Source organism: Patiria miniata, unplaced genomic scaffold (assembly GCF_015706575.1).
Source record: "Patiria miniata isolate m_02_andy unplaced genomic scaffold, ASM1570657v1 HiC_scaffold_13, whole genome shotgun sequence".
NCBI lineage: Eukaryota > Metazoa > Echinodermata > Asteroidea > Valvatida > Asterinidae > Patiria > Patiria miniata.
In genome coordinates, this window is record NW_024037051.1 from 19156864 (window position 1) to 19217811 (window position 60948).

The window sequence follows — 60948 nt, forward strand, 5'->3', positions numbered from 1 at the left end:
GTTTTTTGCGTCTTGCATTCCTCACTATACACTTTCATAATATATATGTCTGTAGTGAAATGCTTCCGCTTTTGAGTAATATTCAGTTTTTATTGCACTTCCGGTAACACCGGAAGTAAAGGTCAAGCGGTTTTGCGTCCAGGAACATGAAATGTTTCTCACGGCATAGTCTACAACCTCACGAAAAAACGAACACGATACTCTATTTAGTTCAAAAGATATAACGCAAACTATTTTGTCAAAGTTTGCCCTTAAATTGCTTGTAATTTGATACCTGATTACGTCATGATGACGTAACAAAATGTACAACATCTTCGTAACACGGTACAAGTTCACACAAGGTTTTGTGATCATACCGTGAACCGTTCGGAAGAAATGCTGCTTTGTTTTGATGTCAGGCTAACGTCTTCATTTTGAATGCACCTAACTTTGACCTTCCAGTAGACCCGGAAGTAAAGGTCAAGCGAGTTCACGTACACTACAAAAATTGTTAAGCGATTAATGGTCTATCTGAGTACAGAAAACAAACATCATTGATTGTTTAGTTCAAGAGTTATAGGTGAAAGTAATTGGTCACTTTTTCAGATAAAATCACTTGTAATTTGACACCCTATGACGTAATCATGACGTCAGAGTAATATGCACCACTTCGGATGAGGGTCGATATATATTGAAAGTTACAAGTTCATACCATATACCGTTTAAGAGAAAACCCGCGGAGAAGTATTGTCCGGAAAAAAAAAAAAAAGAAAGAAAGAAAGAAAGAAAGATTAATCGTAACAGATCCAAAGAGTGGTCGGGTTGTGCCCGACCACTCAAATATTTCAAAAACAAATCGTAATTTAATACTGATGATGTCATCGTGCATCATTGTAATATGCACACCGGTTTATATCATGGTTGAAGTTTCACGTTCAAGCAGCTGTGAAAAGTTTTTAATTAGAAACTTCGCAGGGAATTACTGTCCGGAAAAGGAAAGAAAGAAAGAAAGAAATTAAAATTCGAAAAACTCTAGATCGGTGAGCGGCTGGTAACCAGTCACGCAAAAACACTTGTTTGATAGCAGAGTGTTTACTCTTTTTGATCTTGTTGCTGCGGCGGCGGCCATAGCGCCAGTGTAGGTCAAAACGCGACAGACATGGTTTGACATTTTGAAGCACATTTTTCGGATGAAATTGCACATGGCTTCTTACAAATACAATCAGTATATGCTTAAAAATGGATTTTGACGGAGCCTCTAACGTCCATACAGTCTATGCAACAAATGCCAAGAAAATATCGAAAAATACATGCTTTCAGACTTTTCATAAAATTCTAACACACACACAGCACAATATATTGCAAACATTGTTTGGACGTACGCCATCTTCTTTCGGGGGCGCTATTCAAAGTAGACGATCATGGGCGCCATCGGACAATGGGTGGCGTTTTTCTTGGTGAAACAATTGCCTTCGATAGAGGAAATATGGGCACTCAATGAAAAAAACGCGCTCCTGAAAAAAAAACACGGCACTCGTGAAAAAGGGCACTCTTTACAAAATATTAGGGGGGGGGGATGGGGTACCCCCTTACCCTCCCCCTATCGCTTCCTATGCCACTGTATAGCTCAGACTCAATAACGTTATCATGAGAATCGATGGACATTAGAATAGACGTCAACATATGTTTATCAATCTAAAAATAAATGTTTTATTGCTTTTCTGTCTTTACATGGGCATAATAAAATGCTGCACTGCGCTAAGGAAAGAACGATGGCTACACTGTTGGGAGCTTTACTTTTCTGCATTAAAATATGAGAGGAAAACTACGGTACGATAATCGTCAATTATGGCGAACGTAATCAGAAATGGACTTGGACGTTGCTTGAATAAATGTGAATTAGCTTCAATAAACGTGATATTATTTTACGTCCGTAGAAAATGTGTTCTCATTCTGTCCCAGCATGGCCTGTAATTGTTTGAGCTTCCCATTGCTTTCATAGCCCAAGGGAACACAATATTATATCTAGGATTTGAACCGGTATAATGATTGCAAAGGCTCGCACATCCTCAAAAACAGATGCACTTCTTTACTAGGTGGGGGTCATGATACAATGACAAATAATGCACACAGGCCTCCACACACGGATTGTGTACTAAGAGGGCGTCCCTTTTAGTTACCTTTTCAAAACCAATAATACGTTTTCAATTATGCAAGTAATGAGGCGAGTATTTGACAACACAATCAAATAACAAGGATGACTTTTACAGACAGGCGTTATGAATGAATTCATGAGCACTGATCAATTTTTTTTTCATGCAAGAGTCAGTTTATTTTGCCACGAAGCATACATCATTCTCAGTACGTTTACGAAAGAGGAATCATCAACGGATGAAAAGGGATGAGAAATAGCGCACGTTCAATTAATAAGGAATAATATTAAAGCCCTGTTTAAAGAACTGGATCTTCTTTCATAGTTAACAAACACCTGTTGTAGGAATAAACTCAATCAACCCATCTAACAGCCTATCCGAGTTTTGCAAGAAAGATGTGCAATATGGCCGAGTATTTGACACGACGACATGTCCTGTTTACATTGATATAACAATTATCATTTTCAAAGGAATAGTATTCTCTCAGATTACATCCTCAGCAGCAAGATACATCACATTTTAGCATCTTCCCTGTCTTATAACAATTAAAGCTTTTACGCCCAAACTATAGCAATGGTCCCAACTATTGTTTGGAGTATGTGACGGTTGGGGCGTAAAATATGGCTATGTTATGATGGTATTGCTACGTTGCCGTTACTGTACGTAATGGGATACGAATTTAACGATCGCACCCAAAATGCAGTACATCGCAGCTTTTCTGAACAAGCAGTTTAATCTAACCTAAATGTTAGTGGCTAACTCTCAATGTATGTTTGCTTTGAAATCACGATAAGGAAGTGTGCCAATTGAAAAAGTAACCTTATGTTTTCTCTGGGGATTGTGTTCCACCCTTTCCAAAAAAAAATCCTCGGATGCACACGTTTCCATATCCCAGCGCTGCTTAAACGATACATGATGGATCAGGATTAATATTAATGGTAATTTAAAAGTGGATTTTACCCATCATCACGGATTATGATAACCACGCACCACCGATACCCCAAAAGCCCAAGAACAAAAACATTACAGACAGGAACAAAGTTAGATTTCAAACATAGATTTGTTTAACACAACACAGTGAAGATAATAATGAAGTCCATGTTCGAGCTCATAATTAGTGTCAATTAAATGACGAGAAGAATTTGGACTTTTATGCGTTCTTTTGACTTCAATATCACTTTTTAAATTCACAGTGAGCAGACTTCAGACGTGAACAGCACTGTCACGGAATCAATGGAAAAACTGGCTGGAACACGGACCCAGTATTGTTAACAAAAGTGAGACAATCTTACCAAGAAAGAAGAAAAATGAATTAATGTCAAATCTTTTTATTGAATCAGAATAAAGCCTTGCTGTCGACTAACCACTGGCGATCTGCATGGAGAAAAGAAAAGAAAAAACACCATGATTTCTACAAGGACTAACGATGTAGGACGTTTTAGATGACCGAGCGTTTATATTAGGCAAGTAGTTAAGAAAGAGCTTTCGCAATCCTACACCTATACTTGAGAAAAGATTGCGAAAGTTCACAAAATCGATAATCATGGGCTTACCATGGTTTCATTCGTCCATTCGTGTGGATTGTCAGTTTTACTTGTCGTTTCCATACCTCGGCCCTCACTAACAATGGCCCTTATAACACCGGTTTGGAGTACATTGGTAATCATATGTGCAAACTGAAACAGAAACCAACATGGTTGTGAATGACTAGTCCAGAAATATGTGTGCGGACGACCTGTTGACGGAAGCTTTAAAGAGACTGTCCATGCTGTTTACACTCCTCCAGTTTGAATTACCATACAGTAAAAGCCTGAAACTTTCTCTTTTTATACCACAAAGAAAAGGGGACCTGTTCCAAATTTCAGATGTCGCTATTTCTCAGACAAATGATCTTGCAAAGATATAACAGTGGAATAAATCCGATTCCAGCCAAATTCAAACACCCCCGGAAAAAAGATTGTTCAATTTATTACTAGGCCCTTTCAACCAGTTCTATTTGAAAGCTATTTGTTTCGCAGGAAGAGTCGTTTGCTTCCCTAAGTTAAACAATAGAATCGACATGACAAATAGTTCGGTCAAATTCAAATGGTATTCATTCAAATTCGTCGGAGACAGTATATCACGAGGTTAATCAAGAATTCAACTTTCTGAACGGACACACGTGTTTTCAATCAATTTTGTTACTGTACTATCTACTTTCAGATTTGAACGTGTTCCGAGTGAACAGAAATTGTCCAAAATAATTAAAGAACCCGTTCAAAGAATAACAAGGCAATAAGGAACAAAACGTTTGGATTTCATTTCCATTGAAGATTCATTAGATTCACTTTTCGAGTTTCAGATTTTTGTTTTAACTGCCTTCCGATTTAAAACAACGTGAACGATTTTTTAAAATTAAGACAAACAACAGAATAGAACTGATTTGATATGCAGCAATTACCGCCAAGAACAACGCTCAGTGAAAGGAGAATTGTACACACAGTGTGTGAATAACCAATGTTGATATTTGTAAATAAACCCCGACAGTAATAATTGATTGCCTACAAACGAGGTAGGAAAATACGAAATCTTATGTTCTTAATTCGATGATCGTCAGATATTTCATTGAAAGTAGACGGTCAGAGGTGAATTGTTTCCATAAATGCAATTCGAAGAATGAAGAATACTGTGTGCAAAAAAAACCCACGAAATGTAAGAAAACCATTATGATTCAGCACGAAAACTTTCGTGAATATGAGAGATTCTGTGTGAAAGTGAACAAAACTTCGTTGACATTTCCAACCCAAAGAGCAACATTCTGCCTAAGCTTTGATTCATGTCGTAATGCCAAAATCTGCGTGAAGTTATTATTACCAAATTAGTACTAAAGACCATCACTGAACCTACTTTTCCAGTACTGCCTCTTCACTATCTCGCGAGATTCCAGTTCTCGCATGGAGTCCTCAGCAAGAAAGTCTGCGTGACATTAAAAAAGGGTGTTGGTGCTGAATTCATGAATTGCACTTAAAGTAACACGAATTGCACTGAAAGATAACAACGACACAATCTTCACAGACATTGAATATAAATAACAGTTGAAATGTCATAGTGTTGAACATTTGTAAATACATCAAACCAAGAAATGGATTTTTTTAAATGCCAAATAAGCCTTCGAACATGCAAGTTTGGTACGTTGTTTGGGGGGGGGGGGGAATCCACAACCACCAAAATGTGGTTCACTTACGTCAAAATTTGAAGAGGATGTGTAAAAAGCAACTGATCATTATGTATCCTAGGTTTTATTTGTCTATATTTAATAAGATAGAACAGCATCAGAAATTAAACAGAGCGATATGAGAAATGTTGACAGTGGATGTTCCTTCCTCTACCATGGAAACTTAAACGTTCATTTTAATGTGTCCATATACAAATATCATAATTATCAAAACTCAAATCAAACATATAAATATAAACTCCAAGCATGACATACGATAGGCCCACGGGGCTGTGCGAATGTGGTTATGTGCGGATACTGCTAGATGTCGGAACCGTAAGAATAATGGAACCGTGGACAAAATAACTTACCGTCCGTCTCTGCCAAACCGAAGGCACATCCAACGAACATCAGGAGAAGCAGGCACATGTAAACCTTCATTCTGGCTAATCTAGAAAGTGAGGGAGAAAACGAATGACAGTAAGAAACTGGCAATGATATGGTTCTATTGCAATGTTAGACGACGCGTGCACAAGTGCGACCATGTAACATAAAATTATGTCATTCCATTTTTTCCCCGCAGATTAATTTGGTTGTTGCGCATTTTGTACTTTTCGTGAAGTTCGCACAGAGGCAGCAGTTAGTATACATAACGCGTATATCACTGTCGTTTATACATGTAAGTCGTATCAATGTACATCCGTGACAGATTATTGTTAATCATCAACAAATGTAATATTGCCAGGGGCTTTTCTTTCCAAGCAACTGACATATCAAATCTGGCCACGTTTATCCAAAGCTTACATTTTTAGGTTGAAACAGACTTGAAAACCAAAGCAAAGTCAGGAGGCGGAAATGCACTGGATGCTTTCAACTTGATGTCTACTGAACGAATGCTCTACAACAGCGCCGAGTACACGTCTTTGTAGTAGCTGGGTTCAAATGTCACATACCCGTCATTTATTGGCAGTTTTGTTGAAACACGTATGCATACATCTACAGACGTTTCAATTAAAGACCACGTGACTCTAGGGGGCGGTTGTTCATGTTTGAACCCCATCATGCACATCGTTAACACAAACAAAACAAACACCCCCCCCCCCTCAAAAACAAAAAAGAAGTTCGCCAGTGAACCTATTATTATGCATTACTCATTACGTATGCATTAATCATGAAATATACACGCATGGGGGCAATTATCGGATGTAAGAAGTAAGGATCATTGGTACATGGCAGAACGGTAGGAAATAAGGTGGGCGTGGAGTCCTATGCAAAGGCGAGTCAAAAAACTATCATTTTAATATTGGTCATAGTTGTATTCAGAAGCAACATAGATAAGATATTTTCATATGTACTTTTAAAGTAACTCTTCCTGCTTCTTTTTGGTGACACTGGCTTGGTTCTCACTGGATTAGTTTTCATGCATGACTGCACAGGAGACAATTAAAGGGGACATGTAGGTCCTGCCTCGGCCAATGGAGCTTTATACATGGCAGACGTGGTCTAACTTTTTGAAGTGCATTGCTTGTGCTGCACATGGCTACTCAAAAATAATAGAATCAGTATCAGTAGACTTCAATATAAATTTGACGGAGCCTGTGACGTCCTTAGACTTGGAGTTTATGCAACATTTGCTTAGATCATATCTATTTTTTTTCATCTCTGCATGGGCATAAAACAATGCTGATGTCAGCTAACGAAAGAATGGCTCTGGGGTAGACTGTAGAAAATATGATTTTTGTTTTTGCATTAAGATGTGAGAGGAAAATTGGCGAGGTACGATTTCAATCAATCAAAATGGGAAAAGAAATAAGATGATGGATTAGAATGTTAGTGAATGTTCTGTGTGCTTTCGTACAAAACTATCCTTCCGAGGTGATCCCACGAAGATTGGGTTCAATTTTGGACAATGGAACGCACCCTGAAAGGGAGTTATAACGTACCCCTCACTAGATATTCTGCATATTTTCTAGAGATTCCTGATTAATTAAACAAAATCAAATTCAAATGTCACAGTTTGAGAATATATGTTCATTATGAGCAAAGGCAGTAAAAGTAAAAATATTTCATTCACGGAAATGTTTGTATCTAAAGTAACGGTGCGCCGATGATTATGTCCTTAGCTCAGAATAGAATTTTACCAAGCAGAGACAAAAAAGCAATAAACTACTCATTTTCGATGAACATATGTTGCATAAACTCCAGGAGAGGCCCGATAAAGTAGTCTATTATCAATACAGATTATGTCTTTGTTGTATGTGCAGCTATCTATTTGTGAACAACGTATCAATGTTATTAATATTCGTGAGTATTAAGCTGTCGGGAAAATTCAATGAAATCATGTTCAGCAAAGATTTTGTGGACAATTCCAACTTTCATTTCGAATAGGCCTCCGTGATGTTGCGGTAGTCTTTGTCACGGTGACGAGAATGTCAACTAATTGATGTAGTTACTGGCAGTGCAATGATACAGAATGTAAGTTGAAAACGGAAGTCTTTCACCACCGTCAAAGAAATGTTCAAATGTTCGATGGGGGTAGCTTAAACCTGGTCATGATGTCCCCCACCCCCTCCCCGTCCCCGCTGGCTATGCCACTGTATAGTTCAGATTCAAATACAGAATAACAGCTTCTGCAACATATGTTTGTCTGAAAATACATGTTTTATTGGGTTTTTTGAGTTTCTGCATGAGCATAGTAAAATTCCGCTATGAGCTAAGGAAAAAATGATGGTTACTATGTTGGAAACAGTATTTTTCTGTGTTAAAATATGAGAGGAAAACTGTGCCACGATGGTAATCAATTATGACGAACGTAATCACAACATGGACTAGGACACGTGTGATTTAGTCTAGCCTTCCGGGGTTGCCATGTTTTCTCGAGCGTCCCTGCTGCTAGAAAAGCGCCACCTATTTTCTGATGGTGCTCATCGTCAGTTTTGAACAGCACCGCCCCCACCTTTTTTTTTTCGGAAGCCGGCTGACCGTTGATAAAATCCCTGTTTATCTTTCAGCATGGATCAGGCGAGTGCCAAATGTTAACCTCCCCAAACCCCCCTCCCATCAAGATGACCTTGCTATCGTGATTTGGCCGGCGCGACGTAGGCAATTTCGGGCCTATTTTCAGAAATGCTCCCCTAACAGCTTTGGAGTTTATGCAACATGCTCATCTAAACATGGCTTTTAGTCTCCTCTGAGCTAAAATGGTCAAGATGTGAGCTGATAATGTTCGTGTTATTTTTGAGTTTCCCACAGAAACAAATATAGGCCCATACTTTATTTGCTATTTGTATGGCCACGCTAGGGAAATTGCTGCAATACCCCGTGGCAGTGTCAGTGACGTCACTTTCGCCTCTGGAAGCCTCCTGGGCAGGCGCAGTTCTACGGAGGGGGGGGGGGGCTAGCTCCTCCCATCAAATATTCGTGAGAAAGGGGCATTTGTATACTTTAAGGTAATATATAATTGTGCATGATATGGTAGGATTTTATCAGCACTCCACTTTGAAAATATGGTATGAGCCCCCCCCCCCAACCCCCGCCCCACTCCCCCCCCCCCCCCCTTTAATTGATTTTCGGAGACCTAAGAGTCTGGAGAGGAAAAAACGTCCATATGTTAGCACGCCTCCTTGCAAACATTTCTGGATCCGCCCCTGCTAGCCCCCCCCCCCCCCCTAAAATATAGGCTCTAGAACAGCGCCTGCTCCTATCCTGGGGGCGCGATTCACGGCTGGGAAGGGTCGACATCCCGCTCTTTGTTCGTTGAGATTCTTGGAGTCCGACCCACCGTCCAACTCATCGCTACCTCACCGTCCTCTGACCTCCGACCCCGCCAGCCTGACCCCAAGTTGATCCTTTGCTACCTTCTTACATTGGGCCAGTGTAAAAACCAAAGTGCTTTGTGATTCTGCTAGATTTGAGTTATTTTACAATGTTCGTGTTGCCAATACCCTATGCGACATTGTATTAATATATCTGGAGAAAAACACGAAAAGAATATGATGATAAGCTGTGTATATATTATGCAGGGGCATCAATAAATTGCCTCTCAAAAGTGGGGTGGGTGATATGGCTTGATCAGAACTGATGCGAGCGCGCAGCGCGAAGCTTTCGGCGTGGGGTTAAAAAAACAAATGGATTCTTGATGCTCTGTGGTGTGATCTGAGGCAATTTCTTAACACTTCCCTCCATGCTTTAACTAATATTTTCTTAGCAAAAGATAATTATTTGAACATCGTTTTCGAGGTGGAGGTCATTGAATCAGCAACTGGTATTCTGAGCTATAGGCGTGTGGTTCGGAGCCCGCTTAAGGGCCCCTAAAAATGATTCTAGATGCTCTGTGGTGCGATCTGAGGTCATTAATACCACTTTAACCAATATTTTCTTAGCCAAAGATAATAATTTAAGGCATAATTTTCGAGATTTTCTCAGCTAAAGGCATAAGGTTCGGGGCCCGCTTAAGGGCCCACAAAAAAAATTGCATTCTAAATGTTCTATGGTGCGATCTGAGGCCATTTCTGACCACTTTATCCAATAATGATTCTTAGCAAAAGATATTAATTAAACATAATTTTCGAGATTTACTCAGCTAAGGGCATAGGATTCGGGGCCCGCTTAAGGGCCCCGAAAAAAATTGGATTCCAAATGCTCTGTGGTGCGATCTGAGGCAATTTCTGAACACTTTAACCAATATTTTTTAAGCAAAAGATACATGCAGTACATAATATGGCCCTGTAAATGAGACAGAGTTCAAAAATCGGGGGGTGGGGGCATTTGATATTGTGTCCCCCACCCTTCAAAAAGTGTGGGGGGGGGACATGTCCTCTGGTTTCCCCCCCCCCCCCCCCAGGAATGACGCCTATGTATATGTACCGCAACCGCGCCTTATACATGTTATACTAGTGTGAAAGCATATATAAGCGTCAAGCAGGGAGAAATTATTTCCAATGGACTCTAAAATTGATCTCTCGCAACCAACAATATGATAATCATGACCACTCATTCCAAAGTATTAAAATACGCAGAAACAGAGGCAACTATTCATTATTAAAGTCATTCCTAGGATATTAATTATTTTGTGGCCCAGGATGGTTTGTACGGAGGACGAAAACTCCGGTCACACTGACCAGCTCATGGGTCGTATTAAACTGCTTGCCCTCATACTCAAAACCAGAGCCCGAGTTGGGTTGGGCCTCGCTTTTACCGCAAGGCCTCGGCGGTGGCCAGGGGCGCGATTCCCCTGACGATGATTTCGCTAGATATGTAGCCCATATGGACAGTATAGATCTCTTTAAAGGGAATATACAACATTTGCAAACATCGAAAAATAAAACTACCAAGTTTTTACGAAATACCTTACTAGGATGTTGGTAAATGACAGTCTCAAGCATCTTGTAAAATAATGGCACCTGGTGTGAAGTCATTTTCAAGAAAATAATATTTTTGTAAACATTTCCAACGGTGGTCGGCCGACCAGCGTTGGTAAAACCTAACTATTTTTCAACTACTGCTCCAAATTTACCATTTTTTTTTCAGTCCAAATTTTGTTTGCTATTGGTTACATATTCATGAACGGGTGCAGGCCAGCTAGACTGGTTCCCTTGCCTTACAATTTTCCATCATCTATAAATTGATTCATTTTATCTTTTGTGGAGTCAGGGAACCAGACTACTTGAACATTTTTGTTTTTCTTGGTTTTTCCAACCTTTTCGAACACCAAACTTCAAAAATGTCAGTGTAACAATATTTGATCTATTATACTAACCTCTCAAATAGTTCATTTCTGAAAATTACAGCAAAAGCCAATGATGTACATTCCCTTTAATCAGCCCATGTTCGTTGACATGTCTGTGGTTTAGCATGGTGCTCTAATTGAAAAAAAAAATACGTTTTTATTTTCTTTTTATTTTAAGATTGAAGTAAAATTGTAGCATTGCTTCAATAAAAGTGATATTTTCTTTTGCTTGTAGAAGATGTGTTCTCATTCTCTCAAAGCATGGCCTATTATTGTTTGAGCTTATAGCTTTTCCAACCCAAGGGAACACCATGATATTACATCTAGGATTTGAGGCGAGTATTTGACAACACAATCAAATAACAAGGATGACTTTTACTGACAGGCGTTATGAATGAATTCATGAGCACTGATCAACATATTTTTTTCACGCAGGAGTCAATTTATTTTGCCACGAAGCTACAACATTCTCAGTACGTTTCCGAAAGAGGAATCATCAAAAGACGAAAAAAATGATGAGAAATAGCCCACATTCAATTAGTAAGGAATAATTGTAATGTCCTATTTAAAGAACTGGATCTCCTTTCACAGTTAACAAACACCTGTTGTAGGAATAAATTCCATCAACCCATCTAACAGCCTATCCGAGTTTTGCAAGAAAGATGTGCAATATGGCCGAGTATTTTACACAACGACATTTCCTGTTTACATTGATATAACAATTATCATTTTCAAAGGAATAGTATTCTCTCAGATTACATCCTCTGCGACAAGATCAATCACATTTAAACATATTTGTACGCCCAAACTATATAGTAATGGTCCCAACTATAGTTGGGAGGATGTGATATAGTTGGGGCGTAACATATGGCTATTTTATGATGGTATTGCTACGTTGCCGTTACTGTACGTACTGGAATACAAATTTAACGATCGCAACCAAAATGCAGTACATCGCAGCTTTTCTGAACAAGCATTCTAATCTAACCTCAATGTTAGTGGCTAACTCTCAATGTATGTTTGATTTGAAATCACGATAAAGAAGTGTGCCAATTTAGAAATTAACCTTCTTATGTTTCTCTAGGGGTTGTGTTCCGCCCTTTCCTAAAAAAAATCCTCGGATGCAAACGTTTCCATATCCCAGCGCTGCTTAAACGATACATGAAGGATCAGGATTAATATTAATGGATATTTTAAAAGTGGATTTTACCCATCATTATGGATAATGATAACCACGCACCACCGATACCCCCAAAAACCCAAGAACATAAACATTACAGACAGGAACAAAGTTAGATTTAAAACACAGATTTGTTTAACACAACACAGTGGAGATAATAATGAAGTCCGTGCTCGAGCTCATAATTAGTGTCATTTAAATGACGAGAAGAATTTGGACTTGTATGCGTTCTTTTGATTTCAATATCACTCTTTAAATTCACAGTGAGCAGACTTCAGACGTGAACAGCACTGTCACGGAATCAATGGAAATACTGGCTGGAACACGGACCCACTATTGTTAACAAAAGTGAGACAATCTTACCAAGAAAGAAGAAAAATGAATTAATGTCAAATCTTTTTATTGAATCAAAATAAAGCCTTGCTGTCGGTTAACCTTTGTCGATCTGCATGGAGAAAATAAAAGAAAAAACACCATGATTTCTCCAAGGACTAACGATATAGGACGTTTTAGATGACCGAGCGTTTATGCAAGTAGTTAAGAAAGAGGTTTTGCAATCCTACACCTATACTTGAGAAAAGATTACGAAAGTTCACGAAATCGATAATCATGGGCTTACCATGGTTTCATCCGTCCATTCGTGTGGATTGTCAGTTTTACTTGTCGTTTCCATCCCTCGGCCCCCACCAACAATGGCCCTTATAACACCAGTTATAAGTACATTGGTAATCATATGTGCACACTGAAACAGAAACCAACATGGTTGTGAATGACTAGTCCAGAAATATGTGTGCGGACGACCTGTTGACGGAAGCTTTAAAGAGACTGTCCATTCTGTTTACACTCCTCCAGGATGAATTACCATACAGTAAAAGCCTGAAACTTTCTCTTTTTATACCACAAAGAAAAGGGGACCTGTTCCAAATTTCAGATGTCGCTATTTCTCAGACAAATGATCTTGCAAAGATATAACAGTGGAATAAATCCGATTCCAGCCAAATTCAAACACCCCCGGAAAAAAGATTGTTCAATTTATTACTAGGCCCTTTCAACCAGTTCTATTTGAAAGCTATTTGTTTCGCAGGAAGAGTCGTTTGCTTCCCTAAGTTAAACAATAGAATCGACATGACAAATAGTTCGTTCAAATTCAAATGGTATTCATTCAAATTCGTCGGAGACAGTATATCACGAGGTTAATCAAGAATTCAACTTTCTGAATGGACACACGTGTTTTCAATCAATTTTGTTACTGGAGTATTTACTTTCAGATTTCAACGTGTTCCGAGTGAACATAAATTAACCAAAATAATTAAAGAACCCGTTCAAAGAATAACAAGGCAATAAGGCACAAAACGTCTGGTTTTCATTTCCATTGAAGATTCATTAGATTCACTTCTCGAGTTTCAGATTTTTGTTTTAACTGCCTTCCGATTTAAAACAACGCGAACGATTTTTTTATTTTTTTAATGAAGACAAACAACAGGATAGAACTGATTTGATATGCAGCAATTACCGCCAAGAACAACGCTCATCGGTGAAAGGAGAATTGTACACACAGTGTGTGAATAACCAATGTTGACATGTGTAAATGAACCCCGACAGTAATAATTGATTGCCTACAAACGAGGTAGGAAAATACGAAATCTTATGTTCCTAATTCGATGATCGTCAGATATTTCATTGAAAGTAGACGGTCAGAGGTGAACTGTTTCCATAAATGCAATTCGAAGAATGAAGAATACTGTGTGCAAAAAAAAACCCCACGAAATGTAAGAAAACCATTATGATTCAGCACGAAAACTTTCGTGAATATGAGCGATTCTGTGTGAAAGTGAACAAAACTTCGTTGACATTTCCAACCAAAAGAGCAACATTCTGCCTAAGCTTTGATTCATGTCGTAATGCCAAATACTGCGTGAAGTTATTATTACCAAATTAGTACTAAAGACCATCACTGAACCTACTTTTCCAGTGCTGCCTCTTCACTATCTCGCGAGATTCCAGTTCTCGCATGGACTTCTCAGCAAGAAAGTCTGCGTGACATTAAAAAAGGGTGTTGGTGCTGAATTCATGAATTGCACTTAAAGTAACACGAATTGCACTGAAAGATAACAACGACACAATCTTCACAGACATTGAATATAAATAACAGTTGAAATGTCATAGTGTTGAACATTTGTAAATACATCAAACCAAGAAATGGATTTTTTTAAATGCCAAATAAGCCTTGGAACATGCAAGTTTGGTACGTTGTTTGGGGGGGGGGAATCCACAACCACCAAAATGTGGTTCACTTACGTCAAAATTTGAAGAGGATGTGTAAAAAGCAACTGATCATTATGTATCCTAGGTTTTATTTGTCTATATTTAATAAGATAGAACAGCATCAGAAATTAAACAGAGCGATATGAGAAATGTTGACAGTGGATGTTCCTTCCTCTACCATGGAAACTTAAACGTTCATTTTAATGTGTTCATATACAAATATCATAATTATCAAAACTCAAATCAAATATATAAATATAAACTCCAAGCATGACATACGATAGGCCCACGGGGCTGTGCGAATGTGGTTATGTGCGGATACTGCTAGATGTCGGAACCGTAAGAATAATGGAACAGTTGACATAATAACTTACCGTCCGTTTCTGCCAAACCGAAGGCACATCCAACGACCATCAGGAGAAGCAGGCACATGTAAACCTTCATTCTGGCTAATCTAGAAAGTGAGGGAGAAAACGAATGACAGTAAGAAACTGGCAATGATATGGTTGTATCGCCATGTTAGACGACGCGTAAACAAGTGCGAGCATGTAACATAAAATTATGTCATTCCTTTTTTCCCCGCAGATTAATTTGGTTGTTGCGCATTTTCTACTTTTCATGAAGTTCGCACAGAGGCAGCAGTAAAAGTATACATGCGTATATCACTGTATTTATAAATGTAAGTCGTATCAATGTACATCCGTAACAGATTATCGTTAATCATCAACTAATGTAATATTGCCAGGGGGTTTTCTTTCCAAGCAACTGACATATCAATTCTGTCCACTTTTATCCAAAGCTTACATTTCAGGTTGAAACAGACTTGAAAACCAAAGCAAAGTCAGGAGGCGGAAATGCACTGGATGCTTTCAACTTGATGTCTACTGAACGAATGCGCCACAACAGCGCCGAGTACACGTCTTTGTATAGTAGCTGGGTTCAAATGTCACATACCCGTCATTTATTGGCAGTTTTGTTAAAACACGTATGCATACATCTACAGACGTTTCAATTAAAGACTATGTGACTCTAGGGGGCGGTTGTTCATGTTTGAACCCATCATGCACATCCTAAACACAAACAAAACAAAACAAAACAAAACACCCCTCCCCTCCAAAAAGAAAAGAAGTTCGCCAGTGAACCTATTATTATGCATTACTCATTAGATATGCAGTACTCGTAAAATATAACTAATACAAGCATGGGCGCATAGGCGATTATCGGATGTAGGAAGACACGATCATTGGTACACGGCAGAACGGGGGGATGGGGCGTAGAGTCCTATACAGAGTGCGAGTAGAAAAAAAATACCCTTTTATTGGCCACAGTTCTATTATGTACTTTTAGAGTAACTCTTTCTGCTTCTTTTGGTGACATTTTCACTGGATCGGTTTTCATGCATGACTCAGTGCACATGAGACAATTTAAGGGGTCGGGTGAAATCTGACTTGCGCCAACTGGTCAGGGCTGGGTAAGAATGAGACAATTTAAAAGAACACAACCATTGTCTTGGTTCTGGTCATGGAATGCATAATCAGTTCAGATTTGTGTATCTTGATTGTAAGAGTTTCAGTTTAGGCAGGGTTCAAAATTAGCAGTAGTCCGCTAGCCAAATGCTAGTCAAATTAGTTGCGGGCTAGTCAACTATTTCTTAAGTAGCCTGGCTGGCGAGTCAAAAAATTAGTGGGACACGGCAAAGATGAAAAAGGCAGGAATAAATAAATCATTAAATTCAGAAAGCAAACCTGTGTCAATTGGTGTATAATTCATCAACTGTTCAAAAGGGTTGCATTATTAGATTTCTTTAGTAACAACACTGACAAGATTGCCTCAGAATAGATCAGAAATCACTTGGAAATGGGTAAAAACGAATTTTACTGATACTACCTATTTTCGTTAACCTGTTCCAAGGTCGCCCGTATGGATCACGTCTGTTTTCACATCACATACTCGCGTGAGAACGAAAATGATTACGACTCGAAGGTTTACCTGCATAGGACTGCCACGTCGAATGCCATGGGCGTCGCCGGGATTTTTTTCTAGAGGGAGGCAAAGCACATTTCCCCCCCCCCCAAAAAAAAAAATATATATATATCTGCACTGGCCAGCATATTCTCAATTTATCATTTTTTTGAGGGTGGGCAGAGGGCATTTGCCCACCACTTTTTAGATGATAAAAAGTAGTAATTAAGTAGAAAAGTCTGCCAGGAGCAAATGTGGCCCATTGGGCAGCGCCGGCATTTATCTCCGGTTTCAGAGAATATTTCTGTTCCCCCTCGGATGCTAGTCAATCGCAGGTTACTCCCCAGCTAATGTTGGTACCCATTTACACGCCTGTGTGGAGAGAGGCAAGTGGGGGTGAAGTGGCTTGCCCAATGACACAACATATGGCCAGCAGCTGAATTCGAACTCCTGACCCTCTGATCATGAGTCACAAATGTACCCTAACCACACTACCGCACCAAAAAGGAGTTTGCTCACTGCTCGCTATATTGGAAGTTGGTTGCTGCCTCAACAAATAATATAAAAGACATAGTCTAACTTTTGAAGCGCATTTCTGGCGCTGCACATAATATGGCTACCCGAAAATTAAAACGACCTACTTCAATTTGGAGATTGACGGAGCCTCTAAAGTCCTTGGAGTTAACGAAACACATGCCTGTCATCTAAAAATACACGTTTTATGGCTGTTTTGTCTTTGCGCAGACGAAATGAAATGATTTTCGGAATTATCGAAAGAATGGTTCGTGGCCAGACTGTACGATTTTTTTGCATAAAGCAACAAAATATGCTCATTTTCTTTAAAAAGAAAATGCATTTTGTGGCTTTTTGGTCTTTGCAGGGCATAGTAAAAGTTTGCTCTATGCCAACGAAAGAATAGTTCGTGGCCATATTGTAAGGACTCTCCTGCATTAAAGTATGACACGAACTGGTGAGGTGATTACAATAAGTTTTGGCCAAAACAAAAATTGAAAAAGGACTGGCATATCAATATAAAATCCTGGTAAGTAGAGATCGACGGAGCCTCTAAAGGCCTTGGAGTTAATGTAACATACGCTTATCATCTAAAAATACACTTTTTATTGCTGTTTTGTCTTTGCACAGACGTCATAAAATTACGTTTTGAATTATTGAAAGAATGGTTCGTGGTTAGACTGTACGAATCATTAATTTTCTGCATAAGCGATATAATATGCTAATTTTCTAAAAAAAAAAAAAAAAAAAATTGCAGGGCATAATAAAAGTTTGCTCTTTTATTTTTCGTCCCATTTCAATATTCTATAAAATTAGGCAGCATGCTGAACGTCAGTGGGGATTGCAATCGCCTCTCTAAATCTGATACTGTAGAAGGAGGCTTGTTGGAAATGAGAGGGTGAAATTATTGTCAATTTGTCCTTGATGAAAACAGTTGTTCATCCTCGTTTCTACTCATCAATAATAACTTATTTTTTTTAAAGCCAGCCATTCAGTCAAAGTATGAGAAGCAGAAAAAAAGCTGCCTATTATAGGTCTCCTAGGCCAAAAAAAAAGTCTCCGGTTTCTGGTATGGAGCTTGCCCCAAAAGTGGTGCGGCGACGCGTTTTTTTTTTTTTTTTACCTGTTTTTTTTTTTGGGGGGGGGGGCTTCAAATGTCGGCTGATGACTGCAAATGGTGCCCGACTAAACTTAGTGCAAATATATGGGAGTCCAGAGAGGCCACATAAAGCTTATTCTCGATCATAACCCCATCTAAAAACACGTTAAAATTGTGCAGCAGCAGGATTCCAGTCAAAACCAGTGAGTTTGGCGGTTTTGAGACATCATCTTTTATTGAAAAAAAACCTTTTTCATTTTGCCGACGCGCATGGCTACGGCGACGCGCGTGCATACCAGAAACCGGAGACTTTTTTTTTTTTGGCCTCATCTATTTTTTTTTTTTTTTTTTTGGTTCACATTATGACTACTCAAAAACAGAAACAGTGTCGGTAGACTTCAATTTCGAGTCTGACGGAGCCTCTGAGCCCCTGGAGTTTATGTAGCATATGCTTATCATCTAAAACTACATGTTTTTATTATGGCTTTCTTGTTTTTGCAGGGCATAATAAAAATTTGCTCTGAGCCAACGAAAGAATGGTTCGTGGCTACACTGCACGAACTGTTGAAATGTCTCCGTTTCGGTATGAGAGCAAAACTGGTGACTGAGGTACCATTGCAAATAGAGTACATCTAAGTACATATTGTTATTTCACCCACAACCGTGTACACATGTCCAAACTCATGTTAAGGGTCTGTTTATTTTACGGAATGAGACAACTTTTCCGGAAATTTTGCTGCAGGAAAACGGAACGCTACAACAAAATTTCCGGAAAAGTTGTTTCACTAATTCCGTAAAATAAACAGACCCTTAACATGAGTTTGGACATGTGTACACGGTTGTGGGTGAAATAACAATATGTACTTAGATGTACTATATTATGTGTAGTTGTTTGGGCCGATGTGGTTGATTGTTATCACGCTAATTAGCATAAATAATATTTGCATTTACGAAAAGTCCGTATAATTACCTGAAAATACGGAATATTTCACTTTACGGAGTCCGTACATTTACGGGCATTTTTAACAGTGCGCAGTTATGGTGAAAAAAAGGGAGAGGTGTATGGACTAAAATAATTCTTGTTATTTCGCACTGGGGTTGTGAGTGCGTGTGCCCTTGGGCAAAGCACTTAATTTGTCACTCATTACTTCTTCCCACCCAGGTACAAATGGACACATGCGAGGGCAGATATTGTTATTGATTTTAGCTGCCTTGCGCCGAAGTGGCTGCATCGAGCTGTATACTCCCCCAGGAACAAGGGCGGATCCAAAACACAATTTTAGGCCCCCCCCCCCCCGGTTGGCCCCCTCCCCCCCCCCCCAGATCCGCCCTTGGCCGGAGAGCTGATCTTATATTTATAATGTCTCATTTGCCCAATGATCAGGGGTAATGATAATGAAAAGCGCTTTGATCTTAGTTAAAAGCGCTATGTAAGTACCCATTATTATTGTTCATTACAAATACTTAAAAATTCACCAAATCAATTCGTCTCCAATTTTAAAAATCAATGTTTTTCCTCTGTGAAGTATAGGCCAGTGTTTTCCTTTCATGGATTGCGGTAAAATGTTAAACCATCCGTAAACGCACACATTTGGAGATAGAATTTGATATGCCCTTTCAAAATGAAGCTTGGAGCCATGGGCGTCGCCAAGATTTTTTCTAAATGGAGTCAAAGCACAATTTTTCCCCCAAAAAATTCAAGTACTTTTCTAGCATATTCTCAAGTGATTATTTTTTCGAGGGTGGGCAGGGACATGTACCCACCACCTCCATGAAATTAACAGCAATGTCAATGTTTTTCTTTCTTGTTCCCCCCCCCCCCCTCCCTTGCGTCGCCAGGATTTTTTTGTAGCGGGGGCAAAGCAAATTGTTGCTCCAACATCTTTTTACACTCACTCTCCAGCATATCCTCAATTGACGCCTATTTTGTTAAATGTGTATTAAATAATAGCAAATATGACTTCACACTTCTTTTTCTTTTCTTTTTTTCTTTCTCCTTCCCCCTTTTTGAGAGGGGCTTTTCCGGGGGGGGGCCTCAAAGCGCCCCCCCCCCCTTCGCTTCGCACATGTCGAATGCAACACCAATAAAAACTGGAAACGTTGATGCTCACTTTGAATGAGATTAGTGCGGAATTTTAAATTAGAATTTTAAAGGGAATATACATCATTTGCTTTTGCTGTAATTTTCAGAAATGGATGGAATTGTGGGGTTGGAAATATATATCAAATATAGTTACACTGACTTTTTTGAGGTTTTGGGTTAAAAAATGCTATAAAAACCAAAAAAAAAAATCATTTTCCTGTATTCTGGTTCCCTGACTCCATTTAAGAAAAAACAGAGCAGTTTACATATTTCGGGGAATTGTAAGGTCAGGGAACCAGTCTAGTTGGCTTGTACCCGTTCATAGGTGTGTAATCGATTGCAAACAAGTGTGATGGTCAATTGGGGCCAGTATTTGAAACAAAAGCCAGTTTTTTCCAACGCCGGTCGGCCGACCAGCGTTGGAAATTGATACAAAAATACCACTTTTCTTGAAAAGGACAGTATACCAGGTGCCGTGATTTTACAGGATGCTTAACACTGTCATTCACTAACAGTCCAGCAAGGTATTTCAAAATGATTTGGTATAGTTTTATTTTCTGATGTTTGCAAATGTTGTATTTTCCCTTTAGACATTGCGTGGTAAATAAAATAATGTATGACCTATGGCCCCGTACCCCTTTTGTAACTACCGCACTAATCTCATGTAAAGTGAGCAAATGGGCTTGCTTTCAATTTCCATTGTTGTTGCATTCGATTTCAATTTCCATTGATGTTGCATTGTTGTTGCATTCTTAAGTCTTTATTACGAATGACAAAAGTTACCGTAAAGAGGAACCAGTTGATTGCCCAAGTGTTATTGATCACGCCCCCTTCGTTTCAGCGAGGAATGTGATTGAACAGGACGACCGTCATGATAAACACGATTTTTAAAATTATACTGTTACGATCTTATCGAGACAACATGCAGTATCATTTTTCATATTAATAATATGAGCAAATTGGAAAGGAAATTAGTATTTTCGAGAAGGCGTGGACGAATGATCGCGAAAACACGTACTGCACGTTGTGAATAATAGCACCAAGTACACGATAAAAATCCATTACTAGCCAATGGTGGTATCGAATTAGGATACAGGAAGAGTTTCCTATCCAGGGCTTACTATTGGAAACGAAGTTGGAAATAAAGTAAGCACTGGGGACGAGGTTGGTAAGATCGCTAATACCCCTAACCAAGTTGCCTCTGTCCTGTCCGTATTTTGAGCACAGTCGGACGTCACGGTATATACCAGTATATTTTTTGGGGTGTCAGAGAGACAGAAGGGGGAGGGGGATTGCATTATTTTGGAGCAATTTCTATGCACAATATTTTTGACAGAGCAAGGGGGAGGGGGGTGTGACCCCCCGAACACCCTGGATCCGCGCCTGGGCGACTCTTGACTTGTACAGTGCTAGTGTGAATTCGATAGTAAATATGCCGGCGCAACGTCAGATCATACGTCGTGTCAAAAAAAGGTCTTTCTTATGATTCCAATAACTATGTTGTTTACAAATAGAACTTAACAAAAAAATCAAACATTTCTATGAGCTTTCAAATGAGACATCCCACGAAAAAAATCGGCCCAAATCAATTCAAGCAATCAATTTCAACTTTCAAATTAGGTTCAGGACGCTCCTTATTCGTTAATTCTGAATATTGCGCGCAATTTAAGAAGTGAAGCGCGCCATTTAAAACCACTTTTAAAACTGTGTAAAGGCCTGCAAAAGCAAATTGCACAGAAATACAAGCTCAGGTTCCTGTGCACGGCTTCCACCCTTATTGTTTACGAACCCTCAAGTGTATGGTCCACAATATGCTCAAGAACTGAAGAATTTGAGGGCATGCAAATCGTGATTTGCCTGGCGTATGCAATTTCGGACCGCTTTGCTGGTCTGCACCCTTTAAGCGCGACAAATGCAATCCGAATGAAAATCAATATGTATGTTTCGTCTGAAAAACACTACATTGTTACGATCATATTATTTTTATCATTGGACTGTTTCTCATGATATTCAATACATCTCTGTTACACATCCTGGAGATTAATTGCACGAAATTTCAGTTGAATACATCTTGTATTTCTTGAGTTATTGATCGGATCGGAAACTGAGTTGTTATTTTTGTTCAATGTGCAGCTTCCGGAGGGCGCGCCGCATAAATAATGGTCTCGATAATTATCCACCACCAAACTCGTTTGGGGGCAACAACTCCAGAAATACAAGATGTTTTAAATTGAATTTTCGTCTAGTGATTTGTCATTATGTTTAACATTACGAGATTTAATTTCATAAGAAACCGTCAAACAATGAAGCAATATTGACCATAACAATACAGGGTTTTAAGCACGACAAATTACAATCCGAATGAAAATCAATGTGCATTTTTCGCCTGTAAAACACTACATTGTTACGATCATATTATTTTTATCGTTGGCCTGTGTCTCGTGATATTCAATACACTCCTGGAAATCGATTGCACGAAATTTCAGTTAAATACATTTTGTGTTTCTTGAGTCTTTGATCGGAAACTGAGTTGTTATTTTTGTTCAATAGTGCAGTATCCGCACCAATATACTTTCAATAGAGGGGGCGCGCCACATAAATAGTGGTCTCGATAATTTTCCACCACCAAACTCGTTTGGGGGACAACAACTCCAGAAATATAATATGTTTTAAATTGAATTTTCGTGTAGTGATTTGTCATTATGTTTAACATCACGAAATTTAATTTCATAAGAAACCGTCAAACAATGAAGCATTATTGACCGTAACAATATTGTATTTTAAGTGCGACAAATGCAATCCGAATGAAAATCAATGTGTATTTTTCGCGCGTAAAACACTACATGTTACGATCATATTATTTTTTATTGTTTGACTGTATCTCATGATATTCAATACACCTCTGTTACACATCCTGGAAATTAATTGCACGAAATATCAATTTAATACATCTTGTGTTTCTTGAGTTATTGATCGGAAACTGAGTTGTTTGTTTTTTTGTTCAATAGTGCAGCATCCGGAGGGCGCATTGCATAAAATAGTGGTCTCGATAATTATCCACCACCAAACTCGTTTGGGGGACAACAACTCCAGAAATACAAGATGTTTTAAATTGATTTTTTGTGTAGTGATTTGTCATTATGTTTAACATTACGAGATTTAATTTCATAAGAAACCGTCAAACAATGAAGCAATATTGACCGTAACAATACAGTGTTTTAAGCGCGAAAAATGCAATCCCAATGAAAATCAATGTGTATTTTTCGCCTGTAAATCACTACATTGTTACGATCATATTATTTTTATCGTTGGACTGTGTCTCATGATATTCAATACACCTCTGTTACACGTCCTGGAAATTGATTGCACAAAATTTCAGTTGAATACATTTTGTGTTTCCTGAGTTATTGATCGGAAACGTAGTTGTTATTTTTGTTCAATAGTGCAGCATCCACACCATTATTCTTTCAATAGAGGGCGCGTCACAGAAATAGTGGTCTCGATAATTATCCACCACCAAACTCGTTTGGGGGCAACAACTCCAGAACTACAAAATGTTTTAAATTGAATTTTCGTGTAGTGATTTGTCATTATGTTTTACATTACGAAATTTAATTTCATAAGAAACCGTCAAACAATGAAGCAATATTGACCGTAACAATACAGTGTTTTAAGCGCGACAAATGCAATCCGAATGAAAATCAATGTGTATTTTTCGCCTGTAAAACACTACATTGTTACGATCATATTATTTTTATCTTTGGACTGTGTCTCATGATATTCAATACACCTCTGTTACACGTCCTGGAAATTAATTGCACGAAATTTCTTTTGAATACATCTTGTTTTTCTTGAGTTATTGATCGGAAACGTAGTTGTTATTTTTGTGCAATAGTGCAGCATCCACACCATTATGCTTTCAATAGAGGGCGCGTCACAGAAATAGTGGTCTCGAAAATTATCCACCACCAAACTCGTTTGGGAGGCAACAACTCCAGAATTACAAGATGTTTTAAATTTGAATTTCCGTCTAGTGATTTGTCATTATGTTTAACATTACGAGATTTAATTTCATAAGAAACCGTCAAACAATGAAGCAATATTGACCGTAACAATACAGTGTTTTAAGCGCGACAAATGCAATCCGAATGAAAATCAATGTGTATTTTTCGCCTGTAAAACCCTACATTGTTACGATCATATTATTTTTATCGTTGGACTGTTTCTCATGATATTCAATACACCTCTGTTATACATCCTGGAAATTGATTGCACGAAATTTTAGTTGAATACATCTTGTGTTTCTTGAGTTATTCATCGGAAACTGAGTTGTTATTTTTGTTCAATAATGCACTGAGCATCCGCACCAATATTTTTTTCAATTGAGGGCGCGCCACATAAATAGTGGTCTGGACCTATGGTCTGGACCATCTTGGGCACGTTTTGGCGATGTGACCGTAAACATGTTTCTGGTTCGCGGCCGTTTTTGCGCTTCGGTTACACTGAAATGACGTCATATTGTTTCGACCAAAATTACCGGTCGGTTCACTTAGGGTGCACACCGCTGAATTGTCCTAAATCCATCCGCCGAGCTCATGAATAAAAGTTATACCCTCAAAATATTCTGTATTGTAGAGAGTTTTGAGAGCCATAAAATTGGGGAATTGAAGAGATATGGTAATGAACCTCTGGCCTGGACTTAATGCTTCCAATTCTGAGCATTTTGGATGCTATTGGGCTCGAAAGTGGCGCTATTTTGCCATGTTGTGGACGGAGGGATCGTTTTTCAAGATGGCTACTTTTTCGCTTTGGGGAAAATAGGGGTCGTCTTCTTTGGGTGAGAATATCTCGAAAAGTCAATGGTCAACCCACCAAAAATTGAAAAGAAAACGAAAGATGACATGTTGATCATCATTTTTCTGTGCAGCTTGAATACCTGTGAGAGTTCTGAGTATTCTTTAAAAAAAATTGAAGTATGGGCATTTAGCACTAGGGTTTATGGGAATTTATTTGCAAGGTTGCATCCTTATGTTTCAAGATGGCGGAAAGCGACGTTACTTTTTACCATAAATGGGGTTTAAATAGTGGGTTTTTACCTTCAATTGGTACGAAAGTTGATACAGAATATCAGGCCTACTCCTTTTTAGAACTTTAGGGAAAGGCTATAAAAAAAAAACTCCCACTTTTGCTTTGAATGTTATTGTTAAAATCATGTTCGGTCGCCGCGTGATTTTGGGGGGGGGGGGGGGTTGTGTGCAGTCACGTAGGCAGTAACATGACGTCATGAACAATTTTCCGGTCAGTCGTTTTCGCGTTGCACAGGAAACATGCTTGAGGTCACGGCTGTGACGTCAGAAACATGTTCCAGTTCTGAAGGGTGGCCAAAACGCGGTCCTACTAAAGTGCGTCAACAAGCGTCAACAAGCGTCAACAAGCCTCAACGGTCGTCAGCGAGCGTCAACAAATTTTGTATAGGCTTTTGAACATTAAAAATAGCTTTATATGGTAGAAAAAGCGATAAAGAACATCTTCTGCGTATCAATTAATTAAAAAGTTAAAATTATTTTAAAACTTGGTTTTTTGAACGCGAAATGTTCGACGAATTTGTCGATAAAAACTGCGCAATCAAGTCGTAGCCTTGTTGCCATTCTGTGATTGGACAATAATTAACGACGTTGCAGTACATGAACACAAGTACGACGTACGGTACCATGTACACGTACGGGCGCCGCATGCGGTACATGTTCATCGTACAAAACCAGATTCTCAGGTTTTTGACACATTTCGTTCACATAGTGGTACATCAGAAAGGGGGAAAGGAAAAACTTTATCATTTCACAAAACCCTACTGTGTATATATCTCGATTTTCAAATGAACATTGCAAGCTATCTGCAATGATTCGTTGGACATTAATTTTGTGCATAAACTTTTGGAATGGAAGAATTACTTCTCTCTTAAAAAAAACCCCTCATATTATTCATCTATACTCTTGCTTTCTTTAATTAATAGCGCCCTCAAGAGAGCACTACCCGCATGGCCGGCACTGGTAAGCACGCTTTGTACAATATGTCAATGGATGATAGGGAACCGGTTGAAATTTCCGTGATTGTGTTGCACAACTGGTTTAGTAATACATGTGTAATAGTAGTTACGTGATTTAAGTCGAATCGAGAATTTGTCCATTTTTGAGTCATCATAAATATGGGAAAGAAGAAAAATCAAAGCGTTTTGGGTAAGAGCATAATAAAGGATCGATTCAAGGCTACCAATCAGCGCAGAGATGCAGATAATAGTTGGGTGAGTTGTGGCGAAAATGGACACCTAACTAGGCCTACTTGTGGCCTATTTACTGGACTGCCTCCGTAAACATAGGCCACACATCCACATGTACAAAAACGTGTCGATTTTGCCAAATTTTGATTTTCACATTTAGGCTTACTTTGAAGTTTTTTTTTGCTTAAGAAGCATTCTCACCCCCTATATAGGCTAAATCACATAGTGCTGCCTTTTTCAGATGTCCATTTTTCGTGAAATTTCCAGATACATTTGCACACGTTTGTGTATCAAAATTTCAACATGAAATATCACAAAAATTAGACATCTGAAAAAGGCAGCACTTTCTGATTAGCCTATATAGAGGGTGAGAATGCTTCTAAAGCAAAAAAAACCTACAAAGTAAGCCTAAATGTGAAAATCAAAATTTGGCAAAGTCGACACGTTTTTGTACATGTGGATGTGTGGCCTATGTTTACGGAGGCAGTCCAGTAAATAGGCCACATTTATGGGGCTAACTCTGGAATAGCCCTGTTGTGCCCCTTCTTGAAAATCACGCATTCTTAAGAATGTGCATGCACATTCTTAAGAATGTGCAACTGGATCCTTGCGCAATCTTCGCAATAAATAACTCTTCCAGATTGAGCGCACATTCTTAAGAATGCGCGACAAGATAACGGTCTTGTCGATGCCGAGCATGCACCGGCTGCGCTTGGCAAGTCTAGCTGCATCCTCGTTCACTGATTCTCAATAATTATACTGTTGTAATGCAAGGCGCTGAAAAGTACATGTAGAGTGGATATGATAAGTATAGGCGCGCGTATTGATATGGGGGGGGGGGGGGACCTGGAAAAAAAAGAGACATAATAATACTAGTGGAAAGAATTCTGATTTTTGGGATAATAAAAGCGGGGGGGGGGGGGGGGGGGGGGGGGGGGGGGGGCGGAAGAATGAAGAATGTGAAGAATGAGAATGAATACTGCGACATCCCATAGTGCTAATGCTATTTCCCATTTAAATTGCCACCAATGTATTGTTCTTCACACCCCACCATTACGTCGCAGAGCTGGATTCTATCTAGTCAAAAGAGCAATTTTGGCAGCTTCTGGACATCGTTTTTTTTTCGTGGCATGCATATGATACATACAGGGACTTGTAACTTGTCTAGCCTAAACTAAACAAAGCACTTCCCAGACTAGTTCCCAGTCCTCCGTTATTACAAAACTTCCCAGGTGGGCAGAAAAAAGCAATAATAACAGGTTTAATTTGATTCAAATTATCGTAGTTATACGAGTACAGAAGCATAGAACATTTTCTTTCCTCTTAATATAAATTGTTTCCCTTTTAACCGCTATACATTTCATTTAACATAATTATGTCGTGCAATGTTTGTTAAGATTGGGCAAAATTCATAAATTGTGCACGTGATATTCCCACCCAATCTTAAGAATGAGCGCTCATTCTTAAGAACGCGTGCTCGTTCTTAAGAATGGGCGCTCATTCTTAAGAATGCACGCACATTCTTAAGATTGCGTGATTTTCAAGAATGGGCACAACAGCCCCACTAGTGTGGCCGCGGTTAGCCCGACTGCGTCTGGCCGTACAGTACTATCGCAAGCTCTGTAGTAGCCCCATAATGTGGCCAGTTTACTGGACTGCCTCCGTAAACATAGGCCACACGTCCACCATCTTGGAATCTGACTCGCCGAAATTTTGAAAGTGATTTCCACATTGCGACTTCAAACCCAGTTCATTTATGCTTTAAAAATACACTTACCCTCTTAATAACAAAATTAGAACCTGCTGCCAGTGTCAGTTGCCCAGCTGCTGCGTAATTTACGACATTTTCTGGACCATTCTTGGCAACTTGATCCAACCGTGGAGCTATCTCCATGGTCCAACTGAACAATGCCCTCGCGCAGATCGTTCACCTGTCAATCACGCGTGCAGGACACACGCCGCAGGCCCAGTGGTAGTCCGGTTCCCAGACCAAAAGATTCTGACTATTCCTGATCCTAGGAATAGTCAGAATCTTTTGGTCTGGGAACCGGACTACCACTGGGCCTGCGGCGTGTGTCCTGCACGCGTGATTGACAGGTGAACGATCTGCGCGAGGGCATTGTTCAGTTGGACCATGGAGATAGCTCCACAGTTGGATCAAGTTGCCAAGAATGGTCCAGAAAATGTCGTAAATTACGCAGCAGCTGGGCAACTGACACTGGCAGCAGGTTCTAATTTTGTTATTAAGAGGGTAAGTGTATTTTTAAAGCATAAATGAACTGGGTTTGAAGTCGCAATGTGGAAATCACTTTCAAAATTTCGGCGAGTCAGATTCCAAGATGGTGGACGTGTGGCCTATGTTTACGGAGGCAGTCCAGTAAACTGGCCACATTATGGGGCTAGCTCTGTAGTTGCGATAGTACTGTACGGCCAGACGCAGTCGGGCTAGGCCGCGGTATGCTGCGCTGAACCTCTGGCCACACACCGTGGTACGCGCACTACTGAGGACGTTTTCATAAAAATTACAGGCATTTTCTTACAGTCATATGGTTGTATTCTATGATGTCTCATCTATCACTTCTGGGTAGACCCGTGCACGTGGCTTGTTTGTAAGCTACGCCACGCTGTTGTGTATTTCCGAACCTGGCGAAATTGTCCCTCTGACTCCCTCCGTTACACACACTGGACATTATTTTGCAAATGTAATAAGTACTCACATATGAAGCTGTCTTGAAATCTGTTTGTACATCAAAACTTGCATTTGACGAAATTTGAGGAAAATTCTGGTCCCGGTTTATGAAGTCCTGCTAGCTGCCATTTTCTCCCAAGTGACGCATGCGCATTGCGTTTTATTGTAACGTCCTGTTTCGTATAATTCGACGGCTGTTTACTGTCGCAGCTAAAAGAGACATCGTTTAAGACAAGTTTCAAGCCCTTTCCTCTCTCACCGCACCGCACGCGGGCGCACGTGCGCACTCGTGCGTGTGCGCACACGTACACGAGATGAGCCGAGCAGCCAATCGGGTGCGGGTTTTTTTTTCGGGGTTGCGACATGAAACGGCCGTCAATCTGTCCAAGCGACTCGTCCGGGGTCATTTGTCAGGGTCACTTGTCTGGTTCAAATGAAATTTCTACACGTTCGTATGGGTCTTTACTGATGGGCAAATTTCGTCGAAATTACACAGCCTAAACAATCGGACGGGCAAATTTAGATTTCTAGGTGAGTACTCAACACCCATACGGAATTATGTATGTCGGATCGATTTCGCTAGGTTTTAAAATACACAACAACGTGGCGTTGTATACAACGCCACGTTCCCAGGTCTAACTTCTGGGATGCTTAGGTGTAATGATGTTCAATTTTCCGAGATATTCTTGAATCTTTCTGGAGCCCATACATGTATATGCACTCGTGAAACGTCTGGTGATGGCAGCCATTTTGAATGTGACAAGAGATGACCTCAAGCTGTGACGTCGCGTTTATGCAAATTGCTTGTCGAGCGCGAGGGCGCGAGTTGCAAATGCGACGGCTGTTTCCTGTACCATGCATTTATCGTCTGGGGGCCACGTGCACTGATCTCTATTCAGGATCCACGCCCAGGACGGCTTCAATCAAAGCGTCTCCGCGCGCAGAATGATGAGTTAGCACTCTAGTAATTTAATATAGCTCTATGGGATGTAGTAAAATGTATGTTCGCGTTGATATGCCCACCTTTGGGGCTCAACTAGAGCCCCATAGTACTAGGGGTAATGCTGCATGACGTCATGGGTTGTGATAATCGCTCCTTAAGGGACCGTGGCGTGACCATTCAGCCCTGGTATGAAAAGGGCCCCCCGGTACCTCGTCCGGTCCAGAGCCAGTCCGGTCTTCAGCCCAGTCTCGTCCGGTACATGGTCCTGTCTGACCAGAAGTTTTGAAGTCAGTCAGGCGCATCAATTTATTGCCCTTCAGAGAACCTCCAGAGCAGAACAATAGCAGACTTACCGGCTTAAAGATAAAATCCTTCCATAACGCCTTGGTAATTTACGGTCCCATTGTGTGCGAAACAGCATGGCAAGGGGTTTGATCTGTGCCGATGAAATTGTTCTATTGTTTCACGCTGAGAGATAAAAACCACAAGCGGGTTTCTTCTGGGATATATTACATGTGTCAATACTTGCAAACAATAGACCCCAGGATAGAGGAGTTCCTGATTAGCAACCGGATCAGCTCCTGGGCCGGTAGCTAGGACGGTACGAAAGGAATTCTTGGGAGGGGACGAGCTTACCGGGGGCCCTTTTCATACCGGGGCTGAATGGTCACGGTCCCTAACTGAGCTTGCATCAGATTTTGGCAAAGAGCATCGGTGTGGCTGTTGCCCTAGCTCACATAATTTATTCTCACATGACCGATATCACTCCCATTTGTTTCATATTTCCGTTGCATTATTTTGTAGTTGCATACAAGTGACCTGAACGATGGCTATGAGTGGGGTCGTCTGAACCTGAACTCCGTCACAGAGCAGAGTCACCTGGATGATTTCCTCTTAACGGCTGAGCTAGCCGGCACCGAGTTCACAGCAGGTACGACTAAAACTCAACTCCTATTAAACTTTCAGGCTTCCAAAATGTAGCTCGAAAACACAACAAAGGTTTTCAAAGCAAATTTACTTCCCCTGGTTGCCATTAAAGGGAATATACATCATTTGCTTTTGCTGTGGAAATATATAGCCAATATAGTTACACTGACTTTTTGGAGGTTTTGGGTTAGAAAATGCTATAAAAACCAAGAAAAACAATCATTTTCCTGTAGTCTGGTTCCCTGACTCCATATAAGAAGAAACAGAGCAGTTTACATACACTGGGGAATTGTAAGGTCAGAGCACCAGTCTAGCTGGCTTGTACCCGTTCACAGGTGTGTAATCGATTGCAAACAAGTGCGATGGTCAATTGGGGCCAGTATTTGAAGAAAAAAAGCCAATTTTTGCCAACGCTGGTCGGCCGACCAGCGTTGGAAATTGATACGAAAATACCACTTTTCTTGAAAATGACAGTATACCAGGTGCCATGATTTTACAGGATGCTTTACACTGTCATTCACTAACAGTCCAGCAAGGTATTTCAAAATGATTTGGTAGTTTTATTTTTTGATGTTTGCAAATGTTGTATTTTCCCTTTAAAAAATGAAAATACTGTGGGCAGTCTGAAAGAGCTTCGGCTTGACTAATTAGCCCTAACTGCCCTAAATCCTCCAAAATCCTTTTTGCAAATTGGAGGAATTTGCAGGATTGAGGTTACATGGCGAAAGTGTTGCTGATTTTTGAGTACGCACTGTGTCAAGGTCTTGGGCTGGACCTTGTGTTGTTTATGCTCAGCCGTGGATAAATTTAGGCCTAGATTATACTCGACATCCTCCGCACTGCTCCAGGATGTCACTGCCTCTGCCTCGGCCTATTGACAGTCACAGCCGGAGGATTTTGCGGGATTCAGGCAGTGGTCACCCCTCCATAGACCATATTCAAGAAATAACAGAGGAATTTGCAGGATTGAGGCTATAGATATGCTATTTTCCATGAGGCCAATTGGAGGATTTTGTTGCAGGATTGAGGCTACATCCTAGCAAAAAGGCCTAGGGAGTTGTGGTTAAAGGGTCCATGCGATCATTTTCTTTAGGGAACACATTCTGTGCAACTTTTTACTCCTCTTAAATGTATGAAAACTAAAATCGAATTAAGTCAACCCGAAGCTGTGGACTATTGGAGAGTATTGTGACCATATGCCCGTATGATACATGTACATTCATGTGTCATTTGTGACCTGTTCTGTCAAAATCAGACTTTTCTGGGCATAAGGTCAAAAATGAGATTTTTGCATATTGTTAAAATATGTTCTGTTTCCTTTTAATAGGTGGTTTAATTTTTGAAACCGGTCATTCCTGCGCAAAGTTATGCTATTTTGAAGTTCATTGGGTCGAAAAGTAGAAAACAGAGAAAATGGACACAAACGTCACAAAACAGACATTTCTTTAACTGATATACCTTAACAAATCATCAAAACTACTATAGGCCTAATTAGAGATCAAATTAGGTTTTCAAACTTTTATAGTATATTTTAGACATGCTCAGGATTACAAATATGCAAAAATTAGTAAATGGAAAAAAATCACCCCCACAGCGTTTTTTGGCCCTATCTCAATTTCAACCTCTGCCCAGAAGCGTCTGCTTTTGACAGAACAGGTCTTTGGAAGATGTTACATGTATCTGTCAAAATCTACCAGATATCATCTGCACTGCTTCTGAATACCATTCACACTACTGGACTTTGTTGATTCAGTCGGAAGATTTTGAAAGGATTTGGAGACGGTGGTCATCCCTCCACTGAACAAATTCAAGAAATAACGGTTGATTTTTGGAGGATTGAGGCAGTCTCCAAAGTTGGCACCCTCCAAAAAATCACTAATTTGGCAAGTCGAGAACTAAACCAAAGTATCTCTTATAATCCTAACCCGGTTTTGTTTTTAATTTTTTAAAATTTTATGATAGAGAGGCAAAACATCCGAGTGGTTGACCCAGATGATTCCGGTCTGCCGTCAGCTGAGGAAACCAAAGCAATCCAGGAGGCTCAAGAACTCAACAAGAATCTCCTGTGCATTCCCAGACGGTGGGCAGCATCCATTATTACATCTCATACGTATTTATGAGCCAAATGAGCATTTTCTTTATTGGTCAGTTTTCCGAAGCATTAGTCAGTGGCTAACCAGCACCCGATTTCATGAAACTCATCGTAACTTACGATGCGATCGCAGCGCTGCGACACATTGTATCCCTACGATGCATCGCAGCTGTGACCTGGCCTGCGATTCATTGCACAAAATATGTTGTATACATGTGCGTTGTGCCGGAGTATGGTTAGGCCACCAAAAAAAAGTCTCCGGTTTCTGGTATGGAGCTTGCCCCAAAAGTGGTGCGGCGACGCGGCTTTTTTTTTTTTTTTTATCTGGGTTTTTTTTTGGGGGGGGGGCTTTAAATGTCGGCTGATGACTGCAAATGGTGCCTGACTAAACTTAGTGCAAATATATGGGAGTCCAGAGAGGCCACATAAAGCTCATTCTCGATCATAACCCCATCTAAAAACACGTTAAAATTGTGCAGCAGCAGGATTCCAGTCAAACCAGTGAGTTTGGCGGTTTTGAGACATCATCTTGTATTGAAAAAAAACCTTTTTCATTTTGCCGACGCGCATACCAGAAACCGGAAACTTTTTTTTTTGGCCTTACTGGTATGTGTTTATTCAACGTACAGTAAATAGTCGTCTGATGTTCAGTAGAGAGTTATCGGATCTCCTGTCCAAATTTTTTAAAACGTGAAACAAAATTGTGAATGTATGATGCAGTTTTAACGCAAAACAAGCTCGCAGTGGACTTTTAGCTAACTGGAAATTTCAACTGCAATATTCCAGGCCAATTCATATTTACTTTGAAGCATTTACCATTAACAACTGCACGCACATTGTCTGGGTATTGACCTATTGCCGTTTGCGAGTTAGCCACACCGAGTTTAATAGCGAGTTAGTGTTTGCGAGTTAGCCTTACACAATCCTATGCAGTTTTGTACATTAAGTTTTATTTGTCTCAGATTTTGCGCGTTTCGCGTCCATTTGTAAATCATGTAAAATGGACAGTATTTCACAAGCTGCGTTGACGCAATTCTAACGCGATTCCACTGCGATAGGTCAGTTATTGTCTCATTTATGTAATTTTTGCGGCATTCAACTGTCTAAGAAAAAGACGCTACTTATTTTGCGATGACCACTAGACATGTCGTAACCTGCGACGTATTTAAAGCCGTTGTCAAGGAACTTACGACGCATTCAACTCATTGTAAGTTTTGCGAAAATGGATCACATGACGCGTTAAGTTTCAACGCGTTGAAGTGCGTCGTGAAAGCAGGCACTGGGGGTGCACACGACCCACATACTATCACCCAACTCGTCAGTAGTCCCAGGGAAGTACATGTAGTACCCCGAGTCTTTTTCCTAGACTCTCAAATACGCAACAGTTGTGATGGCAAGTGAGGTTGCTGGTGGTACCATACTAAAACCCTTAGGCCAAACAAAAAAATAAGTCGGTCTCTGGTCAGAGCGCGCGTCGATTTTAAGCATGCGCGTCGATCTTTTTTTTTCCAAAATGTTCCGCGGTAGCTCCAACAGCGCCCTCTATTGCCGCACCTCCTCAATTTTTTTTTACCAAAGAGCACCAAGGAACGGGAAATTGCACCAAGGCAAATGATCGAGAGCACCAAGGCAAATTATGGAGGACACCAATGTACATGAGGACACCAAAAATGCAAAATAGTACCCACCTTGTCTGTACAATCCAAGCTTGAAGAAAAAAAAGCAAAAAAAGCAAAAAAAAAGTAATTTCGCACTTCTGCCCCTGTTTACCATTTTGTATTATGTATAATATTAGCCTGTCATTGTTGAGCATTTGGATAGCCATGATAGACGGTGATTTTCCTCTACCCCGTGATTGCAAATGGCTTTTGACGAATGTTAAAGGATTTTTGCCCTCCAAAATTTCAAAACTTCAAAAACTTCAGTAATTTTTTGTTTTCTTAAGGCAGCTTGAATATTTTTTTAATTGTGACTTTTTTCCAGATCCAATAATTGGTGTAAATGTTGAGTGATGTTGTTTCTTTTTTTATAGACCAAAGTGGGATGCCAACACTACCAAAGAAAAGCTTGCCCAAAGGGAGCGAGAATCCTTCCTGGAATGGCGTCGTCAGCTGGCATTGTGAGTAGTCATTTGCACTTGCCAGATGTTCACTCTTATTAAAAAAAAAAAAAAGGAAAAAAAATTGGTATTATTGACCAGTTTGCGCCGGGATTATTTTTTCCCCAGAAATGTTGATTTTCGAAAAAGGCAAAATGTAGCTGCCAACTTTTGATATACAGCCAAATACATTGATTTGCGAGAGTCATTTGAACAGTATTTGTATGATATTTCGTACCGCAATCTCAAATTTGTCAACACTCCGAGGTGTGGCCACGGAGCGTCAATTGTACCACAACAGGCCGTGCCCAGCAGCCTTTTTACAGGTTCAACACACGGTCCGCCTCCACAGACTTCTCGCACTTTGTGTGTGTGTACAAAACTAATGGGGGATTAGCTTGTGAAGCAGTGTTGGAGCAAAGGCTTAAACCGCCAAGGCCAAGGCCAAGGCTTTGACCCTCAAGGCCAAGGCTTTGACCCTCAAGGCCAAGGCTTAGACCTTCAAGCCTCGAGGCCAAGGCTAAACCCTCAAGGCTAAGGCCAAGGCCCTGTTTTATCAAATGACCACTGATATAGAACTAATTATAGTCACATGACACATCATCACGAATCCCCATTAAGAAGAACAACATGTCTTAAATTGCAATCAACATGCTCGCATACACCGTTTTATGACTGCATTAGATCTATTAAAGTATAAGTTCAGGTCTTCAATATGGTTTAACTAAAACAAAATAATGATTTACTTCTATATTGCCGCACAATTCTCCCGAGTGTAACAAAAGGGGGATCCAAGAAACTGATTTGGGAAATTTTATTTGCTGGGCTAACATGGTCAGAAATATCAGCATTATCTAAAACAGATACATGCAAATCTTAAGTTTAGCACTTATCAGGGAGACATACATGTACAACCAATCAGATCTATTCCATAATTGTATGCAATTTTAAGTGATTATCTCATTAGCCCCACAAGTGTACAGAATATTTTTGCAGCAAATCTACTACAATGGTAACAACATGTGATGCTATAAAAGTGGAAGTGTGCCCAACACACAAATCTACAAGGGGTTTCCCTCCTCCATGGTAATACGATTAAAATGGTAACAGCAAAATTTCGAACAGATTTATCTGAAAAACGCAAAAATCTATGGGCCTTGAAGAGCCTTGACTCAAAATTGCAAGGCCCTGAACCCTCAAGGCCAAGGCTTTTGCCCTCAAGCCTCGAGGCCAAGGCCAAGCCCCTAAAATCCAGCCTTAAGGCAGCCTTAAGGCCAAGGCCCAGCATCAAGGCCAAGGCACTACATCACTGGTGTGAAGATGTCATCCGGAGGCGAGTGGAAGCACGCTTGACATTTATTAAACCGGTCAGCCATACCTGTGTATAAAAACAGGCAGATCTTTTTAACATGCATCCGACGTGAACTGGTTAACAAGTGATATCGGACTTGAGATTGACTCGAGATACAACTCTTCAAATTAAAGGGAATATACATCATTGGCTTTTGCTGTAATTTTCAGAAATGAACTATTTGAGAGGTTAGTATAATAGGTCAAATATTGTTACACTGACATTTTTGAAGTTCTGTGTTCTAAAAGGTTGAAAAAACCACAAAAAAAACCAAAAATGTTCAAGTAGTCTGGTTCCCTGACTCCACAAAAGATAAAATGGATCAATTTATAGATGATGGAAATTTGTAAGGCAAGGGAACCAGTCTAGCTGGCCTGCACCCGTTCATGAACATGTAACCAATAGCAAACAAAATTTGGACTGAAAAAATGGTAAATTTGGAGCAATAGTTGAAAAATAGTTAGGTTTTTCCAACGCTGGTCGGCCGACCACCGTTGGAAATGTTTACAAAAACACCATTTTCATGCAAATGACTTCACACCAGGTGCCATAATTTTACAAGATGCTTGAGAGTGTCATTTACCAACATCCTAGTAAGGTATTTCGTAAAAACTTGGTAGTTTTATTTTTCGATGTTTGCAAATGTTGTATATTCCCTTTAAAGTTTTGGACTTTTTAAACTCCCAATGTTGCAGGTTGCAAGAGAAGGATCACGTCGTCATGACGCCCTTCGAGCGAAACTTGGAATTTTGGCGTCAGCTGTGGCGCGTCATTGAGCGCAGTGACATCATCGTCCAGATAGTGGACGCTCGCAACCCCCTGCTGTTCCGCTGTGAAGATTTGGTAAATTGAAAGATATTTGTATTCTGCAAATGTAAAAGGCTGTGCTTGTTTTGTTAATACAGTAAACTCCGGCTAAGTCGGCACTCTCGGGGACCCGAGAATTGGTGACGACTTACGCGAATGCCGAAACCTGCTGTAAGTCCTGATTTTGCCGACTCACATGAATGGCCAATGCGCATGTTGTGTGAGCACAACTCAACCCTGGTCCCACAAAGTAGTTCAGAACGACAACAAAAATTAACTTGAAATGAGCAAGATTTTAGAAATATAAAAAATACCGAAATACCGGTACTTAAAAGTCAAATTTCTCATGACAAAACTGCAAATGAAACTTCTCAATGTTGTATTTTTTTTTAAAATGTAATTTGTTCTGGATATATTTCTTTTGCAGGAGAAGTATGTGAAAGAGGTTGGCAGCGGTAAGGAGAATATGGTTTTGATCAGCAAGGCGGATCTACTCACGCCACTGCAGAGACAGCAGTGGGCCGAATATTTCTCCCAACAGGGGCTGAAGGTTGCCTTCTGGTCTGCTGTGCTTGAAACAGAGAGGATCAAACGAGAGGTCAGTACAGTGTTTAGAGTCTGGATACAAGACTTTGGCTTGTTTTTGTATTAGGCCCATACTAGAGCTATATTAAATTACTAGAGTGCTAACTCCTCATTCTTGCGCGCGGAGACGCTTTGGAGCCGTCCTGGGCGCAGACATTTTGAATTCATGTGCGTGTTTGTAGAACATAATGACATTAGATGGATTTGGATTTTGAAAGTGTACTCTAAATGCAACGCGCAAGTAGAACGTACACAAACAACTTTAGTTGTTTGCGTACGTTTGCATATGTTCAAAAACGTCACCGCGAAAAGCATCTGCAGCGGATACGTGCACGCGTTGCGCTGTTTGCTTATAGGACATGGCCTTACAAGTAACTGTATAAGGCAATCCACAAAGACAAAGTCTTACGCACGGCGCAAGCTATGCACTTTTTCGTGAAATCGGCTGCTGTTCATTGATAGAAGTTTCATATCTTTATGAACTCCAGTTTTATGAACTCCAGTTTTAATCAGCAATTTCTTGTCTAGCTTAGCAAGTCTTTAGTAATCTGTCAATAATTAGTGTAGCCTCTGTGATCCACTCTCTTTGTTTAATGATCATTTTAAATAGTTTTACACTCCAGTTTTAATCAGCAATGTCTTGTCTTAGCAAGTCTTTAGAAGTCTGTTACTGATAATGAATAATTTCTCCCGTTATGATTTGTACCTTTCAATTTACAATTTAAAGATGTATTGATTGTATTTTAATCTAAAAATTAATGTGGCCTGACGTTGCGAACTTAGCAAGTTCTTCTTCAGAGGCTGTTTTAGCCTCTGAAGAAGAACTTGCTAAGTTCGCAACGTCAGGCCACATTAATTTTTAGATTTATACATTTCAGGTCCTTCCAGTCAGTAAGCAGTTTGCAGCAGTCTTACTTTTTTTCATGATTGTATTTTAAGTAGTTTTTAACTAAAATACCCGTTGTAAATTTGAAAGTTTTCAGCCTGTGGGCTGCTTTTAATTCAGATAATTTAAACCATAATAAGGCCAAAACAAAAAATAAGTCAGTCTCTGGTCAGCACGCGCGTCGATTTTAATCATGCAAGTCAATCTTTTTTTTTTCCAAAATGTTCCGCGGTAGCTCCAACAGCGCCCTCTATTGCCGCACCTCCTCAATTTTTTTTTACCAAAGAGCACCAAGGAATGGGAAATTGCACCAAGGCAAATGATCGAAAGCACCAAGGCAAATTATGGAGGACACCAATGTACACGAGGACACCAAAAAAGCAAAATGGTGCCCCACCTTGTCTGTACAATCCAAGCTTGAAGGAAAAAAAAAAAAAAAAAAAAAAAAAAGCCGCGTCGCCGCGTCAATTCCAGAACTTTGGTCTTACCAGAGACCGAATATTTGTTTCTTTTGGCCTAATAATAATAACTGCTGAAGGGACATACATGCATGTAGCCCATGAATTGTATCCGTGACGATCATTTTGAAATGTTTTCAATTTTCCAGGCCGCAGAGGAGAACGAAGATGTCGAGAATGACGAGGAACAGTCCTCCGAATCGGAGCCAGAAGATACAGACGGTGATGAAGATGATGAGAATCACGGTGTCTCCTCCCAACCTGCGTCTTGCATTCAAGGTAAGAGTTGCCCTTGAACTTTGTAATGTCCAGTCTTGTAGTACTCGTACTCAAGTACATTTTTTTTTAGAGTACTCGAACTCGAATGTCAAAGTACTCGTACTCGAAATGACGGTGCTCGTACTCGGGCAGCAAAGTACTCGTACTCGACATGTCGAAATTGTACTCGATCATCAAAGGACCTGCACTCGAAAAGCAGTACTCGAAAACAAAACAAAAGTATAGCTTGACTTACCACAGCCTTATTTTATCGATAATTTCAGCTTGAAATGGTTGATTGGCTTGTGGAGAAATCAAAGTTTCCTGATACTCCTCTGTGTTCGTCCGGACAAACACATTTAACAGCTAGCCGTTAGTGGGTCTGCATATATCGTCACCGACACCACGAAGTAACACCCATCTACATACCAGTAAAAACTAGCAATCGGAGAAAACGGCAACTAAAGTTGAACGCCTTCTAAAACACCACTTTGCGTCAAAACGACAGAGTATTTTCAGTTGGGTTTCTCGTTGTGGACACTTGATGAATTGAATTTTATTAAATCTGCTTTTTTTCACCCGTTTGTGTATTAAATAAACAAGAAATAAGAGAAAAAAGATGAGTGTTAGTTCGTGAAACCGAAAAGGCTGCGAAACTGTACATTTTTGTTTTCACGAAGTAACACTCTTCAATGTATTGAACACGAGGAAAGTGCAACTTCAGGTCAGCGCGCGCGCGCTCATACAACTTATTACAAGAAGAGTGTTACTTCGTGAAAACGTTTTTGCTCACTTATGAGCAGAGTGCGCGCCATGCATTGCAGTGGTAAATGGAACTTGAGTGTTACTTCGTGAAAACGAAAATTGTCACTTTTGCGCAAAAGTTGCCATGGATACTTAACGTAATTATTAAAGTAAAGCTCTTGAAGCTTTGAAACTTCGTGCAATGGTAGGCCTTGATGAATAATGTTTAAAATTCAAAAAAACTGAAAATCGAAAAAAAAAATATGGTTTAACACAGTAGAGTGTTACTTCGTGGTGTCGGTGACGATATGTCTGTCTGGGCCTGGGCCAATTACGCACAATGAACCATTTGCGGTATGGCCGTGTTCGGAAATACATGTAGAAGTACTCATACTCGTACTCGGAAGAACAAGAACTCATACTTGGAGACCTGTACTTGTACTCGGAAGTACTCGTACTCGGTAACTAGTGCTCGGCAGTACTTGGTACTCGGAAAAAGTACTTGACTTCACTGCTGGTAATGTCTCTGTAAGAAAAATGGTCACAATCTGAGACCGGATCAGGAATGTATCTGAAACTGGGAATATTATGACGAAAGCTGAATAGTAAAGGGCTACAACCTGCAGGAATCCAGACGTTTCTAGACGTCACACTTTTGGAGATACTCCAAGATATAAATTATTTTCTTGCCGGGTTTCTGTTCTGGTGTGGGTTAGAAAATCTTGTTTTATAACACCTCACCTAAAGATTCTGTGTCTTGATTGGCCGAGAGCGAGTCACATGTAACTTTCTAATTTTGCTATCTTTCTGTGCACGGCCAAAAGTACTATGCGCATAGCAACCAAAGTACTATACCATTAGCAACCAAAGTACTATTTCCACGGCGTGGTATTTGTGTGCAAATGCATGCTGGTGTGCGCGTTGTGCGTAGCGCGTATTATTCCAAAGAGAGCGCGCCGCAGACTTGGGTTCAAACATTTCGTGAAGGGGTAGTTTTTAAGAGAGAAATACATTTTCCACCAATTTTGTATTGAAATTGAAGTTTATTTCAACTGTGTTCAGATTTAAATAATTTAAAATATTAAAATCAAGCAGAATCTGTGGGTGAAGTGTTATAAAACAAATATTGAATGCTTTATCTCGTGGTGAAGTAAAACTAGCCTCCCTCGGTGATCCATGGACCATTCTATTTTCCCTCGGCTTCGCCTCGGGAAAATAGAATGGTCCATGGATCACCTCGGGAGGCTAGTTTTACTACACCACTCGAAGCATTCAATATTTGTATAATGTACAATGCATATACACGTAGTCCTGTTCAAGCTTGTCCCTGGCCTGGTTGGCCTACTTTGCTTTATTTTATTAACCCTCTTATTGCTTGTCACTTTTTGCCTACTGACCAGCAGGATGCAGGAAAAAGAAATTAAAATGAGTAAAACTTAACTTTGGTCCAACTGTAGTTAATTTTGTTGATAGATTTAAATAGCCATTTGTATACAACACCTGAAAAAATCCCCGTCATCTGATTGGTGGATTGTTGATCAAATGTCATTGAACTATTCATCCCAACGCACCATCCCAGCGCACAGTTCAATGAAACTTCTATTGCACGGTGAATAGAACTTCTATTGTGCGGTGTCACTGCTGCCGGTGGTGGCGCTGTTTTAAATTGAGATAAATTGAGTATGATGGTTCTCAACCTGTTGAACAGTTTGCATAAATTAAATAGGATGAACTTGTCGAACTTTTAAACAGATTTTAACCTGAATAAAATGGCTATTAAAAGTCAACCAATGAGATGACAAGGATTTATTCAGGTGTTATATAAAACAAATAATGAATGTTTCACGTTCGTGCAATGGAAAGAATAATTTCATTCGGTGACAGATGAAATGTTCCATTCCACTCGGCTTCGCCTCGTGGAATGGAACATTTCATCTGTCACCTCATGAAATTATTCTTACCATTGTACTCACAAACATTCATTGTTTGTATAATATTACACAGTTACCAATAATTTAAAAACGGCATTCACTATTGAACACAATTCTGAAGCCTTCTGTATATTTTTTTTCCTAAAGATGGCACACCACAGGATACTAGTGACACAACTGGTGAAAAATTGCACAGTGCCGACTCGGACAAGACTGAACCTCAAAGTCTCGGCCCTGATGCCGGTGTTGCACAGACAGACCAACAGAACGACCAACTCCATGCGCCATCAAACCGAGACGTTTCTCCAAACTCTTCAGAGACAGCTATCGCACCAACCAGCTTCAATACTAGTATTGACCAAAGAACTCACGATCGGCCGGAAACGGAGATCTCAAAGTGCTCAGAGACAGCCAGTGCGAACCTCCCACAAACGGACGATAGCAATACGCACGAAACTACAGACCCTTCTTCATCTAGAACAGTACGGTTCGCCGCACCAGACTCTAATGATAGTTCGCAAGCCAATGAAGAAGGTTACAGCACGAGACAGGAGAGGGATGCAGAAAATGGGCGTGGCCATAGAGATGGGGAGGGGCGTGGCCAGGCCGGGTGTGGCCCAGTGGTGAATGACAGTAAGCTCCTGACGGGAGAGGAGCTCATTCAGTTCTTTTACGACCTTCACACGGGGCCCAAAGTTCAAGAGGGGGTCACGACCGTTGGCATGGTGAGAAAACAAGTCTCAAATTTGAAATTCTTGTTTCCCAAACTTTTTGTGTCAGCCATAATAAGGGTACAAGTCCCTTAACCACGACTCTGCCAAGGAGGATAGGAGAGTTTGAAGTTTTACTCTTATTTATTTCAGTTTTTTTCCTTGTGAATGACACAATTCCTGTTAAGCGCACTGACACTGTAGCCCGGATGCCTGAAACAAAGTAGAGAGAGAAGACAATGGAGAAATTGTCATTTGAAAGACGGTAGGAATATTGGTAATTATCCAGAATTGTACATGTGACGATTTAATGAGAAAAACCTCGTCCAAAGTGAAGTGAGGGATCGTATGTAATACCCTGAGAAATTATTTTCCCTAGAAATGGTATTGTTATGGTGGAAATAACAGTCATTGAAAGTGGTTTTAAATAAGGGTTTTAGCAACAGACTCCACTTAAAGAGGTGGTGGAATGCTCGAAGACATTTCCGTCATTTTTCGGGTATATGTAGCCTAAGGTGTGATGAAATAAAAACGACTATTGTTTCTGTCATGAAATGAGTACAAAAGGTACTTTAGAGAGCTGTTTTTCAAGTCTTGTCATGCCTGTTTCGACCCGAACGTGCAATTTTGTGTAAAAGTCGTCGTTGCGGGCCGCAAACAAAACACAGTAAATCGTGACGTAATAAACAGGACTCCCGATGCAGAGTAGCATAAACGAGTCCTGTTTATTACGTCACGATTTACTGTGTTTTGTTTGCTGCCCGCAACGACGACTTTTACACAAATTGCACGTTCGGGTCGAAACAGGACCTGAAAAACAGCTCTCAAAAGTACCTTTTGTACTCATTTCATGACAGAAACAATAGTCGTTTTTATTTCATCACACCTTAGGCTACATATACCCGAAAAATGACGGAAATGTCTTCGAGCATTCCACAACCTCTTTAAGAGACCAAAACATAGTGCATATGTTTCTCAAATTCCATAGTGTCCATTGAGCTGAAATTTAAATAGGTTAGTTGTTACGCATCGTAATAAAGGGCCCATACAATGTCAGTTAACCCCATTAACCCTAACCCCCTAGGCCCTTGTTGCTTACAACCATCCTCAATCCTCCAAAATCCTCCAAAATTTTCCAAAATTTTGCAACTCCGCCTAAATTTTTCAAAATTGTCAGACAGTCCTGCCTCAAAATGCATTCATCCTCAATCCTCCAAAATCCTCCTCATCCCAAAACTTTGCACTCGTGTTTAAATGAAGGATAACCAACGCCAAATCCTTCAAAATCATCAGACAGTCCTGCCTCAAAATGCATTCATCCTCAATCCTCCAAAATCCTCTTGTGCTTCATTCACCATTCATCCTCAATCCTCCAAAATCCTCATGTGCTTCAATCACCATTCATCCTCAATCCTCTAGAATCTTCCAAAACCGCCAGGAGGATTTTGGAGGAGTGAGGTGGGTTAGGGTTTTAAGGGTACTTTGGTGCCTTTTTTATGTTCATGCTAATGCGAATTTCCGTCTTCATGAGCAAAACTGTAATGTCATTTTAGGCAGAAACCTGAATGTTACAGCTATTTCAGCACCAAAAGTTGCCAAAAATTTTAGATATTTAGCATGTTAGCTGTCGTGAATTTTCTTTTCTTAGGTGATTCATTATTGTGTCAGTACATGGCAGTAAGTCAAGGAGCAAACTTTTGTCACAAATTTTTTCAATGGGCTCAATTTTGGGTTCACAATTTGAACAGAAAACCCCTAGCCTGAACAATGTTTTCCTGAAATGACATCACAGCAACAGCGCCCTCAGTTGTCCGGAAAAGCACGGACAATTGGAAATGATAAAAGAGAAGTGCAGTTTTCAGTAAAATTAACCAAAGTAAGTAAAAAAGTAAAGTCTGTCGCGAGCCAATGTGGCTCATCAGGCCGGTGTTTATCTCCGGTTTCCTTGGCATGAAACGACTGAGAATATTTCTACTCCCCCTGGATGGGATGCCAGTCCATCGCAGGTTACTCCCCAGCTAATGCCGGTACCCATTTATACTCCTGGGTGGAGAGGGGCAAGTGGGGTGAAGTGGCTTGCCCAAGGACACAATATATGGCCAGTGGCCGGATTCGAACCCCGGACCCTCTGATCATGAGTCACGAACCCTAACCAGTAGGCCACACACTCCCCACAAAAATTAACCAAAAGGGGGCGTCAAATATTTTTCATACAATTTGTATGAGGAGTTGAAAGTTGAAAGTTGTTCCTAAGAAAAAGTCACCTCACGAATGGACCCTTTACGATTTTGAGCTATTCTGTTGTTGTTTCAGATGAAAAAAAATAATTATACAGAAAGCAAATGATCCTACATTACATGCGTGATCTTTGAAATTTGGTTCTTGCTTTTATTTTGCAGGTCGGTTATCCCAATGTCGGTAAAAGTTCCACCATTAATGCCATCATGCAACAGAAGAAAGTTCCCGTGTCAGCAACCCCGGGAAGAACAAAACATTTCCAGGTAGTTAATTTAACTTAGTATAATTAAACGAATACAAAAGTCGTGGATATTGAAAAAGTCCAACACTTTTAATTGATCTTGCTGTTGATTAACTAAAATAGAGGAAATTTTCAGGTAACACCATGTAGAAAGAAATCTCTTCTGGGAAAAAGTATGGTTCTGAAAAGAACCGGTTGGTCGAGTTCTTATTCAGAACCACGCTTCTTTCCTGAAGAGATTTCTTTCCACATGGTGTTAAAATGTCCTCAATTTTATCTCAACCGCCACGCAAAACTTCAAGTCATATTCATTTAACTATTTCTTCATTTCAAGTATTTCACTATTTTTTTTATTTGAGGAGTAATTGAAATTGGAAAATACTGATTATTTCCATTTGATATAATTTGTTCTTTCTAGTGTATGTTTTTAAAGGTATGGTATACCATTTTCATTCGTGGTAATTTAATAAAAAGACCATGTAAAGGGCTATTAATAAATACCTAAGACAGTTTACCGTGGCCTGTCTAAAACGGTTGGTCAAACACCGGCTGGCTGTTTTAAAACTTTCTGGCGTTACATGAAATTTGGACTCCTACATGTATGAAGTCTGGTCCCTTTGACCCTTCCACATTCAACAAAATGGGAAATTGTTATTTCTATTGACAATCACGACCAAGTGAGGATTTGTATAATCTCATGCAAGACTTTCATGCAAGACGGAGAAAGGTTATCGTGCATTTGCACATGTTTAAACATATGTATTGGAATAAATGCCATTCGGATATATTCAGTTGATGATTGAATAATCAATAATCAGTATATTTGGCACAGCCCGAGAAAAGCTCCTCCAGGCCAGTTGACTTTATTATTTCAGTTTCTCTATTACGCAGAGATGAAACTTTTCCGATTTTAATCGGAAAACCGACTTTTTGAATTTTCCAACGAAATTTCCAATTTTTTTTCAGTGTGTCCCACAAAATTTGATTTAGTAAGGATTTTTCTCACAAAATGTCATTTTATTTCAATCATAATTTCGAAGAAAAGTCGATGAAAAGTCGATGGAAATGGCACGCGAAAATCATCGCGAACGCAGTTTTAATCTCTTTCACCAGTCGTTTTTGGAGTGTTTCAACGGTAGAAACACAGGGCATAACACTGATCGGAGCCTTTTCCGGCTGGACAAAAGGTTAAACATTGACAGGCGACATGGAAAAAATACTGTGTCGCACGTGCGTGCATGTACTGCACGCAATGAGTACCAGCGTACGTACCGCACCGTACCGTCTGCTGGCACATGGCCGGTCGGGAACGGCCCCGAACGGGTAGCCTTGTGAACGATCCAGTGGATAAAATCATTATGTTGTGCGATTTTTGGAGGTTTCAAATTTAGTTATACAAAATACAATGCCTTAAAAATCGTGATGATTATCTCGAGGATAGCGAAGAGAGCATTAGCGAAACATTTCACTGGCATTTGTTAGAAGAGAAAGACGATAATACCTGATTTTTTCCCACGTATGAATGCAAGTGGAGTAGTGGAGTTGTGTGGTTGAATGGACATGATTGAAGCACCATGAACGGTGCCTTGTCTTGCGGATTTTCCCTAGACTTTCTCAAGTAAGAAGTGAACTTCTTTATTGATGACTCCGTCACTCTAACCGTAATTCGGGCATTTTATACAATGAAGACACTGACCATTTTTTTTTCATCGTAAAATTTTGTTTGAATCGAAAATAAAGCAGGAGTAGGTGTCCGGAAATTGGGCATGAAGTGTATTGTACATGCATGTACATGTATGTAATGCAGCGCTGCCCAGATTTCGGACACGTATTTTTCTTCGGCATATTTTCCGATTTTTTTGCCATATTTCAGTTTCTCTATTACGGTTGTTCTCATCCCCAGACGCTGTTTGTGGAGCCCACCATGTGCCTGTGTGACTGTCCCGGTCTGGTCATGCCGTCCATGGTCTCATCCAAGGCAGAGATGATCGTCAATGGCATCCTGTGCATTGACCATCTCAGGGACTTCATGCCTCCTACCTCACTCATATCCTTTATCACATCAAGCCTTCTCCAGATATTCGGAAAATGTTATGCTCGGTCACAAGTTTCTCTGCTGAGGATGTGTTGTCATATTTTTGGATGTCTTTGCCTAAGGCCAAAAAAAAAAGTCTCCGGTTTCTGGTATGGAACTTGCCCCAAAAGTGGTGCGGCGACGCGGCTTTTTTTTTTTTTGACCTGGTTTTTTTTTTTTTTTTGGGCTTCAAATGTCGGCTGATGACTACAAATGGTGCCCGACTAAACTTAGTGCAAATATATGGGAGTCCAGAGAGGCCACATAAAGCTTATTCTCGATCATAACCCCATCTAAAGACACGTTAAAATTGTGCAGCAGCAGGATTCCGGTCAAACCAGTGAGTTTGGCGGTTTTGAGACATCATCTTGTATTGAAAAAAAAACTTTTTCATTTTGCCGACGCGCATGGCTACGGCGACGCGCGCGCATACCAGAAACTGGAGACTTTTTTTTTTGGCCTAATGTGGAAAAAGGTGATTTTTGAGAGGGTTAACACCTTAAATGTATCCTATTAAGCCTCTGTACTGATGAGGCCACACTTTGTTTACATGTGCACTTTCCTATGGAGCCAGTGGGGGCCCACGGTCCACTGAGCGCCATAGGAAAGCACACACGTAAACAAAGTGTGACGTCATCATGAGGCATATTGAGTCAAGTACAAAATGTGACAGCATTTGTTGTGAACTTCAACGTTGGATATTGCCCTTCACCAGTTGTCCTTCTGATTTGAATATCACAGGCGTGTGGAAATATGCACCTAGATGTTTCTAGGCATGCAATTTTTCTTGGCGTTTGATTTTTCTAGGCGTTTGATTTTTCTAGGCGTGTGATTTTTCTAGGCGTGTGATTTTTCTAGGCGTGTGATTTTTCTAGGCGTGTGATTTTTCTAGGCGTGTGATTTTTCTAGGCGTGTGATTTTTCTAGGCGTGTGATTTTTCTAGGCGTGTGATTTTTCTAGGCTTGTGATTTTTCTAGAGGTGTGATTTTTCTAGAGGTGTGATTTTTCTAGACGTGTGATTTTTCTAGGCGTGTGATTTTTCTATGTTTGTGATTCTGTGGTCCAAACAGGGACTGACCAATCTGGTATTTTTTTCTATAATATTCATCACGGTTTACAGTAAAACCATTTTAAAAGCTCACAGAAGTGTAATAATGCCGTAAATGTATGCGGAGGTGTGCTGTACAGAGGGATTCAGACGTGCGATTATTCGCACTTCTCGGGAAGCCTTGGGGTGGGGGTGCAATCGCACACCTCAAATCAGAAGGACTGCGCCAGTGGACTATGAAATATCCCCTTGCACAGCAAGGGTCTGTGATATGCGAGCAGATTTGGCGTTAAATTATGCAACACAAGACTGCCTCTTGACCTCCAGATTCTGACCATTCAGCTGGCGCCTTCTATATAGGGTCTTCAGTAACCCATTGTTACATTACGAAACCATGTCAGCCAAAGGTGACCAATCCACAGCTTAGTCCATGTTTCTGATCGAAACGACGTCACAATTTCTAAAGTTGACTCCGATTGGCTGGCGCAGGGTCACATAAAATGTGCATCGCTCTCATATATCAGACGTTGGTTAATGGTTGATACTCAGACTATTCACCAGTGGGTCATTCGATAAATTTGGGGTCCACTTTTTCTCCCTGTGACGTCTACCGTCCACTGAGCACCATAGGAAAGTACACACGTATTAACAAAGTGTTACGTCATCAGTACAGAGGCTTATTAATCGTCAAATTATATAATTAATCGTCACATAATAATTAGATAAACTGGGCCCTTGCTAGAGTTCAGCATTTTCTCCTTAACCCCACCGTACTTGTGTCAGCGCATCCCCAGACACATCCTGAACAGCATCTACGGCATCAACATCATCAAGCCGCGTGATGGGGAAGATGCTAACAGGATCCCCACGGCAAGGGAGTTCCTCAACGCCTACGCCTGTAAGCACAAATCATCATTGCCGCTTTAAAACTGATATACACAGTGGGCAACCAGTTCATCGCAAACTCTAAAAAAAATGTGTAACCTATTGTAGTATTTTGTAGTAGAAATTTCAACTGCGTGTTAAATGCAATCAGGTGTGTCTGCACGCAGTGTCCAAAATTGTCCAAACACGCGCTCATGTCGCTCAAAATTTTCTTCGAAATACGGCGAAGCTGGTATGCGTCACATATTATGCCCAAAATGCCGATGCACGTGACAATTGGTTGAAAGTGACGTCATTTGAGTGCGACGGATTAAAAATCAGCTGGAAAATCTTCAAAATCTTAAAGACTGCAGCTTTTTCCCCCCGTATAATTATGTCATCCTGCAACTATCATTTGATGAAGTCAGTGGGCTCCGTGCACAAGTACCCCTTCAACGGCCAGAAAAGAAAAGTTGGGGGAGACCTAGACTGGTTTCTGGTCCATCCATTGACGATTTTGAATGTAACCATATGTGGGCGGGGGGGCGGGGACCATGGGCGTCGCCAGGATTTTTTCTAGAGGGGGGCAAAATTTTGTTTTTGCCAAAAAATGCTTGTATTTCTCAACACATTCTCGATTTATCAGTTTTAGAGGGGGGCAGGGACATTTTGCCCCCCCCCCCCAACTCATTAAATTTACACCACTTTATCTTCACGCCTCTTTTTCTTTTCTTTTTTTTTTCTCCTTTTTCTTCCTTTTTTTTTTTTTTTTTTTTTGCTTTTCCAGGGGGGGCAAGTATCCCCCCTTGCCCCCCCCCTCGCAACGCCCATGGCGGGGACTAGTCTAGAGGAGACCGTACCATCGAAACAGACATAAGAAAGCATTCGCGTGCCGACGACCCCTGTCGATCACGTGAAGACGCTATAACTTGGTGCACATTCACGATAAGCCGTCTGCACTTCGCGCGCAAATACGCACACACGGTGAGCCCCGTCCGCGGTGTGTCCCTTCCAAAGGTTGGGAAAAAGTGGCCTCTTTCGTTGGAGCACAGACCCAATAGGATAGACTTTACAAAGTTTTATTTGGATATGTTTTTACCTGTTACACGTTCCCATTTTAATGCATTATTAAAGAGGTTGTGGAATGCTCGAAGACATTTCCGTCATTTTTTGGGTATATGTAGCCTAAGGTGTGATGAAATAAAAACGACTTTTGTTTCTGTCTTGAAATGAGTACAAAGGGTACTTTTGAGAGCTATTTTTCAGGTCCTGTTTCGACCCGAACGTGCAATTTGTGTAAAAGTCGTCGTTGCGGGCAGCAAACAAAACACAGTGAATCGTGACGTAATAAACAGGACTCGTTTATGCTACTCTGCATCGGGAGTCCTGTTTTTTTACGTCAGGATTTACTGTGTTTTGTTTGCTGCCCGCAACGACGACTTGTGCACAAATTGCACGTTCGGGTCGAAACAGGCATGACAGGACTTTAAAAACAGCTTTCAAAAGTACCTTTTGTACTCATTTCATGACAGACACAATAGTCGTTTTTATTTCATCACACCTTAGGCTACATATACCCGAAAAATGACGGAAATGTCTTCGAGCATTCCACAACCTCTTTAAATTGTCTACATTATTTTTGCTTTGATTTTTCTACATGTTGACAGATATGCGAGGCTTCATGACCCACCATGGTATCCCAGACTGCCCTAGAGCAGCAAGAGTCGTCCTGAAAGACTACGTCAAGGTGAACAAATTCTTCAGCTTTTACTGTTGTCGAAGAGTTTAGGCAGCAAATGGTCATTGAGTCTGGAGTAATGAATGGAACACATAACAAACAACAACAAGTTTGAATTAGGTTTTGCCCTTCACCGCCGTTTAAACACTGTATACTCAGTGTGTTACCTCCCGAGTGAAAGTTGGAAAAAAATCACTCGGGTGGGACTCGAACCCACGACCTAAATTATATCACCCCGACGCAAAATTCCATCTTATAATAGTTTATGCGGTACCCGCTGCTATGTACATCAGATTCGAACCGGCCAACCGATCCCGTTAGCTCGGTGGTCGAGCGGTAAGACATCTGCACTAGAAAGCAGGAGGTCGTGGGTTCGAGTCCCACCCGAGTGATTTTTTCCAACTTTCACTCGGGAGGTAACACACTGAGTATACAGTGTTTGAAAACAGCGTCGTTGAAGGGCAAAACCTAATTTAAATTATATCACCCCAACGCAAAATTCCATCTTATAATAACAAAAAGTTTCATGGAAATAAATGAATGTTTTATCTGATGCTGTATCCTACATGTCAACAGCTTATGATATAGCACCTCACCCACAGATTTTGTGTCTCGAATGGCCGATAACGTCTCATATAATATTCCCTTTTTTTTAAAATCATAATTGTGGGTGCCCAAACTGACAATACAACAGCAGCCTTGCTCTGAATAGTAATATATGCATAGCGGCTGACATGGCAGTCAGATGTCTGTGAGAACAAGCATACAGGTGTTGATGGGGCATCACCGCGTTATAGGGAAGGTTTTTATTGTTAAAGGGAAAATACAACATTTGCAAACATCGAAAAATAAAACTACCTAGTTTTTACGAAATACCTTACTAGGATGTTGGTAAATGACAGTCTAAAGCATTCTGTAAAATTATGGCATCTGGTGTGAAGTCATTTTCAAGAAAATGGTATTTTTGTATTCATTTCCAACGGTGGTCGGCCGACCACCGTTGGAAAAACCTAACTATTTTTTCAACTGCTCCAAATTGACCATTTGTTTCAGTCCAAATTGTGTTTGCTATTGGTTACATGTTCATGAACGAGTGCAGGCCAGCTAGACTGGTTCCCTTACCTCACAATTTTTCGGCATCTATAAATTGATCCATTTCAATTTTAATTGAGTCAGGGAACCAGACTACTTGAACATTTTTGTTTTTCTTGGTTTTCCAGCATTTTCGAACACAAAACTTCAAACATGTCAGTGTAACAATATTTGATCATATTATACTAACCCCTCAAATAGTTCATTTCTAAAAATTAAAGCGAAAGCCAATGATGTCCTACCCTTTAAGCAAAAAATAATTGTCAAAAAATGTTAAGTATAGTGCCCAATCGGGCCCTATATTCCGGAAATTACGCGCGCGATGTCTTGACACCTGTCTAGTTCATGCTGACGCGAATTTCATGCACTAGCCTATATTAGTGAACAACACATGACCGTGTTTTAGCCAACCAGGATGGAGAACCAGCGAGAGATGTGATATAATACACAAATAGTGACTGCTGTAGGTGGTTGAATAGTCTTCTATTGCCCCTTGCCTTTGTCTCAGAAAAAAAAAATAGAACATTCCGCAGATCACCTTGGGTAGCTCGTTTATACCACATGTACACACAGTTCGAAGCAGTTGATATTTGGGTATTGGTTGACTGGACCTCATCTTCATTACAAGGAGTTTGGTTAGGCAAAATAAAAAAAAAAACATGTTTAGCGTCCTGCCTCTTTGACAAAAAGGAAGGAGGAGGCCCTTTTTTTTTTTTCTTCTTTTCAAAATGGCCGCCCGACACATTTTTCAAGACAACGCTGCCGGGCTATTTTTCAAGATGGTTACCAGCTTTTTTCAAAATGGCCGCCACTTGGACTCGGGAAATGACATATTGGCTTCTTATGGGCAAGATGCAACAGAAAATGAGACCAAAATGATGTAACTATGCAGAACCGAACATCTCTTCTGCGTTAAAATTATCAATTTTTGTCTTTTAAAAAAAAAAAAAAAAAAAAAAAAAAAAAGGCCTCTAAAAAGGAAGCGGGCGGGGACGCTAAACATGTTTTTTTTTTTACTTCGCCTTATATATTTTTTTCACGTCACAGGGCAAACTGCTGTACAGCCACCCCCCACCAGGGATCGATCCCGTCGAGTTTCAGGACTTCTCCCAGATGGATGTGAGTCGTGGTGGTGGTGGCGACACGGCGAGGAAGCAGCGGGAAGCCTCGGGGCCTGTCATCACCGACGAAGGAACCAAAGTACGTAGGGGAACGGTTGCCGTGTAAACGTCATTCATACATACCCACGACAGTTTTCCCATTCCCATTGGTCGAGAGCCCGTCACGTGGCCGGTCTTAAATAAGGGAATAAATGTGTGCTTGGCAGGTTTTAAAGGGAATATACATCATTTGCTTTTGCTGTAATTTTCAGAAATGGATGGAATTGGGGGGTTGGAAATATATAGCAAATATAGTTACACTGACTTTTTTTGAGGTTTTGGGTTCAAAAATGCTATAAAAACCAAGAAAAACAATCATTTTCCTGTAGTCAGGTTCCCCGACTCCATATAAAAAGAAACAGAGCAGTTTACATACATTGGGTAATTGTAAGGTCAGGGAACCAGTCTAGCTGGCTCATACCCGTTCATAGGTGTGTAATCGATTGCAAACAAGTGCGATGGTCAATTGGGGCCAGTATTTGAAAAAAAAAGCCAGTTTTTTCCAATGCTGGTCGGCCGACCAGCGTTGGAAATTGTTACAAAAATACCACTTTTCTTGAAAATGACAGTATACCAGGTGCCATGATTTTACAGGATGCTTTACACTGTCATTCACTAACAGTCCAGCAAGGTATTTCAAAATGATTTGGTAGTTTTATTTTTTGATGTTTGCAAATGTTGTATTTTCCCTTTAAACACTATGTCTAAGACTGGTTGGAGTCAGGAATGCTGATGATTACCCGAGGCCAAGCCGAGGGTAATTATCAGCATTCCAGACTCCAACTTCGTTCGTACCCCCGCCCTGCAAACAGGTTGCTGGGATACTCTGATGAGCTTCACAGAATCTTATGAAGGAAGTGGCCTATGACCTATGTATAAAGCATCTGGCTGCAGCTGTTCAAGACCGCAATTAGACAATGTGCGCAAATGCTATCCGAAAACTTTCAATAGAAATGAGCACGTTCCACACCGGATGTGATTTCTGTTTCATTGCGGACAGTGTGGACACAATTTTGAGCATCGCAATTGAATGCAATCCGAACCGTTCGTGATTCGACACAGAGCCTGAGCAAGTGACGGGAATTGGTAAATTTACAACACAGATAAGTTTTACAGAATTTCCTACATTATTAAGATTTTCAATGAAAAAAAATAAATCTCTAAACTGGAATAAAAGAGTAATGAATCAGTCTTAACGGCCGTTTCAAACCTTGCAGAGTCATGACCTTGATGACGCAAAGGTCACAGGTCACGCAGAATCCAACCAATCAGAGCGTGAATTCATCAGAGTATCCCAGCGTCCTGTTTTTAGGGCGGGTGTACGAGCGAAGACTCCAACCAGTCTTAAACATAATGTTTAAAACCTCCCAAGCACATTCCCATTTAGAAAAAAATCAAACAAAAAAATCAAACGTTTTCAGTCCAAAAGTCAAAACAAGTAATAAAAGATAGAGGTAATCCTTACTTTTAGGACCCCGTTCCTATATAGGAAGGAAAGACTCACCAAAACAGTTGACTAAATGACACTCAAAATTGACATTCTGATACTTCTTGGCACATCTGAACAATTGGCAATGACACCTTCTTGAATATCAGCAGGTTTAATTTTGTGGAAAGAGGGCAGGGCTTTGATTTATGAGGGAAATTCAGGGGTAAAAGACGACGATGACAACCAGAAAACAGACTCAAAAACCAAGATGGCAAACATGAAAGCTCGATGCGATGAAAGCTCGATGCTGATTGGCTGACAAAAAAATAAAACATCTTATTTATTTTTAGTCTGGTTCCCAGACCAAAAGATTCAGGAATAGTCAGAATCTTTTGGTCTGAGAACCAGACTAACTTATTTTTTTTAGTCTGGTTCCCAGACCAAAAGATTTAGGAGTAGTCAGAATCTTTTGGTCTGGGAACCAGACTAATTAATTTTTTAAGCAGCCAATCAGCATCGGGGTTTCATTATGTAGGATTTCACGCGTGTGAGAACTACAACATGCACGTCTGACTGCGAAAAAAGGTAGGAAAGTCACATTTTCTTCGAAAGTGCTTTCCAAACTACAACTAACATGAGTTTATATGAAGAAAAAAGACTGCTTTAGCCTGCAAAAGTCACTTTGGTACTGGACAGTCATCTGCAAAAGTCAGTTTTGAACAGAACTTGTAAAACATAGAGGTGTCCTAAAAGTAAGGATTACCAAAATAGACAATCCGAGGCACCCCTTCCCTTGATAAAATAGTGCTTGTTTGACAGAGCCATAATTTAGTAGATTATTTCCCTCCTTTTTTTCGTCTTCTTTTAACTGAGCAGCTGAAGAAGCAACCCACGTCAAGCAAGATAGACGAGGCCTTCTTTGCACAGAAGACCGTAGCGTCACACACCAAGGGAGCCATCGGCCCCAGGGGCGGCACCAGCGGGGTCAGAGGTCAAGAGTCATCCCCCCAGCAGCTGTCGGCCAGCCAGCAGCGCTTGGCAGACAAGCCCTGGAAGAAGCACGGCAACCGCAACAAGCGGGAGAAACTGCGGAGGGTGTACGGTCACCACGACGAGTAGGTAGCTGGCGTGCTCCTTCGGAAATGTTTCTGACCCAACCAAACAAGATGGGTCCCTTAAAGGGAATACACATCATTTGCTTTTGCTGTAATTTTTAGAAATGGATGGAATTGGGGGGTTGGAAATATATAGCAAATATAGTTACACTGACTGTTTTGAGGTTTTGGGTTCGAAAATGCTATAAAAACCAAGAAAAATAATCATTTTCCTGTAGTCTGGTTCCCTGACTCCATATAAGAAGAAACAGAGCAGTTTACATACATTGGGGAATTGTAAGGTCAGGGAACAAGTCTAGCTGGCTTGTACCCGTTCATAGGTGTGTAATCGATTGCAAACAAGTGCAATGGTCAATTGGGGCCAGTATTTGAAGAAAAAAGCCAGTTTTTTTCCAACGCTGGTCGGCCGACCAGCGTTGGAAATTGATACAAAAATACCACTTTTCTTGAAAATGACAGTATACCAGGTGCCATGATTTTACAGGATGCTTTACACTGTCATTCACTAACAGTCCAGCAAGGTATTTCAAAATGATTTGGTAGTTTTATTGTTTGATGTTTGCAAATGTTGTATTTTCCCTTTAAAGGGACGATACAACATTTGCAAACATAAAAAAAAACGAAACGATCAAATTATAACGAAATACCGTACTGGATTGTTTTTTCTTAGGGAATGACAGTCTAAAGCATCCTCTAAAATCGTAGCTCCTGCTGACATTTTCAAGAAAAATTGTATTTTTTCCAGCGCTGGTCGGCCGACCAATGTCGGGGGAAAACTGGCTTTTTTTTTTTTCAAAAACTGCTCCTACTTTTCTATTTGGCTATTGCGCATTGTCTTTGCAATTGATTACACACCTGTGAAGGGGTACACCTGCTAGACTGGTTCTCTGGCCTAACAATTCCCCAAAGTCTATAAATTGCTCTGTTTCGTCTTAAGTGTGGTCAGGGAACCAGACTACAAGAACATGATTGGTTTTCTTTCCTCCAGCAATAACAAGCCCAAAACGCGAAACAATCAGTTTGACATTATTTGCTATAACATACTTATCCCCAAGTCCAAATTTTTTTTTGAAAATTGTATTCATAAATACCTCAGACAGTTTAGCCATTCCTATTGGTCGAGAACCCGTCACGTGGCCGGTATTAAACGGATGATAAAGACATGGCTAGCTGGTCTTGAACACTTTTCCAGTGTCACAACAAAATGTGGACTCCTAAAAATCCAGTGCCTCTTAACGTTTCATTGGTTGAACGTTCACAATCCTCACGTAGGCATGCGCAACACTACAAGTGAGACAGAATTTTATAGTTCTAAATTCAAAACGCAACGCCCCAGGTGCGTTCTGCGTGACATCGCGCAGAACATGCTACGCGCGTGTCAATCTCCATAAAAGGGTTGTTTACATCTTACTCGCCAGCTGAACACTCCATTATTTTGCTAGAGGGATGTTTCAAAAAGCATGAAGTGAACTTGTTGAACAAAATCGGGATTTTTTGAACGAATTATTTGATATATTTTTTACGGATAAGGTATTTATGAATGGGAATAAATATGTGCTCGGTCGGTATTTATCACTCTGTTTAATACCGCTTAGAGTCTGGGTGCTGAAAATTACCCTCGCCTCCGGCTCGGGTAATTATCAGCACCCAGACTCTAAGCGGTATTAAACGAGTGATAAAAACCTCCGGAGCACACATTTATTCCCTTAGTAAAAGCAAATGTTGTACATACCCTTTAAATTGCCAGAGCTACTGTTGAGTTCTATTAAGGGAATAAATATGCTTGGCCAGTTTTAAACAAGTCCTTTTAAGACTGGCTGGAGGAATGGACACTGATTGTAGCCTGAGCCGAAGGCGAGGGGGATATTGTTGGCGACCAGACCCCCTCCTGGTCTAATAAACAGACTTGTTTAATACTGGCCAAGCACATTCCCATTCATATAAACCTTGACGGTCAAAAAGTCAAAATAAGTCAAAAATTATAAATTTTCTAACGATTTTGTTCAACAATTTTTACTTCAAGTTTTTCGAAACACCCCTCAAGCTATATTATGGTCCCTCTCGCAAGTAGTCGTAAACAACTCCTTATACAGAGATTTTCGCCCGTCCTGCCCGAGTTTGGCGCAGAATGCTGCTGCGCCGTTTTATTGTGAATTTAGGACTATGCAGTACCGACTCACATTAGGATTGTGAACGTTCAACCAATAAATCGGTTAAAATGCACTGGATTTCATAGGAGTCCAAATTTCATGTGATGCTGGAAAAAATGTTCAAGACTAGCCGGCCAGTCTTTATCAACCGTTTAAAACAGACTCTTGACCAATAGGAATTTGTAAACTGTCTTGGGTATTTATGAATGTCTTTTTAAAGGGAAAATACAACATTTGCAAACATCAACAAATAAAACTTCCAAATCATTTGGAAATACCTTGCTGGACTGTTAGTGAATGACAGTGTAAAGCATCCTGTAAAATCATGGCATCTGGTATACTGTCATTTTCAAGAAAAGTGGTATTTTTGTATCAATTTCCAACGCTGATCAGCCGATCAGCGTTGGAAACAACTGGCTTTTTTTTCAAATACTGGCCCCAATTGACCATCGCACTTGTTTGCAATCAATTAAAAACCTATGAACGGGTACGAGCCAGCTAGACTGGTTCCCTGACCTTACAATTCCCCAATGTATGTAAACTGCTCTGTTTCTTCTTATATGGAGTCAGGGAACCAGACTACAGGAAAATGATCGTTTTTCTTGGTTTTATAGCATTTTCGAACCCAAAACCTCAAAAAAGTCAGTGTAACTATATTTGCTATATATTTCCAACCCCCCAATTCCATCCATTTCTGAAAATTACAGCAAAAGCAAATGATGTATATTCCCTTTAAATAGAGTCTGCTGAGTGGAAGTGTAGTCATTGACATCAAGTTTTCTTCCATTCAATGTGCATGTTATTCAGGGCGAAAAATGAAGGATATTTTGAAGAGCTAGAGTGGATAGCAATGTCATTTTGAATTTGAGTTGGGAACATAATTTTTCTGCAACTTTCAACTCCTCTTAGAATGTAAGAAAACTATTTGACCTCCCTTTTTGGTTACTTTTATTGAAAAGTGTTCTTCTTTAAACACTTAGAATTTTTCCATTCTTTTCCTAACGACTGAGGGGGCTGTTGATGTGTTGTCATTTCAGGAAGACAATGTTCAGTTTAGGAGTTTTCTGTTGTAAAACTGAAAACGTTTGTGAGAAAAGTGTGCTCATTGGCTTACTGCCTTGTACTGAAACAACAAAGAAAAGAAAAGAAAATTTATGAAAATTTCAAAATTTGTGCAACTTTTGGTTCTGCAATAGCCATAACATCAGAGATTTCAGCCTTAAATGACATCACACTTTTGCTCATAAATATGTAAATTGGACTGATTAATTTGCCTAAAAATCCTTTTAAAAAATCCTTAATTGTGCTTCATACTGATATATATGTAATAAAATAACACAATATCAATTTTCCAAAATTTTTCGGAAATAAACAGAAGTAAACTTGGCTTATAAAATAAATGATGGTTCCCTTGAATCCCAAATGACACATATCATTCCATGTGTACATTTATTGGTCTCAGGCATCCCTTATTCGGTTCTCATTTCTGACCGATCCTGATTTTTGATAGTCTATTGATTATTCCTTTGACTTGCAAGTCAGATTCGGCGACTAACAAAACACGGGGTCCGCTCATAAGTCCGACGCCTCATAGGTCCGACGCCTCATAAGTCCGACAAAATCGCATCCCCTAACCGAATAAAGGCCCATAAGTCCGACGCCTCATAGGTCCGACGCCTCATAAGTCCGACGCCTCATAGCTCCGATGCCTCATAGCTCCGACGCCTCGTAAGTCCGACAAATTAAACGACTTGTTTTTCCGACGTCGGACTTATGAGGCGTCGGACCTATGAAGCAGAATAAATAAATGTTATGCCTCAAAAGTCCGACGCCTCATAAGTCCGAAATTTCGGACTTATGAGGCGTCGGACCTATGAGGCGTCGGACTTATGATACGGCCCCCAAAACACGACTGCGTCTTGACCTCGAGATCCTGACCATTCTTCGGTCTTTCGTAACCTGCCGTATTAGGGAACATAATGCCGGTATTGGGGAACATCGGATACGATGGGTGCATAGCTATGTTCCCAATGCCGATGTTCCCCAATCCTAACCCAACGTACTCTAACCCAAATCGCCCATGCGCGGTTCTACGGGGGGGCTGTAGCCCTCCCAAAATTGTGTCTAGCCCCCCAAAAATAAATTCCGTAAAAAAAAATTGCATTAGCAAAAAAGAAAGATTGTGATGTACATGCGAACGGTCTCCCCCTAAACTAAGAAATAGCCGTGACAAGGGTGTATTAGTTAATATAGTGTGAATGATTTTAGGATTTTATTGGCGCTCCCCATTGAAAATATGGCATGAGCCCCCCCCCCCCCCCAAACGAACATCAGTAAAACTAGAATGTACTCAGAGAGTGCAAACCTCCGCCAAGGCTAAACAATTCCCCGCCATATTGTCAGTACACTCAAAGGAAATATTCTCATAAAATGGTGAAGAATCCATCCAAATACTCCTAGATCCAGACCCAGATCTAGTCTGGGTGTCACGGAGACAAGTCTCCTTCATTTTGATTATAGTCAATTATCAAATATTCATTGATTTATGACATATAGACCTTTGTCTCGTTTTTAATATCACCGTATAGACCTGCCGAGCAGATGTATATATCAAACTAACCAAAGTTTTGAAAAAATAGAGGATAAAACAAATCGAAAAGTGCTAGCCAAGCATTCAGGGATCGGATGGGTCACAGCAAAGAGCTAAGGGAGGAACAAGGCGGCACCCTAAGCCGTGATCCCCCGAGTGGACCACATGCCCTGAACCTGTACGAAGATGCGCTCTTCATGCCTGCCGACTGCCATGACACGGCTTTTCCGATGTCGCCGGCCCGATTTGTTCAGTCACGCCACGCGTCCCCGCCTGGCTCGCTCTTAATTTGCCACTCTGC

General features: G+C 40.4%; 1 protein-coding gene and 1 long non-coding RNA gene across 2 annotated transcripts; one reads left to right on the plus strand and one right to left on the minus strand.

Annotated features, from left to right (window-relative positions):
* Positions 1–11472: 11472 nt before the first annotated feature.
* On the minus strand, positions 11473–15419 carry LOC119719372. Its single transcript, XR_005269916.1, has 5 exons — positions 15303–15419; positions 14873–14952; positions 14198–14266; positions 12853–12975; positions 11473–12678 (listed from the first exon to the last, which is right to left on the minus strand). It is a non-coding gene; the product is annotated as an uncharacterized LOC119719372 (long non-coding RNA).
* Positions 15420–26233: 10814 nt separating this feature from the next.
* LOC119721456 (large subunit GTPase 1 homolog) lies at positions 26234–55977 on the plus strand. Its single transcript, XM_038191537.1, has 14 exons — positions 26234–26453; positions 30866–30992; positions 32951–33068; positions 35113–35199; positions 37225–37372; positions 37764–37934; positions 39415–39544; positions 42346–42923; positions 45308–45409; positions 47291–47434; positions 49284–49407; positions 51041–51120; positions 53251–53403; positions 55669–55977. The coding sequence occupies exons 1-14, from the start codon at positions 26358–26360 to the stop codon at positions 55909–55911; spliced, it is 2301 nt and encodes a 766-aa protein (XP_038047465.1). The 5' UTR covers positions 26234–26357; the 3' UTR covers positions 55912–55977.
* Positions 55978–60948: the final 4971 nt, after the last annotated feature.

Coding starts and splice junctions, on each gene's coding strand:
- LOC119721456 (XM_038191537.1), top strand. CDS start 26,358: ATGGGAAAGAAGAAAAATCAAAGCGTTTTGGGTAAGAGCATAATAAAG. Junction 35,200..37,224: donor TGGCGTCGTCAGCTGGCATT/GTGAGTAGTCAT, acceptor CCAATGTTGCAG/GTTGCAAGAGAAGGATCACG. Junction 42,924..45,307: donor GGGTCACGACCGTTGGCATG/GTGAGAAAACAA, acceptor TTTATTTTGCAG/GTCGGTTATCCCAATGTCGG.